We start from the raw sequence: 72,089 nt of genomic DNA on the forward strand, positions 1-72,089 counted from the left end.
CTTTTAATTTCGAACGTTCGAGTCCCATAGACTTCAATGGGGTTCTAACGTTCGTACGAATTTGGGGTCCGTTCGAAAGTTCTGGTGCGAACCAAACCGGGGGGTGTTCGGCTCATCCCTACTGGGGATGGCTTTGTATGTTGTGGTTAGCATTTTTAATTTTGTACTGTGGGGTAGGGGAAGCCAGTGAAGGGATTGGCAGCAGTCACGGATCGGTTAGTGAGGTGTATTAGTCTAGCAGCAGCATTCATAATAGACTGAAGGGGGGAGAGCCTGCGTAAGGGTAGGCCATTAAGGAGAGAGTTTCCGTAGTCAAGGCGGGAAAGTCAGAACGGGTCGAATTCTGGAGATGTTGCTGAGGTTAAGGTGGCAGGATTTAGCCAGTGATTGGATGTGGGGTCTGAAGGAGAGGTCAGAGTCAAGAATTACACCCAGCAGCAGAATTACACCCAGCACCTTGGCATGTGTAGAGGACAGGCATGTACTGGCCATAGGGACTATAGGGAGTTTCCCGGTGGGCCGATGGCTTAGTGGGCCGGTTTCAGTGACAGCCAGTGGCATCGCTGGGGGGGGGACTTTTGGGGCTATAGCCCCAAATCTGGGGCCCATAGCCCCGAGTCAGTCCAGGAGTCCCCAACCACAGGGTCCCGGCCCACTACCTGCCCTCTTTCTGGTGACCCTAAAGTAAGGAGGGGCTCTCTGGGGACCCTGATGTAAGCCGGAGGCTCTCTGGGGAACCTGATGTAAGAGAGAGGCTCTCTGGGGACCCGGATGTAAGGGGTTGGCTCTCTAGGGACCCTGATGTAAGGCGGATGATCTCTGGGGACTCTGATGTAAGAGGGGCTCTCTGGGGACCCTGATGTATGGGGAAGGCTATATGGGGACCCTGATGTAAGGGGAGGCTCTCTGGGGACCCTGATGTAAGGGGGAGGCTCTCTGGGGACCCAGATGTAAGGAGGGGCTCTCTGGGGACCCTGATGTAAGGGGGGCTCTCTAGGGGCTTTTTTGCGCAATTGCGTACAGTTTATTTACTATTTTTTGCGTGTTTGCAAAATTAAAGTGGGCCGGTCTTCATGAAGTCCAGGGCCAAATTTTTGTCCCAGTCCAGCCCTGGTAGAGGAACCAATGGTTGTGCAGTTGATCCTAATGGTAAAGTCATGGGGGGCGACCAGGAAGGAGGAAATATAACAAGCTCAGTTTTAGAAAGATTGAGTTTGAGAAAGTAGTGTGACATCCATACAATATGTCATTCAGTAAGTTTGAGATCCATGAGGAGATTGAGGGGGTGTGTTGAGGAGTGGAGAGATAGATCTGGGTGTCATTGGCGTAGAGGTGTTATTGGAAGCCATGGGAGGTTATCAACTGTCCCAGGGAAGAGGTATAGAGCGAGAATAGGAGGGGCCCAAGGGCGGAGCCTTGGGGTACTCCGACAGAGAGAGGAACAGGAGCGGAAGAAATGGAGTTGTAAGTGACACTGAAAGTGCGCCGAGATAGGTAGGAGGAGAACCAGGATAAAGCAGAATCACAGAGGTCAATCACAGAGACAATATAGATAAAAAATCAAGGGAAAAAACGACGTGGGATCCCCCCAGTCCATACCAGGCCCTTCGGGTCTGGTATGGATTTTAAGGGGAACGCCACACCATAATGTAAAAAAAAAAAAAATTGGTGTGGGGTCCCCCCAAAATCCACACCAGACCCTTATCCGAGCAAGCAGCCTAGCAGATCAGGATAGGGGGGCGTGAGCACCCCCCCTCCTGAACCATACCAGGCCACATGCCCTCAACATGGGGAGGGTGCTTTGGGGTGTCCCCCAAATCACCTTGTCCCCATGTTGATGGGGACTAGGTCCTCTTCCCGACAACCCTGGCCATTGGTTGTCGGGGTCTGCAGGTGGGGGGGCTTATCAGAATCTGGAAGCCCCCTTTAATAAGGGGGCCCCAAGATCCACCCCCTCCCCATTCACCAAAAAAAGTGTAAAAAAAGTAAAAACCACAACAGACAGTTTTTTGACAATTCCTTTATTAAAAAGGGAAAAAAAAGTGTCCCGATGAACCTGAATAAAACAAAAACAAAAAAACTCTGCCTCTATGGAAGGCCTACTGGCGACTGCTGTCTTTTGACTTTGACAGCTGTTATATAGGCAAGGGCAGGGCCATCCACTGATATAACCGAGTAGCTCCACCCCCTCTGACGTCACATGATGTCAGAAGGGGACCAGGTCACTCAGTTACATCACTGTGTACTGTGGGAGACCAGATATAGTGAACGCAGGATCCTGGTTTAGTAATACTTTTTTTTTGTAAATCTATTATTTTTCAATAGAATTATATATTACAACATACTTTTCACTTCATCTATAATCCACTCTTTACATAAACAAATATGTTACCGGCGCAAATAAACTACTTTTTCTTAACTAAGTTTGCTGCAATCAAAATATATGTTACCCTGTGGAAATATAAAAATGTATTTGATTCATGGATTGCGCTAACTATTGTGTATATATACACTCTTAAACATATATTATTATGAAGATCATATATACATTCTCACTGATTAGTCAAACTATACCAACTTTTTTTTTACTATAATCTCTGTATCACAATGTTATATTGTATACTCTGTGACTAATCACCACAAAGTGCAAGTGCTACACATAAATCAAACAAAATTTAAAAAACTACTAAAGAATACTATAAATAATGCTTGTGAAAATTGATGCTCTCAATCCATAAAAATCAACAACATAAAAAATCTGTGCCACAATACAATGAATGTCCTTAGTGAGTGATCACTGTTGCATATAGTTGTATTCCTTTTCCAATATTAAGTGCTTCTGTGTCCACCATTACCAGTGACTCCACCACCACCTAATGCAATGGCCACTTACCAAACAAACCAAACATGTATGCGCCTTTGGTTCATTCAGGATAACCACTCCATTAACCAGCAGCCTCTCCGAGAAGTATATTGGTGCCTCCTGCTCTACAGTTTCTTATACAAACACATGAATAGCCATCATAGTGTAGTATATAACTTTAGTTTATTAAAAAAGGTTTCTTAAGTTCCAAACTCACATGTTCCAGTGCCCTTGAGCTGGCACCAAGCTATCCAGCTGTGTATATGGAGGAGGGGATGCCACTCTGTGTGTTAATCTCTCCCTGTGTCCCCGTATATCGGCATGCGTTCCAACTTGCGTGCGTTCCAGGCCTCACTCTCGCTAGACCGGAAGTATCAGAAATATTTCCCAGCAGCCTCTACGCGCTTGCAATGTAAATTTCCGTCATCAGGAACTTGCTCTCCATGCCTTTATAGTTGTTACCATTGAGGGCGTCAAATCATACGGAGATTTCAAGCCTCGAAGCAGCAGGCTTTAGTAACACTTTAATCAGGGTTTCCCAATAGTCTTGTGTGGGGGCTTGATCTGATTTCCACCTTAACACAATAGCTTTTCTAGCATAGAAAAGTAAAAAGCCCAAGAAATATACTGTATCTTTAACAGCCCAAGAAATGTACTGTATCTTTAACACATTTTGGCCGTGCCATATGCCATCATAATGGAATCAGATACATACTTTGCAAAGTTTAAAAATGTAAGCTTTTGTAAGGATGAGTAATTAGGCAATACCTAAATATAGGCTTGGCCATATCAGGAGGGCTTGCCCTGCTAAACTCTATACAATTTGTCAGCCTTAGCTAGATTTAGCAATTGCTGACAAATACATACCACAGTTTTTCAGTGAAACAATTCCTAGTTGACCTCTATATTTAGGCATGAAGCTCTGAAGTGGCAGTGTCTGAGTGCAGTATAAATAAATATGCTAGTTGTCATTAATTGGTCCTGATTGCGTCCACTGATTTTGCCAAAAGTATGGCATTCCCTGTTTTGTAGGCAACTACAAAATTCAAAGAATAACTAGATCTTTGCTAAAAAACAAAAACAACTAAAACAAAACAGCCCTTCTTAGTGTTCTTACCAGTGGCAGCTGGTGCTGGGTCGGTCACCAGCCCCACACTTACCCCATCTAGGTCGTGGGCAGCGCTTCCTCCGGGCGGCAGCTTTACCCAGCATTTCCTCCTCCTTGGCTTTATGGCAGTTTCCCCTGCGTCTCCTCTAACTCTTCTCCTCCAATACAAGCGTTTCTCTTCTCGGCCAATCGGGTCTCAGGACCCTCTTCCTGATTGGCTGGGAGGAGAATTGGGAACACAATATTGAATAATAATTCTCTATTGTCACATAAGTGGGTGGGCAGTGTACCCTAAGCCCACCCTTTTTTAAGCCAGTTTGAGCCTCAGGCTCTAATCATGTGCTTCTAAAAAAGAAAAACAAATCATTGGAATCCATGTGCCCCTGCGCCCCGTATTGATGGGCCGGGTCAAGGGGCGGGGTCACCAGGTGATGTCACATGGTGACCCCACCCCTTATCCCTATATAAGTCGCCGCACAACGTGTCCCTGCCATTAAGGCTGGAGAAAGCATTGTGTCAACATTGGAAGAAGGAAGAAGAGAAGAAGAAGCAGAAGAATAAAAAGGCGGTAGAGGCGACAGCGACAGAAGACCGGACCAACGTTAGTAAAAGAGCTGGAAGAAGAAAGCGGAGACCCAGCAAGAAGAACTGAAGAGCATGACAAGACCCCCGAAGAGCGGGACAAGACCCCCGAAGATGGAAGAAGAACCCCGGATGGCGGCGGCAACGAAGGAAAAAGCCGGGCTCCTCCGCTAGTAAAAGAGCTAGCAAAAGAGCAGAAGATAGCAGAGGAGTCCGGCGAGAAGACCCCCAGAACTGTCTAATAAAGTATTTTAAAAACCTGTGTTGTGTTTTTTTTATGTACACTTTTTTCCCCAGGTGAATGAGTAGGGGTACATCGCACCCCATACTCATTCACATAGGATAGGGGGCCAGAATCTGCGGGCGGGGGGCCCCGGATTCTGATAAGCCCCCCGCCCACAGATCCTGACAACCAACGGCCAGGGTTGTCGGGAAGAGGCCCTTGTCCTCATCAACATGGGGACAAGGTGCTTTGGGTGGGGGGAGCCGCAGGGCCCCCCTTCCCCAAAGCACCCCCCCATGTTGAGGGCATGCGGCCTGGTACGGCTCAGAAGGGGGTGCGCTCGCTTGTCCCCACCCCCTGTCCTTACCAGCCGGGCTGCGTGCTCGGATAAGGGTCTGCTTTGGACATTGGGGGGACCCCCACGCCGTTTTTTCGGTGTAGGGCTTTCCTTATAAATCCATACCAGGTGACGGGGCTTGCGGGGTGTCAATCTCCCCGATGGAGGTGGTGACATTGACTTCCTTTTCTAATTCCGTCTACCCCGGAGCCACGTTCAAAATGAACGGACTTTTCTCCGCGTGTGGGCAAGTCCGTTCATTTCAAAAGTCCGGTGGACTAGCACAGAGACGGGCAGATTTTCCACCGGACTGCCGAGTCCATTGAACAATTTTGAGTCAAAACTTCTTTCTAAGTCCGCCGAACTTTTGGGAAGTAAAAAAGTCCACACACGGGCGGATTATCCGCCGATCGTGTGTACATGGCATAATAAACAATTTAATAAACAATAGATTAATGGGCCATTAAATAGTGGATGTGTATGGATCATTTTTAGGGGGAAAAAAAGGATATTGTTTAGTGTCACTTTAAGTAGAAGCAGTTCATTCCCCTAACAAGAGCATTATTATTGGCTGGAACAACCCACCAACATGTAGAAACTTACAACATCAGATGATACATCTCTGAGTACTGCCATGTAGTGATAATATTTACATATTATATTTGTAAATGTTACAAAATGTTCTTTTATGTGATAAACTTATCATTTAGTCATTATTGCTTAGTAGCATTATAAACAGCGCAACAGCGCCATCTAGTGACAAAGCATTTTGCAGCAGCTAAACATCATCCCAAAGATATGTTAATGCATTTCATGTATAAAGAGATTGTAGCTTCCCCTTTCACTGATGAAGGATTCTGCCACCAGCATTGAATGTACAATAGTATGAAATAATTCTTCAGGTTCATTAACCAGTCTAGGGGTTTGCTTTTTCTTATGCTTTATTGTAGAACTTGAATTGGTAGTGGGTAATGGTATGATACTTCAGTGGTCCTTAGCAAAGATTTGAGGACACTGATCTTTCTCTTGCAAAACTATGGGCCAAACCCTTGAAGAAGTAAATATTGGACTGATCTTTGAAGTAGCAACTTGAGGAGTTGTATGTTCCTCTTTCTGGACAGTCATAGAAAAGTCCTTTCACTGAGAATTAAATAGTCCCTTTAAACCCGCTGACTCTAGCACACAAGGGATGGCCTCAGCAGACTCTCTCTAGGATCTCCCTAACTAGTCTGTACTCACAATTGTCCTTGGAAAATTGGTTACCTCCTTCCAATATCCTTGTGACAATTTCACCCTGTTATACCAAACAGACTAGATCCTCAGAAGACAGTCCTTCAGTCAACTTTCAGCAAGGAAGGCCCTCCGTCAACCCAACGGAGGCCTCAATACCCCACTGGCATATGGCAGCAAGGTCTAGGGGGCTAACAGGACCCCCCCCCCCAGGCTGTGATTTCCTTTTCAGGAAATTTAACCAGCTGCTTTCTGCCCAAGTGTATTTATAAAAACTCCCAGTTATTAACTGGGCACCTCTCCCCTAGGAATGAATATTCATCTGCTGATTAGACTCTTCCTGCCCACTAACTTCCAGAACATTTCTGTACCATCCAGGGGGAAGCAATCAAACATGTAGTCACTGAAACATAGAACAGGCCAGAACAATCAACACAGCCACATTGATTACAGTAGGCAAAACATTTGATTTGCCCAACAATGAACTGCAGCTCCACTGGATACAGTGAGCCAGAACTAAATTGACCTAATCCTAGCACCTATTTACCTAATCCTAGCACCCATCTAGGAGGGTGCGACATTAACATTTTAAAGAAACCCCAAAATGCATCTAAACCCAAAAACAAAAATGTAATATATTGCAGTTAAACATCCAATGTGCATGAGGCCTAACAGACCAAGCTGTGCAGCAAAAATGTCAGTTAAAGGATACGTTTCTTTTTTTTAATAAATACAAATCTTTTGCTAGTTAAAAATGCCCATTTACTGTATTCAGTTAATATTATTATTTTTGGAGCCTGTAGAGCAAAGATCTGGTGCCATGCAGGTTTCCAGATGATCTGTCAGTGTATCTGTGTGTCCGTACATCCCATACATGCAAGCAGATACACTGACAGGGAGAATCAATGAACTACCACATCGCTCCACAGTGCCGTGGTAGTTCTTTGAGCTGCAAAGATTGCTGGGGTTTGTAGTTCATTCACACACAGAGCTGTGTGAATGAATGACGTGCAGGGGTGGACTGACAACTCATGGGGCCCCCAGGGAATAGGAGATTATGGGGCCCTCGGGCAATAGGAGAAGATTATGGGGCCCCAGGGCAATAGGAGATTATGGGGCCACACAGTATACACAGTACACAGTATACACACATACCGTATACACACACAGACACACAATATACACACACAGAATACACATACACGCACTGAAAAGGTACAGGGGAGGCGGGACAGCTATAATCTTGGGATTTTAAAAAAAACACAGATTTTTACATACTGTCCCTGGTTTTATTGAGGCTGGCAAACCTGAGGGGGCCCCTTAGTGGCATGGGGCCCTCGGGCAGTGCCCGAGCACCCGAATAGTCAGTCCGCCCCTGATGACGTGGACGTATGGGTGGAGGCCCACATTGCCGCACTGATTTCAAAAAGTGACAGCTAGTACAGGGAACTTCTCTCTGTACTGGTGTCCCAAGGGGTGGGGGGGGCTGCACTTCTTTTTCTATCAGCATGAATCACTTTTGACATGTTTTCCTGACACCAACAGCAAAAAGGTGACAGGGGAGGGAGCTACAGCTGATTGAAAGCCTTGGCTCTGTTCCTGTGTGCTGTGTGAAAGGGGGGGGGGTGTCCCTTTCCTCCAATCAGCTCTTAGACCTCTCCTCACTGATGTAACTTCAGCTCTCCGCCCCCTGCTTTTCAGAGCTAAGAGGTCCTGTGTAAATTCTGCTCTAAATTAGTGTTTCTCAACCTTTTCAACACAGAGGAACCCTTAAAATAACTTTCTGCTCTCAGGGAACCCCTGCTAAATATCACTATATCCACAACTTATGGTACATTAGTGCGATGGTCAGTGGGAAGAATGCTCCTTACTCTTGTGGTGTTTGGGAAGACCCTTAAAGATAGTGAAAAAGAGCAATGGTGTCAGTGGGAACTTATTTGAGAGGCAGAAATTACTCATTGCTTGAGAAACCCCTAGCAACCACTGGAGTAACCCTGGTGTAGAAACCCTACTGTAGATGAAAGATGCCTGTAAATAAACAGGTGCAACTTTTGTAGGGAGATGTGTTATGTAGGGAGATGTGTTTCGTGTCTGTATATCACCTGAGGCTGTTCACTTCTCCGGGTATATGTGAGTGTTTACAACCACTTTAAAGAGTAATTCCGCCCCCACCAAAAATGTTTAAGTCTACAAATACTGTAGCTGCTGACTTTTAATATTAGGACACTTACCCTTCCATCAATCCCGCAACGTCATCACCCCAGCCGATTTTCCGAACGGCTCTCGGGTGCTACTGCCATCATTCGTGGTAAGGGAAACTGGCAATGAAGTCTTTCAGCTTCACAGCCGGTTCCCTACTGCACATGCGCGAAGCACGCTGCACTTTCTAAATGGCCCAGTGGCGGGGGAAGGAGGAGGGAGGTCGAGGTCCCCGCAGCTCAGTCTCTCGGTAGTGGGTGATGGGTACCTGTCAAAAACAGGTAACTGCTACCCCATTCGCCCCGAAAGGTGCCAAATGTGGCACCAGAGGGGGAGGAGGCAAATAAGTGGATCTTTCACTTTTGGGTGGAACCCCGCTTTAAAGAGGAGTTCCACTTAAAAAAATAAAAATTTAAAGTTAGCAGCTACAAATACTACAGCTGCTGACTTTTAATAATCAGACCCTTACCTGTCCCAGGGTCCAGCGATGTGAGGGAACGAAGCCCCACTTGTCTCCCCCTTCTCTCTGTGGCACTGGCATAGTCACTGTGGGCACCCAGCTGTACCTTCACAGCCGGGCACGCCGTGACTGGCCGGGCAATCTTCTGGGACCTGTGATGTGTCCCAGATGATTTCAGAGAGGAAGGGGAGAGAGATGATCTCCCTTTCAATGCCGCGGTGTGCCGGGAGGAAGTGGGAGCTGGAACCCTTTAAAAAGAGGGTATCCTCTCCCCCCCAAAAATGACATGCCAAATGTGGCATGTCAGGGGTTCACCTTCCCTTCCCTTAAAGCGGAAGTTCCATTTTTGGGTGGAACTCTGCTTTAAGCATTTAAAACCTTTATCTGAAAAGGAGAAAGACTATTACTGCAACTGCTTATGAAGTGTTAGCTGGAGTTTAACTTTAATTTGTTAAAGTCCATCTAAATCTGGCAGTCTAAAGCCCCGTATACACGATCAGAAAATTGGAAGTAAAATTTCGTCCGACGAACGGTCTACCGATTTTTTGTAATCGTTAGTACAGTTCTTTTGGCAGCCGATTCCGAATTTTTGAACGACAAAAGCTGGATGTGCAGACTATACAATTTTTGTTGTATGTGAACACAAAGTCCGATTTTCATTTAATTAGTAGTTTTTATCCGAAAAAAAAATTGTAAGCAAGACTAAGCAAGCTGAATTTTGTCATGTGAATATTTTCGTATTTTGTGCAACCTCTTCACTTTCGATATGAGACTAGCATGCCACAAAAAATGGCTGAAAATTCATCCAATAATCTGATCGTGTGTATGAGGCTTAACTCTTCCCAGACTGACAGAACGCAGACACCCTAAAACAGGGGGTGTGTTACTGGCCAGATAACGAGGTGAAAGGGGAAAAACTAAGAAAAGAAAATTAAAGCAACCACCACATTTAAAGTGGTTCTAAAGGTAAAGTATTTTTTTACCTTTATGCATTCTCTGCATCAAGGAAAAAACTTTTCCCACTTTCTGTGCCCTTCCCCCCCCCCCAAATACTTACTTGAGTCCAGTATCGATCCAGTGCTGTGCTCATATTCAGTGCCGGGACAAGGTCAGTTAGAGCCCAAGGTGAACATGACAAACTGCGCCCTCCCAGGATGTATGAACATTAACCACTTGCCGACCGCCTCGTGCTGATACACATCGGCAGAAGGGCTCGTACAGGCAAACTGATGTACCTGTACGTGGCCCTTTAAGAGGAGGGCACGCACGAGTCGGGTCGCGGGTCCCGTGGACTCTATCGCCGCGGGGATATCCGCAATGGCCTCACAGAGAGGAAGAGCGGGAGATGCTAATGTAAACAAGCATTTCCCCGTTCTGCCTAGTGACAGTGTCACTGATCTCTGCTCCCTGTGATCGGGAGCAGAGATCAGTGACGTGCCACGCACCCCCCCACAGTTAGAAACATTCCTCAGGGCACACTTAACCCATACACTGCCCCCTAGTGGTTAACCCCTTCAATGCCAGTGTCATTTACACAGGAATCAGTGCATTTGTATAGCACTGATTACTGTATAAATGACAATGGTCCCAAAAATGTGTCAAAAATGTCCAATGTATCCGCCATAATGTCGCAGTCACGATAAAAATCGCTGATCGCTGCCATTACTAGTAAAAAAAAGTAATTAATTAATAAAATGAATGTAAATGCCGTAAAACTATCCCCTATTTTGTAAATGCTATAACTTTTGCGCAAACCAATCTATAAATGCTTATTGCGATATTTTTTTACCAAAAATATGTAGAAGAATACATATCAGCCTAAACTGAGGGAAAAAAAATGTTTTTTATATATTTTTGGGGGATATTTATTATAGCAAAATGTAAAAAATAATGCGTTTTTTTCAAAATTGTTGCTATTTTTTTGTTTATATATTTTTTATATTCATATTGTTTGGGAGCCACGTCGCACAACTGCGCAATTGTCAGTTAAAGCGACGCAGTGCCGAATTGCAAAAAGTGCTCTGGTCAGGAAGGGGGTAAATTCTTCCGGGGCTGAAGTAGTTAAGTGCCAGCACAAATCCCCCCCTTCCCCAAAAAAAAGGAACACGAATCTGCATGCTTACACCTAAGCAAAAATTCCATTCCTCCCAGGACAAATCCACCCCATGCTGAAATCGGTCCACGCATGCGCAGCACAGCGTATGTTTACATCACTCCTGTGTACTGTGATGATGTGACTCATGTGCATAGGTGGGAGTGATTTCATAAGGGCTCATCCAATGACCATACCTCCCAACTTTTTGAGATGGGAATGAGGAACATCTATCAGTAAAAGTATGCAGGAATATGACACACCCCTGCCACACCCCCTTAAAGGAGAATTGTACAAAAGAACAAGATTGGTTAAACCCACAAGTGTTTTTTTATTTTTTTATTTACCACTATCATTCCTTTATATTGGCTTTTGGAATTTACAAATGGAGCAATTTAGAAATCAGATGAAAGGTTTAACATTAAGAAACATGTTTTGATAGATAAAAAGTGCATTTTATATAAATATTTATAGATCAGACCAAAATAAGAGACAAATGAGGAGGAATGAGGGACAGAGGGACATTGCTCCAAATCAGGGCCAGTCCCTCCAAATCAGGGACAGTTGAGAGGTATGAATGACACAGCCCAAGATGGAGGAAAGCTCAGTTAATGTCAAGATGGAAGCCCCTGTGACAGCTGAGAACACTAACACAACAGTGTATACTAGCACATTATGGCCTAAAGCTCCCTGAACATGCCATTCTTTATTTTAGTCCTTACAATTCGAGCGCTACATACAACAAACAGTAATGAATTGCACCAATGAGAGCACCAATATGGCTGCCAAGCGTCATCACTGAGTAGTAATATGGCGCTCCAGGAAAAGTGGCATCTCATAGTCACATGACCAGGAAGTAAGCCTTTCTAGGACAATGCTCTCTGTTGCGTACACAGGGTTTGTGCGTGTACGTATTACGTCTTGCAGCGTGCTCCCGGCGCCTGCGCGGATTGGCTGGCCTGTGTTCGCCTTTACCGGGACTCATTGGCAGACATGGAGGAAAAGAGCCGGAGTCAGCAGACACCCGCGGCTGGTAAAGGCAAGGAGGCCGGAGGAGAAGCACGCGACGCGGTGAAGGATAAGAAGGAGGAGCAGGAATTGGTGAGACTCGGCGAGGAGTGAGGCCGGCCGTGCTGTGTAGAGAGAGGAGCTATGCGGGGGATAGAGCTGAGTCACTGGGGCCCATACACAACACAGGCGGGGGCACAGTCCTCGGGGCCTGGTACTAACAATGACATGGCACAGGACTGATTGAATGCACATAGAATAGGAGATCACATAGGATGGATTAATTGGTCACCCAGCACAAAGCGTAGTGTTACTGGGATGGGAGCTAATGCCTAATGGGGACCTTACAATCTGATCTGTAAGGTTACTATACAATCTGATCTGTAAGGTGACCATACACTCTAATTGTTTATACACTGTACAATCTGATTTCTAAGGTGACCATACACTCTAATAGTACAGCACTGTATACATCTACCATCAACTGTGGGCTGACCTGATTGGATACAAATTGAATGAACTGTTTAGGTGTGCCCTCGTATTCCATTGTTTTGGTAAACCTAAAGGAGATTGTACAATTAAAATGTATAGTGTATGGTCCCCTTAAAGGAGATTATCCACTTAAGGCCAAATCGTGTACCTGTTACGTCATTTAGCTTTAAGTGGTTTTACTGGGATGATACCTGCAGCTATAGGCATAATCTTAGTATTGTCTTTAAAGCGGGAGTCCACTGGGACTCCGCGTTTTTTTTTTTTTTTTTTTTTTTTTTTTTAAGCCAGCAGCTACAAATACTGCAGCTGCTGACTTTTAAAATAGTGACACTTACCTGTCCAGCACGCCCGCGATGTCGGCACCCGAAGCCGATCTCTAGGTCGTCTGTCGGGTCCTGCCGCCGCCATCTTGGGTATGGGAATCAGGAAATGGAGCCTTTCGGCTTCATTTCCCGGTTCCCTACTGCGCATGCGCGAATCGCGCTGCGCAATAAGGACGCTCCCCGCTGCCTCTGGGATCTGTGTGTTTCCCAGCAGGCAGCGGGGCACTTGCGGGAAGGGGCGGGCACTTGCGGAAAGGGGGGCGTAAGTTACGCCCCTTTCCGCAGAGAGCTATCCCGGAAGTGGGTGCAGTTACCTGGATTATCCAGGTAACTGCACCCCCCTCCCCCCTGAAAGGTGCCGATTGTGGCACCGGAGGGGGGGAGGGTTCCGATGAGTGGAAGGTCCACTTTAGGGTGGACCTCCGCTTTAAGGCTGCTTTCACACTGGGGCGGTATTCAGGCGTTATAGAGCTCTAAAAATAGCGCCTGTGTAGCGCCTGAAAAAAACCGGCCCCTTTCACTCCAGTGTGAAAGCCGGAGGGCTTTCACACTGGGGCGGTGCGCTGGCAGGACAGTGAAAAAAGTCCTGCTAGCCGCATCTTTGGAGCGGTGTATTCACTGCTCCTAAACCGCTCCTACCCATTGAAATCAATGGGACAGCGTGGCAATACCGCCGGCAAAGCGCCGCTGCAGCGGCGCTTTGCGGACGGGTTTAACCCTTTTTCGGCCGCTAGCGGGGGTTAAAACCACCCCGCTAGCGCCCGCAGACCGCCGCTAAAATGACGGTAAAGCGACGCTAAAAATAGCGGCGCTTTACCGCCAACGCCCGCACCGCCCCAGTGTGAAAGCAGCCTTAAGCTGATGGCCAGCGTTTTTTTTTTTTTTTTTTTTTTTTTGTAAAAGCAATCCGAATGGCTAATTAGCTGTTGGATTGCTTTTACAGGCAGCTTATGCCTCTCCTGGAGATCCCGGAAGAGCCAGGGGGGAAAAAAAGCTGTCGATTGTGCCAGCTTACTGTCAGTGTGGATTTGATTTAAATCACTAGTAAACAGTCTTGATATAAATTGACTCGATTTTTAAATAATTTTTAAAGATCACCTGTCATCTCTGTCCCGTAGCAGCTCCTCCTCCTCTCACCCGCTGTTGGCTCACTGACAGTCCCATTCGCTTTAATGGGGTGGCTGGTGATGCGCCAGTGACATAACAAGGGGAGGGACAAGGCAGCAGCAGGTGAGTGGATGCCTGCTAACGGGTGCTGCCATGATGGGTCTGAAATGACAGGTGATCTTTAAATATAAGGACTCATTCTTGCTGGTAGTTAGAATCTTTAATATTTACAAACAAAATAAAGGCTTCTTATTTAGAATAATAATCTGTCAGGTTAGTAAAGCAGTGATATCAGAACTGTTTCAATCATACAGTTTGTAGTGTGCATAGATTTGCAAAATGATGAGATAAAGGAATATTCCTGAACATTGTTTTATCTCATTACTATGAAATTTGCAGAGCTTGGGATTCATTGAGTTTACCAAAAATGTAAATATTGCAGAATATACAGCCTCACGCTTTATATCTAAGCTTTATTTCATGCTGAATAAACTCAATTAATGTATTTTAGTAGAAAACAATCCGTGTCGCTCTCATTGTAAATCAAAGCTTCTAAATACCTCCATTAATGCCGGACCCAGTCATGTGACCGATCTACTCTTTCATTAATGGTCACGTGAACGATTTCCTCCTCCAATCAAAAGCTACACTCGAGATGGAGGAGGAGAGCGGCCTCAGTGAGTGGCATTAATTGAGGGATTTAGAGGCTTAGATTTACATTAAGAGTTGCACAGGAGGAGCAGTATATGACAAAGGGCTGACAGTAATATTTTTTTGAACTTTAAAGCAGAGCTCCACCCTAAAGTGGAACTTCCACTCATTGGAACCCCCCCCCCCTCCGGTGCCACAATTGGCACCTTTCAGGGGGGAGGGGGGTGCAGATACCTGTATAGTACAGGTATTTGCATCCACTTCCGGCATGGATATCCGCAGAATCTGCGGGTATTTACGCCACTTCCTGTGGGTCCCAGTTGTCTGCTGGGAAACACACGGATCCCAGAGACAGCGGGTCCATCCTTATTGCGCAGCACAACTCGCGCATGCGCAGTAGGGAACCAGGAAGTGAAGCCACAAGGCTTCACTTCCTGACTCCCATAACGAAGATGGCAGCGGCAGCACCCGAGAGCCAATCGAGAGATCAGCTTCGGGTGCTGACGTCGCGGGCGCGCTGGGCGGGTAAGTGTCCTTATTTTAAAAGTCAGCAGCTGCAGTATTTGTAGCTGCTGACTTTTAAAAACAAAAAACGGCGGAACTCCCGCTTTAAAGTATACTGACAGCGCTGTCCCATGACCAGGAGAGTCGGTGGCCTGACACCCTCCCAATGGGTGGCATCCAAAAAAAAAAAATCAGACACGTTTTCCCATTTACTTTTATTTTTTTTAAAGAGGTTCCTTACCCCGTGAACGCACACGTCAGTGCTGCGCGGATACATAAACAGTAATTGTCCAACACATGAGGTATTGCAACGAAGAGAAATAATTCTAGCCTCCAACCTCTGTAACGGCTTTTAAAGCGTCACCACTCCATGAGCGCGTGCAATTGTAAAGCATCATGTTGGGTATCTGTACTTGGTGTAACCTCATCTTTTATATTTTACCAAAAGTTGGTTGTTATATTGTTTGTGTGCATTAAAACTTATTAACTGCTTGCCGCCCGCCCACTGTCAAATGACGGCGGGGTGGTGCAGCTCTTGTTCTGGGACCCCGTCGTGTTTCTAGGAGAAGACGTGACCCCGATCTGTGTAAAGAGCAGCCTTTAGTGCCCACCAGTGGCGGCACTCAGTGCCCATTAGCTATGCCGGTCAGTGCCGCCTATCAGTTCTGCCCATCTGTACCGCCTATTAGTGGCTGCCAGTGCCACCTATTATTGCTCTTCAGTGCCACATATCAGTTCAACCCATCAGTGCCCATAATTGTGCCATATTATTAGTGCCACCTAATCAGCGCACATCAGTGAAAAATTTGCTGACAGAAAAAAGTAAAAAAAAAAACGTTTTATTCCCCCAAATTTTTGGTCTTTATTTTTTGTAAATAAAAAAACAGCAGTGATTAATTACCACCAAAAGAAGCTCTATTTGTGTGAAGAAAATGATAAAAAAATTGTTTGGGTACAGTGTAGCATGACTGCGCAATTTGTCATTCAAAGTGCGAAAGCGCTGAAAAATGTCCTGGGCAGTAAGGGGTGTGTTAGTGCCTGGTAGGCAAGTGGTTAAAGTGCATTTTTGCCAAAAAATAGCATTTTAAAAACCTCTGTAAATACCATGTGGCGTAAAAAAATTACAACACGCGCCATTTTATTCTGTAGGACCTCTGCTAAAAATTAGTGCCCGGACAAGGGGGAGGGGCTGCGTGTGACGGCGCGCGGCCGGGAACACACAGCTATTGAAATGAAAGCTGTGATGTTCCCGGCGCTGTGATCAAACAGGCAGCGGAGGCGGCTCTCTTTCCTGCACAGGCTGGCTGCAAAATGGCACACAGGCTGCAATGGGGCACACAGGCACACTGGCTGCAGTGGGGGACACTGGCCTGCAATGGGGGATGCCTCCTGTACCACGTCCTCTGTCTCTGACCATCTCCTGTACCATGTCCCCAGTCTGACCATCTTCTGTACCGTGTCCCCAGTCTGACCACCTCCTGTACCGTGTCCCCAGTCTGACCACCTCCTGTACCGTGTCCCCAGTCTGACCACCTCCTGTACCGTGTCCCCAGTCTGACCACCTCCTGTACCGTGTCCCCAGTCTGACCACCTCCTGTACCGTGTCCCCAGTCTGACCACCTCCTGTACCGTGTCCCCAGTCTGACCACCTCCTGTACCGTGTCGCCAGTCTGACCACCTCCTGTACCGTGTCGCCAGTCTGACCACCTCCTGTACCGTGTCGCCAGTCTGACCACCTCCTGTACCGTGTCGCCAGTCTGACCACCTCCTGTACCGTGTCGCCAGTCTGACCACCTCCTGTACCGTGTCGCCAGTCTGACCACCTCCTGTACCGTGTCGCCAGTCTGACCACCTCCTGTACCGTGTCGCCAGTCTGACCACCTCCTGTACCGTGTCGCCAGTCTGACCACCTCCTGTACCGTGTCGCCAGTCTGACCACCTCCTGTACCGTGTCGCCAGTCTGACCACCTCCTGTACCGTGTCGCCAGTCTGACCACCTCCTGTACCGTGTCGCCAGTCTGACCACCTCCTGTACCGTGTCGCCAGTCTGACCACCTCCTGTACCGTGTCGCCAGTCTGACCACCTCCTGTACCGTGTCGCCAGTCTGACCACCTCCTGTACCGTGTCGCCAGTCTGACCACCTCCTGTACCGTGTCGCCAGTCTGACCACCTCCTGTACCGTGTCGCCAGTCTGACCACCTCCTGTACCGTGTCGCCAGTCTGACCACCTCCTGTACCGTGTCGCCAGTCTGACCACCTCCTGTACCGTGTCGCCAGTCTCTGACCACCTCCTGTACCGTGTCGCCAGTCTCTGACCACCTCCTGTACCGTGTCGCCAGTCTCTGACCACCTCCTGTACCGTGTCGCCAGTCTCTGACCACCTCCTGTACCGTGTCGCCAGTCTCTGACCACCTCCTGTACCGTGTCGCCAGTCTCTGACCACCTCCTGTACCGTGTCGCCAGTCTCTGACCACCTCCTGTACCGTGTCGCCAGTCTCTGACCACCTCCTGTACCGTGTCGCCAGTCTCTGACCACCTCCTGTACCGTGTCGCCAGTCTCTGACCACCTCCTGTACCGTGTCGCCAGTCTCTGACCACCTCCTGTACCGTGTCGCCAGTCTCTGACCACCTCCTGTACCGTGTCGCCAGTCTCTGACCACCTCCTGTACCGTGTCGCCAGTCTCTGACCACCTCCTGTACCGTGTCGCCAGTCTCTGACCACCTCCTGTACCGTGTCGCCAGTCTCTGACCACCTCCTGTACCGTGTCGCCAGTCTCTGACCACCTCCTGTACCGTGTCGCCAGTCTCTGACCACCTCCTGTACCGTGTCGCCAGTCTCTGACCACCTCCTGTACCGTGTCGCCAGTCTCTGACCACCTCCTGTACCGTGTCGCCAGTCTCTGACCACCTCCTGTACCGTGTCGCCAGTCTCTGACCACCTCCTGTACCGTGTCGCCAGTCTCTGACCACCTCCTGTACCGTGTCGCCAGTCTCTGACCACCTCCTGTACCGTGTCGCCAGTCTCTGACCACCTCCTGTACCGTGTCGCCAGTCTCTGACCACCTCCTGTACCGTGTCGCCAGTCTCTGACCACCTCCTGTACCGTGTCGCCAGTCTCTGACCACCTCCTGTACCGTGTCGCCAGTCTCTGACCACCTCCTGTACCGTGTCGCCAGTCTCTGACCACCTCCTGTACCGTGTCGCCAGTCTCTGACCACCTCCTGTACCGTGTCGCCAGTCTCTGACCACCTCCTGTACCGTGTCGCCAGTCTCTGACCACCTCCTGTACCGTGTCGCCAGTCTCTGACCACCTCCTGTACCGTGTCGCCAGTCTCTGACCACCTCCTGTACCGTGTCGCCAGTCTCTGACCACCTCCTGTACCGTGTCGCCAGTCTCTGACCACCTCCTGTACCGTGTCGCCAGTCTCTGACCACCTCCTGTACCGTGTCGCCAGTCTCTGACCACCTCCTGTACCGTGTCGCCAGTCTCTGACCACCTCCTGTACCGTGTCGCCAGTCTCTGACCACCTCCTGTACCGTGTCGCCAGTCTCTGACCACCTCCTGTACCGTGTCGCCAGTCTCTGACCACCTCCTGTACCGTGTCGCCAGTCTCTGACCACCTCCTGTATAAAAATTTTTTTTTTTAAAACAGTCATTTTCGGTATCGGTGCTGTTTCGGTATCGGTTTTGGTTTTCGGCCTAGTGTATTTTTCATTTTCGGTATCGGTTTCGGCACCAAAAAACCCATTCGGTGCATCCCTACTAAAAATATATCATTTTGCAGGTTAAGTCATTTTCTATATTTAAAAAACGAAACAAAAAACAGATTTTTGCTTGTAAACAAAGTGTCAGAAAAGGGCCTGGGCTTCAAGTGGTTGTGCAATCAAATTGCATAGACTATGGGAAGCCTTGTAATGTAACTTAAGGCAAAACAACACAATTGTGAGATGCAGGATCTCTCCAGCTGGGCCAGTTTAGATACATACATGGTACAGTCTGATTTGTAGAATCTCCTTTAGCCCCTTTTCACACTGAGGTGTTTTTCAGGCGCTTTTGGGCTAAAAATGGCGCCTGAAAAACAGCTCCCCTGCAGTCTCAGTGTGAGCCCTAGGGCATTGACACTGAAGCGATGTGCTGGCAGGACTTTAAAAAAAAAAAAAAAAACTCCTGCAAGCAGCATCTTTGGAGCGGTGTATACACGGCTCCTAAACCGCTTCTGCCCATTGAAATGAATGGGCTGTGCCGTTGTCTTGTCTAATAACGTCCTCCATCGGATAGTGTCCGCTGTGTACTGCGCATGCGCAGTACACAGCAACACAGATTCAGAAAATTGCCGAGGATGAACGGCGCCTGCGCCGTGAGTCCAGGTTCTATCCCCACTATCCAAGTGGACATAGAGTAGGAATAAAAAAGAGCCGAGCGCATCGAGGCCGAGCCCGAAGCGTGGCGAGCGAAGCTCGCCCGCGAGGGGCCCTTTAATACTCACAACCCTATGTCCGCTTGGATGGTGGGGCTACCACCTCCACTCACGGCGCAGGCGCCGTTCAGCTTCGGAAATTTTCCGAAGCTTCGTCTGCTCCGTACTGCGCATGCGCAGTACGGGGCGGACACTATTTCATGGCCGGACACTATACGGCAGAACACCGGCAAAGCAGCACTTTGAGGGTCTTTTTAACCCTTTTTTGTCCGCTGGCGGGGGCTAAAAGCGCCCGATAGTGGCCGAAAACCTCTGAAAAAATTACGGTAAAGCGCCGCTAAAAATACCGCCGATGCCACAGTGTGAAAGCAGCCTTATGGTAATGATACACCATACAGTCTGTATAGTCTTCTTAAAGTGATTATTATTAAAGTCTCTTTGAAATATAACAAACATGTAGTACTCACCTGCTCTTTGCAGTGGTTTTGTACAGAGCAACCTGGATCCTCCACTTCTCAGGTCCCTCGCCATCACTCCTAGCACCTCTCTGCTGCCCCAACAGCAAGCAGCTTGAAATGGGGGCACTCAAGCCGGCTCGATCCACAGCTGCGGCTCTGAATGTCCATTCACACAAAGAGCTGTAGCCTGCCCCACCCTGCCCTCTCCCCTGATTGACGGCAGAAGTGACAGCAGAAGTCTCAGCCAATGAGGAGGCAGAGTCTCCATAGAACTGGGGCACTAGTGCATATCGCTGGATCGAGATGAGCCTGGGAAGGTTTTTTTTTTTTTTTACTTTTATGCAAAGAATGCATTAATGTAAACGCCTTGAGCCTTTAGAACCACTTATAGGCTCACCATACAATGTTTGTACAATCAAGCTTGGCTCTAACAAAACTGTGATATAAGGACCTAGCTGATCTTTGCAATCGGGCAGACCCTTGGACTACATACTTGTTGATAGATTTAAAAGAGATTGCACAATCCGATTGTAACGTGAGTTGTGAGCCTCTACCAAAAACAATGGTAGTGCAATGGCCTGCCTGATTGCATATAAATTGAATGGCTTGTTTAGGCGTGTCCTTATATTACATGCTTTTTGGCAACCTAAAAGCATTTGTATAGCAAGCTTTAGATCTACCAACAACTCTGTAATGCAAGGCCCTGCTTGATTACATACTAATGGAATTATTTGTGTAGGTTTGCCCTCGTATTGTATTATATAGTTTTGGTAAAGCTAAAGGAGATTGTACAATTTTTAGATTGTATAGTGTATGGCCAGCTTAAGGTAGCCATCCTCATTAAGTTATTAGGGATTCCTTGATCTACTACTGATTGACCTTTGCAACCTCTTGCCAACTGCGTAACATATAACTGGTGGCAGAAAAGATGTGCTTTGTTTAGCTGCCAGATCCCCTCATGTGTCCACAGTGGGATGAGGTGGTGTGTTGTTCTTTCATGCATGGAACCCAATTGTGTGACTGCTGTAGGAACCAATAACAGTGGATATATGATACAGAGGCTGTAACACCGCAGAGGTATTAAAGCCCAGTTACAGGGCCATTGTGGCAGGAAATGATTATTGGTGCTAGAATAGTTCCAGGACCAACTCCACTAAAAGCCAATTCACACAGTGTAGGGGCTGATGTTTACTGCAGTGTAAAATTTTAGTCACTGCTAGAATGCACATAAAAAGTGTTTTTCTGTGTGTCCTATTTGCTATGAAATGCAGCCCAGAGCTGCGCTAAAATACAGACATGCTGCATTTTGATTTTTATGGAATCGCTTGGCGCTGTTCAGCAGTGCCAGCTGTACAATGGCATGATTGAAGTGTCAATTTTGTACACTGTAAATAAAGTTCAGTGTAAAAAAAATAAATAAAAGGGGCCATGTGATCCACTTAATCGCACACTACAGCGCCCCTCTACCACAAGTCTGGACAGCTTCCGTAGGCTGCTGCTGTTTACTCCCTGGCAGTGGTCCGTTCAGTGTGATTGGGCCCTTACCAGAGCCAGCTGTAGGAGGCCAGTGATCATTTTTGTTTCTCTAAGGGTGACGTTCTGACCACCACTATAAAGGGGGCTATCTTAAAACTAAACCCCATTGTAAGGGCCATTTGCCCACACAGACCTCTGATGAACTAATTGTAGCAGGGATTCCCCAAAACCTGAAGCATTTCAAGGGTTTCTCTGGTGTAAGCTTTGTGACCTTAGTATGCCCATGCCCACATTATTACAGAGTTTAGGCAGATGAGTACATCCAGAGAGCATAGACAGATATGAGAAAAATGTTACTGTTAAGTATGGCCAGTGCTATGTGATTGGCATAAATACAATGCAGGATCAGATCAGGCAGGAAAACGGCTGACAATGCAAAAGGGGTTGTTGTTTGGAGGCCTTGTTTAGCTATTCCAAAGAATGCTTTCCCAGCAAGTACATGCATGATCAAAGCAATACATTACATATCCTTTTATATTTACAAAACTGGTATCCAGAAGAATTTAAAAACCGAAATGATCTACTGTAAAAATATATTTACAAACCGGACAACAGAGTATATTTTGTAAGGGCTCATTCTGCAGATTAGTGGCATCCTCTATGCAGAGCCACTGACAGATGTGTGTGCACATGCAGGCAACCCATAGAAGTGGGCGCACACCCAGCGCCAGCACAGACAGAATCGCATGTCAGAATTTGACATGTGAGCAGAAGAGGGTGCACGGATCCAAACGCAGAGCCTCTGTGTTAAGATCCATGCTCCTGCTCACGTGTCAAGCTTTGACATGTGATTGTGTCCGTGCCAGTGCTGCGTGTGCCTCCACTTCTATGGGCTGCCTGCACACAGCTCCAAGATGAATGTACACCCTTTTGCTAGTGGCTCTGCATAGAGGTTGGTACTAATCTGCCATCTGTATGAGCACTACACTGAGACAAAACTTTACCTGTAGATCTATAATACGTTTTGTAGGTAGAGGGTTCATATTAACCACTTCAATACAGGGCACTTTGAGCTTTCAGTGCTGTCGCAATTTGAAAGACAATTGCAGTCATGCTACACTGTACCCAAACTAAATTTTTATCATTTTGTTCCCACAAATAGAGCTTTCTTTTGGTGGTATTTGATCACCTCTGTGGTTCTTATTTGCTAGACAAATAAAAAAAAAAGACCGAAAGTTTTGAAAATACGTTTTTTTGCTTTTTTTTTCTGTTATAAAATTTTGTAAACAAGTAAGTTTTCTCTTTCACTGATGGGCAATGATAATCCGGCACCAATGAACGGGCACCATCAATGGGCACTGATATGCGGCACTGTTAGGCAGCACTGATGGGCATTGATAGGCGACACTGGTGGGCACTCATGGGTGGCACAGATGGGCACTGATAGGCGACACTGGGCACTGATAGGTTGAAATGATGGGCACTGGGAGGCTCTGCTGGGCACTGATGGGCAGCAGTGATGGGCATCCCTGGTGGCACTGGTAGACGTTATCAGCGGGCACTGATGGGCAGCTGCCTGGGTACAGATGTGCATTTCCCTGAGGGTCTAGGGGGGGGGGGAGGCATACCTGGTGGTCCAGTGTGGATGGCCATCCTGGCGGTCCTGGGCAGGATCGGGGAGGGGGGCTGCGCTGATAAGCAATCAGCACAGGACCCCCCCCCCCCCCCCTGTCAGGAGAGCCACCGATCGGCTCTCCTCTACTCGCGTCAGACGTGAGTGAGGAAAAGCCAGTCACCGGCTCTTCCTATTTACATTGTGATCAGCCGTGATTGGACATGGCTGATCACGTGGTAAAGAGTCTTCGTCAGAGACTCTTTACCTAGATCAGTGTTGCAGGGTGTCAGACTGACACACCTGAACAATGATCGCCGGGATGCGCGCCCCGGCTTAATATCCTGAGGATGTCATATGAAGCCCAGTCAGGATATTGAAAACACTTTGCCACCGTCATTTTGCTATATGACAGGCGGCAAGTGGTTAAATACCACCAGCAAACAGGGACATTCATCATTGTATCTAATAGTAGTTTGGTGTTAAGTGCTAGGAACAGCATAACAAATAGTTTTACTCTTTACTTAGTTTACTTTAAAACTTGTTTTTTGGGTATAATGAAGCATAGTGAGAGATTTTAACTAGACTTATTAAAAGTATTTTGTTCACATCAAGTAGAATTTGGAAAACAATTAATACAAGTAGTTTGGATTAGTACAGGAGCAGGCAATCTCTGCATTCCAGCTGTGGAGAAACTACAAATCCCACATACAGTTAAATGTACAATTTTGGCATCTGCCGAGATAAATGTCCTCCCGCATGTGCACAGAAGTGACGTCATTTCTGTTGGGCCATTAAAAACAGGCAAAGAATGAAGACGATCCAAAAATTGAAACCCGAAAGAAGAGTGGCAGGTGAGTTTAGTGCAGCTCCTGCTGCTATCTCTGAGCTTGTGAGAAGGGAGAGAGCGTAGAAAGCTGCAACTCTCATGCATAGAACTAGATCAAGTGGATTGAAATCGGGCTCAGATAAGTATTGGGGGGAGTGGCTTGGGGGTGCTGGGAGGCAGTGCTGCACTCAAAGTTATTTATTTTTTTTATACCTTGGTCCACTTTAAACTTTTTTGCTCTAAACTGATGTTTCCACATAGGCGCATACAATTGCTCCCAATTATTTTATTTATTTTTTAATATCCATATATTTTGTTTTATAATGCTTATTTAAAACACTCACGTGTGTTATTAACCTGTGCTTGATTGCAGATTTTAGAGAGGAATATATCTTGTATTCCTGTTTTGTGACAATTTCCATAGTGCTTGTGGGCATGTGAAGCCCACAAGCACTATCTTCCGGACTCTGGTGCAGCTGAGCGACCAGCATGCACCGCCTGTTCTCGTGAATGCGCTGTACATTTCTGATGTTGCCATCATAACGGGCGGCGGTGGCGGAAGTGCCTGCCCCCGTTGTGATGGCAACGGAGCCCTCAGCGCTGCCCAGTGACACCTGGGAAATGTCATCATTTCAGAGGAGCACTAGCAAGCACGGGCGCTGAGGGAAATGAGGCCAGGCACCTTGGAGTGGAAGAGGCAGATTATGGGGGACCACCTAGCAACAGACCTGAAAAGTTGAGTAAAAAAATATATTTTTTTCCCAAAGGTTGTTATTTAGATTTAATGCTGCTGATTAACGTAAAAAGACATTTATGACTGGAACTCTGCTTTGAGAGCATTAATAGAAACCTTCCGGTTAATGCCTAGTAGGTTGTGTTCTTATGTGTTACATTGACTCTTGATGAGCCTTTTGTTTATTTTTTTTTACAGTCTGAAGAAGACAAGCAACTACAAGATGAACTTGAAATGCTCGTGGAACGTTTGGGGGTCAGTACCTTTTTTATGTAGTGTTGTGTTTTTTATTTTTTTTTATTTTTTTATATTCTTTATCAAAGTTTTAATGGTTGACAAGGAAATACACCTACAAAGTGCGCTATCCACACCCTATCTATATCTAAGCATGTGTATAGACACTGGATTTGAAATGAAACAAGATGTGCTTTAACTGCAGACTTTCAGCTTTAATTTGAGGGTATTTACATCCAAATCAGGTTAACGGTGTAGGAATTACAACAGTTTGTGTGTGCCTCCCACTTTTTAAGGGACCAAAAGTAATGGGACAGATTAACAATCATCCATTAAGCTTTCACTTTTTAATACTTGGTTGCAAATCCTTTGCAGTCAATTACAGCCTGAAGTCTGGAACACATAGACATCACCATACGCTGGGTTTCATCCCTGGTGATGCTCTGCCAGGCCTCTACTGTAACTGTCTTCAGTTCCTGTTTGTTCTTGGGGCATTTTCCCTTCATTTTTGTCTTCAGCAAGTGAAATGCATGCTCAATCGGATTCAGGTCAGGTGATTGACTTGGCCATTGCATAACATTTCACTTCTTTCCCTTTAAACTCTTTGGTTGCTTTCGCAGTATGCTTCGGGTCATTGTCCATCTACACTGAAGTGCCGCCCAATGAGTTCTGAAGCATTTTGCTGAATATGAGCAGATAATATTGCCCGAAACACTTCAGAATTCATCCTGCTGCTTTTGTCAGCAGTCACATCATCAATAAATACAAGAGAACCAGTTCCATTGGCAGCCATACATGCCCACACCATGACTCTACCACCACCACGCTTCACTGATGAGATGTCCCAATATTTATGGACCTGAAACTATATATTACACACTGTATTTATTGGCATATAACACTCACTTTTTGACCATGAAAATCGGGTCCAAATAGCATGTTATATGCCAATACTTCAATTTGTTTTCCTGAAACTTCCCTCTTAAAATGAATGTGCATGTTATACACCGGAAAAAAATAAAAATAAAATTATATAAGGCCAACAATGCAATGTCTAATCTAGATGAGACTGAGGCCTGGCCATGTATGTGATCTCTCCAGGCGGCCCAGGTAGATTAAAATCACTATCTAGTGCCTTTTACAAGTAGCAAGCCAATCCTCTGCCTCCATGATCTCCTTCACCTTCCCAACCCAGTTTGCTGCTATTTGAATATTGCATGGAAAAAAAAATACTCTGTCCTGGAGGTTCCCACTGATTATGCTTCAGAGGTGCCTCCCTGGAGTATCCATGTTCTGTAAAGCACTTGACTATGTCATCCAATTTTATTTCTGCAGCATCATCAATGTAGTGCCGGTAATATAGAAGGTGAGGGGACAATGACGGTAGTAAAGATCAAAGTAGAGCATACAAATATTTGCCAAAGGTGCCACATTTGAGCCCATAGATGTTCCAGTGCATTGCAAATAGAAGGTGTCTTCAAATTTGAAGCAATTCATTGTCTAAAAAGAACCTTCAGGCTCGGTTCAGACCAGTCTGGTGCGAATTCCAGCTCCGTTTTCTCTGTGAAGAGAAAAAGCAGCTGTTCAGCGGCGCTTCTCCATTCGATCTGCGGATCAGCTGAGCAGGGAGAGAATGCCTGTTCACAATGGAATGAATCTGCGAATCAGATTCATTCCCATAGAAGAATATGTGCCTTCAATTTTCACCGCAATGCCTAGAAAAGCACACATTTTTTGGGCAATGCGGAGTGCGAATGTAACGCACATATGTGAACCAGATGAATTAAAACTAATAGATTTTAAAATGTTATGAGGTTTGGATGTGGTTTAAGCCTGCATCCAATTTGCATAGGTGTGAACCGGGCCTGATAGTTTAAAAAGAGAACTTGTGAGTGGTCTCTCCAATCCATAGTGGCTTGATGTACCGCCTCAATGCCATCTTCATTGGGGATAACTTTTTCCACGCTTTTGACATCCAAGGTGGAAGTGTACAATCTGAAGGGATTGGCCTCAATTGTTTCAAAAAGTCAACCATTGAGGAATCCCTCAGGTATGATGCCATGTTTTGCACAGGTCGTTGTAGGAAGAAAAAAAAAAATCAAAGACTTCCAGGGGTTGTAGAACTGACCCCCTAACATAAATGATAGGACACCCAGATGGATGAGGTGTATGATGGGAGGGGTTTTAAGGTGTATATATGTTGTGTTGCTTCACTTGTTTGTTGTCCTAAGGAAGATGGGCTTGTGCGTCATTGAAAGGTTGAAATAAAATCTTCACTCTGTTCACCTCTCAATATATATATTGTCGCACGCACGCACCCACAATTGTATTTAATACATCAGAATGTATAGAGAGGGAAAACTTTATGTAACATTAGAGTTGAGTGTTTTTGTTGTGGCCATTTCTGAACATTGCCTTGAGTTTTGTATAATGATATTTTGTTTGTGCAATGTAGTTTTAACCAAGGTTGTTTAGTAATGCTTATGGTGCCGCTCAAAGCAAGAGGAGCCTCTTTCCTGGGTCCTTAGGAAAGGGGGGGGGGGGGGGTGCCAGCATATCTTTGTACCAGTACAGAGAGTAAAGCTTTGTGTGTGTAAAGTGATCACTGCTCTCCCATCCAGCCCGTGCAACCTAAGAGTAATGCCTAGTACACACAGTGAGAAAATTGAGTGAAAAACACTGCATTCGGAGCGATTGTCTGATGAATTTATTCGCTAGTGCACGGCTTTCAATCGTTGATCACTACAGTTCATGCAAAAATATCTGAAGGGAAAAGCACGGAAATCTTTTCATAAGATAACAGAACAAATGATTTTTGTGTAGTTAGTAAAGTATTTGTATGGGGAAAAAAATCATGTGACCAAGAATACGCATGCTTGGAAATGAAACAATAAATTATGTCGCTTCTGAAGTTGTATCCTGTCTTACGAGAATTTTTAGAACTTTAGTAACCTATTCGTTTTCTTTGTGAGACTAGCATGCTAAAAAAATAAAAGACTGGTATTCATCCAATATTCTCAGTGTATGAGGCTTAAGGACAGTTTCAGACTACCAGTCTCTGCCAAACCACACCCCTCATGTTTCTCTTTACCCACCGGGGGTAGCCTATGACTAAGCCCCAGTGGGATGGGGGAAATGCTTCTTCCTACTAAGTTGTACCTCATTATCTTCAGCCATCTGTCCTGGACAGCCTTTTACCACACACAGAATACAAAGTAGGGGCCCAGGGACATGAATTCACACACTGCACAGCTCAGAGAAGAAATCTGATTGGAAGGAAGAGACCCTCCCCCACACTACACGGCGAACAGGCACAGATGTGGCTCTCAATCATTGGCTGGAGCTCTCCTGTTTCGCTACCTTTCTTCTCTCGGTGCTGATAAAAGCTGTCAGAAATTATTGCAGATAAGAGGGACAGGGCGGCAGAGAGAAATCGCACTCAGATTTGGATGAAGAGACATTCACAGAATAGGATTCCCTTTGTTCAGATTTCTTGTCTGAGGCTTACAACTGCCTTAATTTGTTATTGTGAAGTGCAACTGGGATTACTTGATGGTGGTATTCTGTATAAGAGCTCATTTACCGGGAAACAAAAAAAGTTGCCTCTAGATAGGTAGAGCAGATCGTTTTGTAGGCATCTAAATGCAGCACTATATTTAATACATAAGCCATACACACAGCTGCATCTACAATTGAAAATTTGCTCTTTGTTTTGGTAAGCACAAAATGTAGGACGCAGCTGCAGATTTTACGTGAATATAAACAGACATAAACGTGAGTACTATAGTTGCGTATTTAGCACATTTTTCTTCTAGCTCTGCCGACTAGAACCTTTCTTTCATGCAGAAATACACACGTTCCTGTGTAAAAGAGCCCTAAAGGGGTTAAATTATGGGGATAAACAATACACTTTTTCTACTGCTTTTTTTTTTTGTAAGGATTTATTTATGTGTGTTGTGCTATTCTAGGAGACGGACAGCTCCCTTTATAAGCCAGCTTTGGAGGAGTTGCGAAGGCAGATCCGATCCTCCACTACCTCCATGACCTCTGTTCCTAAACCTCTGAAATTCTTGCGACCACAGTATGGCAAACTTAAGGAAATATATGAGAGTATGGCCCCTGGAGAAAATAAGGTGAGTCAGGAAAATCCAATGTGGCTGATTAAAGTATTAGGTGAGAGAGAGGTATGTTTTGAGTAGAATGCTTTCCTGACTGTCGTAAGCATTTGCTTTTGTCCCTTAAGGAACCCCTACATGGCCAAGTTGTCACACACAATGTTTGAATCTGTCGCATTACTTGTAAAGTTTTGTCCAAGTATGGGTAACCCCCAATTGTGGCTTCTGGTTAATAAATTTTTCTGGGTCCTCTACGTGTTGAAAAAAGAAACACGCTTGATTATGTACCCACATTCTTGTAATATGATGTATTGCCCATTGGCAGTCTACACCATTTATACTGTGGTTTCAAAAGCAATATGCAAGTCCCTTACACTTTGTCTCCAGTTCAGATAACATAAATCATTATCTTGGATGTATTCAGAGTGCAAAATGATATAACATTACACAATTCTTGAAACCTCAATTTTTATTTAATGGTTCGCTTTCTTAGGACTTGTTCACACACAGTGACTGGCAGTTTTCTTCACTGGATAAACGCCACTCACTGGGGTCCTTTAAAAAAATTCTGTGTGCACTGCAATGCATCCCAGAGGTAAGGTGCAAAGAGCTGCGGTAAAAGGCAGACAGTGTTTGACCACAACACACAGGTAGGTACCATATGTTACTACACAGCAGCTCAATGCTCCACGCTGCCTTGAATTATGTGTCACTTTGATCACTTCAAATAAAGATATAAGAAAAAAAAAAAGTAAACCGTGTGTTGTGCTGAAATATGCATCACACTACCCCCTCACTGCAGCTGAAAACTGACAGCTGCCTGCGTGCTAAAACCTAAGCTTTTAGTGTGCAGATGGTGTGAACAGGACCTGAAAAGTGGTAAAGAACACTTGCCTTAAGTTGCGTTACTATAACTAGCAAATATTTTTTTGTAGTCCATGTTTCTATGTAGTGAATTTAAGGGTACTGTCATGGTCTATGCAGTGATGGAGTACTGTATCAAGAATGTGACTTTTAGAATTGCATTTTCTACTTTTACAGCGGTTTGCTGCAGATATCATTTCTGTTCTCGCTATGACTATGAGTGGAGAAAGAGAGTGCCTGAAGTACAGACTGTTTGGCTCACAAGAAGAGCTGGCCTCGTGGGGGCATGAATATGTCAGGTAAAATAGTGAACCTTGCATTTAAATACTGTAACATATTACGTGTGTGTTTCTTTTCAGAAAAGCAGGTGCAAATAAAGCACAGTCTTTGTTTTGCCTGTGAACAATAAAATCTTTGAATTCATCGGTGGCTAGTGGGATCAGTTTGTTAATTTTTGTTTTGTGCTTTTGTTACATTATCAGGATATTTGTGAAAATCAGTGATGTGTCTGTAGGTTTCTTATTCACTCTTACTGACCTGTGTATTCTGTAATAGGCACTTATCTGGTGAGGTCGCTAAAGAATGGCAAGAAGTGGAGGAATCTGATAAATCTCAGCGAGATACGCTGCTGACTTTGGTGAAGGAGATTGTCCCATATAATATGGCACACAATGCTGAGCATGAAGCTTGCGACCTTCTTATGGAGATAGAGCAAATGGACATGCTGGAAAAATACATTGATGACAATGCTTATGCTAAAGTTTGCCTCTACTTGACCAGGTGAGACTATGCAAATGTTTCTGGCTCACTGCAAGCATATGATACTGTTTCCTGCAGAGCAGTTCATCTTTTTTATTAGGCATTGATATTTCTAGTGAATGTTTATTTTGCTTACCGTAGATTGTGCGTTGCATTCCTGACAAATTATATCTTTTGCTTCAGTGCTTTATGGGGATTGTGGCTAATATGATGCCTTTATCTTTCATGCAGTTGTGTGAGTTATGTCCCAGAGCCAGAGAGCTCTTCTCTCTTGCGCTGTGCACTTTCTATCTTCCGCAAGTTTAACCGTTATCCAGAGGCACTACGCCTTGCTCTGATGCTGAATGACATGGAACTAGTGGAGGACATCTTTACTTCTTGCAAGGATGTGTAAGTCTATTCAACTGCGTATTCTATGTACTATTTTTAAAATTATGACCATTGTAAAAAAAACAAAAACGTTATTTTAATTTTTATTTTATTTTTTTGTGTTTTTATGTATTTGCTTTACTAATCTAAAAGTTGTATCTAAAACAGATTTTCTGTGTACAGACAAAACTGTGTAACAGTACCTTTTTTGGTAACCTAATGTTATCTAAACAGCAAATTACTTCTTTGCACATAGGACTGCCATTCTTTGTTGCTTCTGCAGATTGTCGAGTAAGTGGAGCTTGTTTCACCACAAGGTGACCTAGGCAGCAGTGTAGCAACCTTGGGGCTGTGCGGATAGGCCAGTCACATGGTTTGCTTTTGCAGTAAACAAAGTGCAACTGAAGTTGTGCACAGGCCTATCACTTCACAAAAGAAAAAGCACTTGTAGGAGGTCTGTTTGGTTTTAGGATTGTCTTATAGTTTAGGCAGTGCCATTGCACGTGAGGTTGCCCCTTTGGACCTATTGCAGTTCTTTTCATTGTTCTGCGGTAGGACAGGAGTGATAACCATGGTTGGACCACCTGTACCAGATGCAATACTTTTCATCAATATGGGGTGGACTGAAAGGCAGGCCATTGAGTATAGACTACTTAGTGATCAAATAATCTGCCATGGGGCAGGCAGGTCAGGGAGTGTATATGGGTTTCTTAATGATCTGACACTAAGGGGGGAGGTTTACTAAAACTGGAAAGTCCAAAATCTGGTTCAAATGTGTATAGTAGCCTATCGGCTTCCAGGTTTTGTTTCCAAGCTGGTTTTTAGGTGTTACAGGGGGCCAAATGACACAGGACAAGTACTGTCATATAACATAACATGCTTTAAAGGAGCAGGATCCTCCCCGGTATCCTGTTCTTCAGTGGGCAGTCCGCTTTCAGATAAGTGGTCTCTGCGGCGGGTCGGCGCAAGATCACTTTTATTGGCAGTGGGAGAGGGGGAGACCCCCACCATGCCGCTCTCTGCCTCCACCGCTACAGACAGCTCCAATCTGGTTCTTCTCCCTGTTAGGCATGGAGACAAGTGAGGGAAAGATGGGCCCCCACCCATCCTCATATCATTGCAGGGTGGAAGCGTCGGCAAAATGTCACTTCCGCCCTTGGCTCCTAAAGCACCTTTTTTTTTTTTTTTTTCAAATGACATTTAATAAATTTTTTTATTATTGCATGTTAGTGTAAATATGAGATCTGAGGCAGATGAGCGGAGGTTCCACTTTTGGGTTTTTTTGTTTTTAAAAGAGAAGTATGATGGTAATTTTTGTGCTCAACCTACTCGCCTCGGTGGATGGCGAGTCGGATCGATGCTTCAACTATCCACTGGCATCTCTGCACTGAGAACAGAGCCACCAAACGCTGCTGATGGCTTGGTTCTCACTCCTCCCTGAGCAGAGTGTTGCTGACTGTCAGCATCGCTCCTGGTCTGCTTCTCCACGCTCATCGGAGCAATGAGCTGTGGAGTGGCGGGTAGCGGCAGTCTCAGCGGCTCGCTGAAACTGCCATCAATCAAGACAGCTGGCGGATCCAGACCTGGGAAGTTGGGATGACGCTCAGCCTTGACTAATGGCACAGATGTCAGCGTAAAGCGGACATTAGACCGATCTCCGCTGAAAACTGGTCACAGGAGTGCAAAACGAATTGCGCTCCTGTGTCCCATAGGAAAAACTCAGGCTGGACGTTCTTCTTCTTCTGCTGCTTCTTCTGTGGCTTCTTTCGCAGAGAGATTTCCTGTCACTTTCTGCTATGACTTTGGAAAGGAAGTGATGGAAAATCTCCCCAATGGGAATAAACACCCGGTGGGGATTGTAAACATTCCCTACTCTATCCAAAATGGGGGGGCGACTTTTGCCTTTTTAGTTATGCTTTAACTGACCATATTAAATGGATGTCGAAACATTTATTTGCACCCTTTTTATTGGGTAGGACCTGGCACGTTAAGGTACCTAACACTTAACGTAATTCAGGAACTATCTGTAGGTATTTTATGTTTTGTGACTTGGGTATTTCTATGTACTTCATTTCACACAATACAGTAAATGGGGAAAACCATCTTTTGTGGTTAAGGCTGTACAACTCGTACATTTAGCCTTCAAAACAGTACAGCTGTGATTTTTATGGATCTTCTTTTTCATTTATTTGAAAGATAGCTTTGTGGTGTGTGTGTGTGTGTGTGTGTGTGTGTGTGTGTGTGTGTGTGTGTGTGTGTGTGTGTGTGTGTGTGTGTGTGTGTGTGTGTGTGTGTGTGTGTGTGTGTGTGTGTTGTTTTTTTTTTTTTTTTTTTTTTTTTTTTAATATCCTTGTGAACAGAATTGAAATATTTTCATAGGCTGTATTTTTATTTTTTTTGTTTTTATATAGGGTTATACAGAAACAGATGGCGTTTATGCTAGGCCGCCATGGAGTCTATCTTAGTCTGAATGAGGATGTGGAAGAGTATGAGGATTTAACAGAAATCATGTCAAATGTTCAGCTAAACAGTAACTTCTTGGCTCTGGCTCGTGAGGTAAAAATCCCGATAAGTGTTGTATTACATGTTTAGTTTTTTAATTATCATTTTAATCCTTCTTTTAACGATTTTCCACCTTAGCTGGATATTATGGAGCCCAAGGTGCCAGATGACATTTACAAGACCCACCTGGAAAATAACAGTGAGTTAATGAGCAGCCAGCCTAATTTTTGAAACAAGTAATATGGTATGTTTATAATATTTGGAATGATTTTTAATAGGATTTGGAGGCAGTGGATCACAAGTAGATTCAGCTCGGATGAATCTAGCCTCATCATTTGTGAATGGATTTGTTAATGCTGCCTTTGGTCAAGACAAGCTGCTCACTGATGATGGAAACAAATGGCTGTATAAAAACAAGGATCATGGTAAGAACTTACTATGCTGTTTTTTTGTTCTCTGTGCCTCCATTGGTTCCCTTTCCTGCCCATGTTGCTCCAGTATGACTTTCTGCCTTATGTCATTAGGAATGCTCAGTGCTGCTGCTTCTTTGGGAATGATTCTCCTGTGGGACGTTGATGGTGGCTTGACCCAGATAGACAAGTATTTATATTCTTCAGAAGACTACATCAAGGTGAGTTTTACAGTTTCTTTCTTTTAACATATAGATGGCAGTGTTGTTCATTTTAGTGTCATCATCTTTGTAGTCACTAAGACAGTTCAACATTTGTTTAGTGTAATTGCTTCCTTTGCAGTCTGGAGCTCTCTTAGCCTGTGGGATTGTGAATTCTGGGGTGAGAAATGAATGCGACCCGGCTTTGGCTCTGTTGTCAGACTATGTTCTACATAACAGCAACACAATGCGACTTGGTGCCATCTTTGGGTGAGTGCTGGACATTTTGGTCACTAATCTTAGGATACTGTATTGTTGGCAGCATTGTTTTCACTTTTGGAGCAGTTAACCACAGTGGGTTTTTATTTGCAGGGAGCAAGAGTCCACAAAGCTGTTACGTATGCAGCATCAAACAAAGGCAGTGTTTTCACAAAAAATACAAAGCGTTAAAAGAAATCCTAACCTTTTATCACTTACTACACAGTTCAGGCTCCTCTCAGAGGAATAGACCTTGTGCCTAACACCACAAAGCAAAAGCTTTATAATCACAGGGCTGCCTCCTGTGACGATTTTCTCTAAAATGGCTATATCGGTAACTTAATCCTATGTAAACGAAGCTATGTGTGTAAGCGACTCATGCCGTATGGGATTGAAGTCCTGTGCCTGTTGCTGTGAGTGCTGGCAGGAAAGGGAGCTAGTCTATGCTCCAGGCAATGGTAGAGAGTGATGGGTGTCCCGGGAGCCACACCAAGTCAAAGGAGCTTGGAGACTAGGGCGCTCTGGATAACAAGAACTTTAACAAACACTATATGACTGGCTCATGAGATGTTATTAATGCACCACAGAAGCACTTCACAAGGGGAAAGCACCCTCTGCTTTGTTTACACATCAAGTCAAAACCTTCAGATCTTGCTCATCCTTTGTAAGCTACCGAAATTGAAGGTCTGGACTGGTCTTGAAAGTTTGTGCCCTCACGCTTTTCTTCTCTTGGAGTCCAACATTTTAAATTTTACAGAAAGCCCAGCAGTGCAAAAAGACATCATTTTAAATGCAAACTAGCTGTGTTCTTAACACCTATATATGGGAGAAATCTAGGAGCTATGTGAACACCTTTTCCTTGCAATCCAGTATTCTCAAAATATAGAAAGCTCATACATCTTCTTTCTCATGACTATTTATTTTAATAGTTTGGTATAATAAAAGATAAAATTAAGAATTATAAATAAAATAAATGAATGCAAAATTGAATACACTTCTGCTGTGAAACGTAATTATGTGGAATGAATATGCCAAGTAGTCTTTGGTTTACGCTGTATAATCTCTTTCTGGGCCTGTAGGCTCGGTCTTGCTTACGCCGGATCCAATCGAGAGGACGTTCTTACACTGCTGCTTCCAGTAATGGGGGATTCAAAGTCCAGTATGGAGGTGAGCCATGAGCATTGCTAAGGTGGAATCATGCACAGTCTGATTTATTTCTGCTTGCATTTTTTTATTTTTTAATCGGGTAAAGTTTTATTCAGCCACCACATTAAGAATATAAAGATTTGCATAAAATGCAATCGACTTTAGTAGGCACAATACAGTAGAACATGAGAATTCTATATGATAGAGGTATGCAGTACAACAGCAAAAGATTGTGGCGCACACAGTAAGATGTCTTGCCTTTTAGTCATGTGTAAATAATAATGGCACGTAGCTACTAGGAAAAGGAAACAAAAACCAATGACATAATGTCAAAACTTCCATTAGAAGACCACCAAGAGGGTGGGTGATCTCATAGTACAAATGCTACTATCCAAAAACACGTCGAGTCTAACTCTGTTCAAGGCCATGTCACGCAATCCCAAAATGATCCTCCCAATCTGTATCCTAGTTTTAGATCCCTAGTAGGAAGACAAATCCATCACACCTGCAATAACCGGTCCAGAACGGATTGGGGAGGGGCCAACCCTGGTGTTTCCAGCCAGGCTCTGGTTACATTATTAGTGTGAAATTCTTGATATGCTTCTTTGATCTGTCTGACTTATAGATTTAAAGGAGAAGTTTGGGGTTACTATAAAAAAATAAAATAAAAGTAAGAGTATCAGTACTCTGCAAAAGTTTTAGGCAGGTGTGAAAAAAAACATCTAGAAAGAATGCTTTCAAAAATATATTTAAATTTGTGCGTGGGGTTTTTATTTTTTATTTTATTTTTTTCGATAAAAGCAAAGTGAGCTAACAGAAGAGAAATTGAAATCAAATCAATATTTGGTGTTCCCAACCTTTTTGCCTTTAAAACAACATCAGTTCTAGGTACACTTGCATACAGTGTTTGAAGTAACTCCACAGGTAGGTTGTTCCAAACATATTGGAAAATTAACCACAGATCTTCTGTGACTGTAGGCTCTTCTGTCTCTTTATGTAATCCCAAACAGACTTAATGATGAGCTCAGGGCTTTTTGGGGGCCAAACCATCGCTTCCAGGACTCCTTGTTCTTTACACTGAAGATCATTCTTAATGACATTGGCTGTATGCTTGCGGTTGTCCCGCTGCAGAATACATTTGGGGCCAATCACTTGCCTCCCTGATGGTATGGCATGATGGATAAGTATCTGCCTGTATTTCTCAGCATTGAGGGCACCATTGATTGGGCAACGTTGAGAACTGTAGATGCGGTGGTCAGCCAAGGATACTTAATGCAGCAGATAAAAGGTATCCAGGTACACCCATCTACTGTCCGAAGAAGTCTGACGAGAAGTGGTCTTCAAGGAAGACTTGCTGCCGAAAAGTCAAACCTCTGATGCGGAAACAAGGCTAAGCAAACAGGTCATGACAAATTTGCTTTGAATCTAGGAGCTAGCTAAAAATTAGGAGCCAGTTTTATTTTTTTTTTTTTTATTTTTTTTTTTTTACAAAGCTTACAGGTGGAACATTTAACATTCCCGAAGGTGAACTTGCTCTTTAACCCTTTCACTGCCAGAGCCATTTTTGCATGTTATTTGCACAAATATTTTAGGCCTGAAGATTACATAAAACCCCCAAAACATAAATCTGAAAGCAGACACCCTAGAGAATAAAATAGTGGTAGTTAAAATTTTTATGACCCTGCATATCTCCCTGTGCTCCACAATGTATTTCAATGCACATGGCACCGCATTACATTATTTCCCGGCCTTGATGGCTGGGGAAACTGTCAACTGGGACCCGGAAGTGACATCATACATGTCACTTCTGGGTCAACAGCAAGGTCTACTCGGTGGCACCTGCTATGCCATCCCAGGGCCTGCAGATGGGTGAGCGGAGCCCAGGATACATAGCAGGGGGGCACAGAAGCATTTGGCAGCAGTCCAGGTGCCAGGACACAATTTTTGGAGATTTGCTAAGTTCTGCATGAAAACATAAGAACTGGGGTGCAGAAAAATGGCATCAGGTGCTCTGGACTGATGAGTCAAAATGTGAAGTATTTGGCTGTAGCAAGAAGTAGTTTGTTCACCGAAGGGCTGGAAAGTGGTAGGATAATGAGTGTCTGCAGGCAACAGTGAAGCATGGTGGAGGTTCCATGCAAGTATGGGGCTGCATGTTTGTAGTTTGATATCTGGTCAGGATTAATGGTGTCATCAATTCTGAAAAAAACACTTATGCATTGTTGCATGCCATCAGGGAGGCGTGTGATTTGGCCCCAAATTTATTTTGCGACAGTAGAACAACCCTAAACATACAGCCAATGTCATGAAGAAATATCTTAAGTGTAAAGAACAAGGAATCCTGGAAGTGATGGTTTGGGCCCCCACAGAGCCCCGATCTTAACATGGAGTCTTTTTGGGATTACACGAAGAGACAGAAGGGTTTGAGGCAGCCTACATCCACAGAAGATCTGTGGTTAGTTCTCCCAAGATATTTGGAACAACGTAGCTGCTGAGTTCCTTTAAAAGCTGTGCGCAAGTGTACCTAGAAGAGTTGAAGTTTTATTTACAGCATGAAAATGCTACACCTGCCTAAAATTTTTGTACGGTACTGTGTATGAATACAGATGCATATTGGATTTACAAATTTATTGTAATTCCACCACAACATTCTTTTTTATTCCATAAAAAAATAAATTTCCTTCATGGCCACATACTTTATATTCCTATCTATTCATGTCCAAAAGAGAGGTGCATGTATACTTATGGTTTATCATACACAGGTGGTTGGTGTGACAGCTCTTGCTTGTGGCATGATTGCTGTGGGATCCTGTAATGGGGATGTGACATCCACCATACTTCAAACAATTATGGAGAAATCGGAGCAGGAGTTAAAGGACACGTTTGCTCGCTGGCTTCCTCTTGGCTTGGGACTGAACCATCTGGGTGAGAGTTGTCAGATTGTAGATGCAGATTTTAGCTAAACAAATGACTCCATTTGGAGCCAGGCAAACCTATTAATATTATTTTTCTTATACAGGGAAAGGTGAAGCCATTGAGGCTATTCTTGCTGCACTGGAGGTTGTTTCTGAGCCATTCCGGAGCTTTGCCAACACCTTAGTTGATATCTGCGCATATGCTGGCAAGTTACTTAATTTCTCATAAACATGTCACAATATGATCTACATTTTTGACTGTTGCTCCTTCTTTTTATGAATGCTGAACAACGTGACTGTTTGTTTTTTATTTATTTATTTATTTTATTTATTTTTTTGTATTTACCTGATTACCCTGACTGTTACAAGCTTCAGGTTTCCCGATCACTACTGGCTTTATTTGGCCTCTTGAAAGCATTTACCTGATCTTATTATAACTGGTCATGGGATTAGTGGTGGTATTTTTTGCTTGCTATTACTTAAAGTGGTTGTTAAGCCACTCTAGCATCTTTTATACTAAAGGATAGGATTCATATATTCTTTCTTTCTTTTTTTGTAACAAACTCTTTAAAGCAGTATTAAAGTGGTTGTAAACCCTAAAAAAAAAAAAATATCCTTTTAAGACAAAGGCATAATGAGCTAATATCCATAGCATAGTAGCTCATTATGAATTACTCACCTGAGATCAATGCCCCTGCAGCCATCCTTGTACCCTACTTTGGTGGCCGAAATCGCTCCTGGAGTTACTTCTGGGTATCGCTGGCTCCAGCGCTGTGATTGGCCAGAGTCACAATGATGCCACTCCCGCACATGCTCGCAGTAGCCGCCGGTAACGGCACAGTTTAACTGAAGCAACGGCACATACGTGCCATTGCTTCAGTTTGCTTTAGTGTGCATGTGCCAATGACGTCGGCAAATACAGGGGATATCCCCTAAACTATGCAGGTTTAGGAGATATCCAGTGTAGTTACAGGTAAGCCTAATTATAGGCTTACCTGTAGCAAAAAGTGGTTGTAAAGGGTTTACAACCACTTTAAACCGAAGAGCAAACATTTGTTAATTCACAGCCTTCCAATTTCCAATTCATTGATTGGCTGCAGTAGATGTTTTTTTTTTTTTGTTTTTTTTTTTTGTTTGCTTGCTTGCTATCTTTTCTTTATTTATTTTTACCTGGTTATCTAGCCAGTAAGCTTGCCATTTTTCAACAGAACAAGCTGTCATGCAGATAGCATCTAGCGAGTTGAAACAAACCATTTAACCCTGACATGGGTGCTTACATTGATCAGCTTTTATGTAAAAACCTTTACACTAAAAGGAAACAACTTTTGCTGTAACTGCTTAAAAAGTGTGAGCTTGAGTTAGCCTTCAATGTATGTATTTACAACTCCAATTCCCAAAATGTGTATGTGAAACCCACATAAAAACAGGACACAATGATTTGCAAATCTCGTAACGTATTTTATTCACAATAGAAAACGTAATTTTTTTTAACTGAGTGAGAAAATGTACAGTTCCAAGAAAAAAGGTAATTATGAATTTGAGGGCAGCACGTCTCAATAAAGTTGGGACAGGGCCATGTTTACCATGGTGTAACACCCCCTCTTATTTTAATAACGCTCTGTAAACATCTGGGAACTGAGGAGACCAGTTGCTGGAGTTTTGGGAGCATAATGTTGTCCCATTCTTGCCTGATATAGTATTCTAACTGCTTAACAGTCCTGGGTCGTCTTTGTTGTATTTTTTTTGTTTCAAGATGCACAAAATATTGTCAATTGGTGAACGTTCTAGGCTGCAGGCAGGCTTCTACAAAGCCAAGCTGTTGTCATAGATGCAGTATGTGGTTTAGCATTGTCCTGTTTGAAATATGAAAGGCCTTCCCTAAAAATAATTTTTTTTACCTGGATCGGAGCATATGCTGCTCTAAAATCCTGGATAGATCTTTCAGCATTGATGGTGCCTTTCCAGATGTGCAAGCTGCCCATTCCATACATACTAATACACCCCCATACTATCAGAGATGCAGGCTTTTGAACGGAGAGCTCATAACAAGCCAGAAGGTTCCTCTCCAACAGAGCATTTTAAATGAGCTTTGGTCAAGAAATTATAGCATCATTTCTGGATCATGTTTAGATATGGCTTTGTATGATTGCATGGTAAACTGTGTTCAGAGAGTGATTTTTGGATGTATTTGGCCCCTTTCACACTGGGGTGTCTGTGGTAAAATGGCACTATTTTTAGCTCCGCTTTACCGTAGTTCTAGAGGTGCTATTTGGCCGCTAGCAGGCGGTTTTAACCCCCGCTAGCAGCTGAAAAAGGGTTAAAACTGCCTGCAAAGCACCGCTGCAGCGGCACTTTACCAGCGGTACAGCTGCGCTGCCCCATTGATTTCAATGGGCAGGAGTGGCTTGGGAGCACTGTATACACCGCTCCAAAGATGCTGCTTGCAGGAGTTTTTTTTTTCCCCGTCCTGCAAGTGCACCGCTCCAGTGTGAAAGCCCCGAGGAGCAGCGGCTGTGTCAGGTCGGTTTGCAGACACTGTTTTTTAATGCAATAACACCACAAAACGACCCAGTGTGAAAGGGGTCTTTGTGAGCCCATGCAGTGATGTCTGTCACAGAATCATGCCTGTTTTTAATGTAGTGCCACCTGAGGACTCGAAGATAATGGGCATCTGATATTGTATTTTGGCCTTGTGCACAGAGGTTCTCCAAATTCTCTGAATCTTTTGATATTATGTACTATAAATGATGAGATATATATTCTAAGTCTTTGCAATTTTACATTGAGGAACATTATTCTCAAATTGTTCAACAATTTTGAGATGCAACCTTGCTCATCTTTACTTGTGACACACTGACTCTCTAAGATGCTCATTTTATACCTAGTCATGTTACAGACTTGTTGCCAATTAACCTGACTCATTGCTGTTCTTCCAGCTCGCTCTTGTTAGTACCACTTTGCCAGCTTTTTGTTGCCCTATACCAGTGTTTTTGAGACGTGATGCTCCCATCAAAATTACTTTTTATTTTTCTTAAACATTGTCAGTTTAAACATTTGGATATTTTTTCTATTGTGAATAAAATGTGTTTATGAGCTTTGCAAATCATTGGATTCTGTTATATAGATTTTACACAGCATCCAATCTTTTTTGGATTGGGGTTGTAAATCTGCTAGTACATCTAACACCATCCTCCCCCCATGATTAACAATGCTGCTATCCAAAGGCATCTCTGTTGCTCCTTCATCCAGAGTGTAGGCACTCTAATACAGGAGGTGTGTTATTGGCCAGGTCACAGGGGAAAACGCGGGGGGGGCGGGACCTAAGGCTTGGTGCACACTACTGCAATGCAGTGCGATTATGTGGTGCGACTTTACAGATTCTATAGAACAATTTGCACTGTAAATGCACCGAAGTAGTGAAGGAAACTTCCCCACAATTGCAGCTTTTTATATTGATTGGAGCAAACTGAAAAAGATGAGATTACCCTCGTCGTGCAATTCTGTATGACTCAGAAGTAATGTGAATCGGGCCTAAATACAAAATGAATGTAGCCACCATGTCTGATTTTGATAAGTAAAATGTATTACATGTTTTTTGGTTTTGAGTTTAATACTGCTTTCATCTCGGTAACTAGCACAGCTGTTTGTACTTAGTTTTAGTCTCTGTGAGATTTAGCCCGTATTAATACCACATCTGAGCATGGTAGTATGTTTTTTGCTTTTTTGCAGGTTCTGGGAATGTCTTGAAAGTGCAACAGCTTTTGCACATCTGCAGTGAACATTTTGATAATAAGGAGAAAGAAGAAGAGAAGAAGGACAAGAAGGAAAAGAAAGAGACTGCTGCAGACATGGGATCTCACCAGGTAACATCTTTCCAATAGCTTAGATTAACTTCCATCTCTTCTCAATTATGTTGAATATTCTGCCATTAACAGAGCATTATATAAAATCTCAGGATGTTGAGATTTAATATTTATTTGCAGCTTTCTTACCTGTAAAAATATGTATTTGCAGCTGAATGCTGAACCTAATTTATTTATTTTTTTCTTTAGGGTGCGGCGGTTTTGGGTATTGCTCTCATTGCCATGGGCGAAGAAATCGGGTCCGAGATGGCATTGCGCACATTTGGACATCTGGTAATGCTCTGAAAAATATGTTGTTCCTCAGCCGTTCAGGGTGTATTTTAGTTTACATTGTCAGGAAGGTTGCAAACAGCAGGGAAGAGACTTAGTATGTTTCTTCTGCAGTAAAATCCTTCCTGCTTGTTAATTTTGTGGGGGAAAGGGGGGTGGGAAGTTTGTTTCTGACCGTATTTGGAATAAAACTGTCCTACCCTTTGCACCCAAGGAAACTGCCATCTTAGCCTCTGTTTGATCTGCAGGTGCAGTGGTGCTGCACATGTGATCAGCTATGACACCAGCCATTTGATGGCTTAGCAGTTCACATGAGAGCACAGGCTAATGGGACAGCATTCACAGCATGCCTTGAATGTAGCGGTTTTGGGAAACCGTCAAACTGTTGGGTTTCAATCCGGTCTTAAAGCGGAACTATCCATGACTTGATGTTCTTCTAAAAAGCAAGACACGTTGCACAATAATAATTATGCTACAGAAATAAGTGTGCTGTAAATTGCCTCCAGCTTTGCTCATGTTTCTTCTGGCTGGAGGCTGCCATTTTGCTGAAGCCCAGAGCCCCTGAACAGCAGTGAATCGTAAAATGATATTAAACCCATACATTTTAACAGTTTTAAAAAAGTGTTACATTTTTGGAATGCTTCGATTTGTAACAGTTTTTTTTTTTTAAGGATGTCAGTAAATCAACCTCTACAAACTTGGTAGTGGCTAAAAATGGAAAGCAATTGAGCATGTGCATAGCAGGGTGCTACAATGTGTGAGTGAATTTTAAACAGTATAGACACTTATTTTTAGAGCCAGCCTGAAGTGATCTAGCAGGACTTAATTTTGTGACTAATGTTTCACTTTAAGTTTCTTGCGCTATAATCAGGCAAAACATTTCTGATTTTAATATTACATTAACTGTTAGGTTCTAATTTCTAGAACATTTATTATTTGTGTTGGGTTGTAAACAAAGCTTCAAAATCAACCACCAAAAATGAAAGGAGGCAGAACATATTAGTGGCCTTTAGTCGCAACAATATTGGCTGTTTGCAACTGTCTTTATCTAAAATCAAACAGTTGCATTTAAAAAAAATCTCAGTTCTGTGTTCATGGACTTTAAATGGCTATATCTGGATGATGCCTGCAGCTATGGGATATATACAGGCAGTGGGAGGGGATGATCGGGAAGCCGGACGGAAATCCGATCTGGTGGCAATGGTGTTACTATAGAGCTGGCCGAAGACTGAATGGTCCCTGGCCCTCTATGACCTTGGGAGGTCGAAGCGACGCCATGACATTACTACCGGCTCTAACAAATGTAAACACTACCATTCCCCCCCCCCCCCTAGAAAGAAGAGATCGGTGTTGTGAGGGTTTTTTTTTTTTTTTTTTTTTTTTTTTGTGTGTATCTCATGCTTTTCATTGTAGAGGAGATATCTGCGGTCTTATAGACCACAGATATCTCCATAAAGAGGACCTGTCACACATTTATTTCTATCACAAGAAATGTAAACATCCCTTGTGATAGAAATAAACTGATTAAAGGGACTGTGTTTAAAAAAAAAAAAAAAAAGTTTTAGCACACAGAAGCGAACGCGTCCATATGTCGCGAACGCATCCATAGGTCGCGTCCGCATATGTAAACAGTGTTTGCACCACACATGTGAGGTATTGCCGTGAATGTTATAGCGAGAGCAATAATTCTAGCACTAGACCTCCTCTAACTCCTTACTGGTAACCTGCAAAAAATTTTTTAAAGCATCGCCTATGGAGGCTTAGTCACTGGCAAATGTAAAAAAAAAAAAAACTGTAAGCCAAGTCAAGGTAACTCATTGTCTACCCAACATGCCCATTTTTTTTTTTTTTTCCTTTTATTTTTTGATTCTTCCACTATCGACTTTAGTCCAGATTCCTTGCTACATCAATGCTTGCGTTGGTCACTGCATAGCAGCTAGTTTTAGTGCAGAAAGGGTTAACGCTGAGAAGAGTGTTGTCATCTGCTGCACACTTCTTTCAGGCAGTTCAGCATGGAGGAAGCACTGTACTGCTGCTGTCCCACTGCTGCTTGTGCTTTTCAAGCACCCCATGGAACTTAGTCTGTGCCTACTGCCTGGTCACCTCCGTCCGCCCAACCCTCATTAGTTCCTGAAATTGTGAGTACTGGAGTTGCATCGCTGCTACGCAGATGTAGCATGTATGTATTTCTGGGCCTCTTAGCAGATGTTGCTGTTACCAACATCTCCGTTGGACTGCTTTTTGGATGTCCTGATTATATTTCAATTCCTGTGATGAACCCTCTAAGGATGGGAAAGATAATAGGCTTTTGGTACTTTGGGACTTTTGTGCGTCGGACTTATGTGTACACGATCGGAATTTCCGACAACAAATTTTGTTGGAAAATTTGAGAACCTGCTCTCAAACATTTGTTGCCGGAAATTCGGCCAACAAATGTTCTATGGAGCATACACATGGTCTGGCTTTCTGACAACAAGCTCACATCGAACATTTCCCTTCGGGGAATTCCTGTGTCTCTCAGTGGACTCCAAGAATAGGATTGCATAGTAAGTACAAAAATCTGTATTCTGTTTTTACATTGGCTCTTTTTTTCAAAAATTTTCTCTAATAGCTAAGATATGGTGAGCCCACACTCAGACGGGCTGTTCCTTTGGCTCTAGCTCTCATCTCTGTGTCCAACCCAAGGCTGAATATCCTGGATACTCTGAGCAAATTCTCTCATGATGCAGACCCTGAAGTTTCCTACAACTCTATCTTTGCTATGGGCATGGTGGGCAGTGGTAAGTTTGATCACCTCCTGGAGTTTTGACTTGGTGTGTGTACTGTGAACTGAGTATGAAAGCCATGTTTCATTCTTCTGTTTGTAGGAACCAACAATGCCCGTCTTGCTGCAATGTTACGGCAATTGGCCCAATATCATGCTAAGGACCCAAACAATCTCTTCATGGTGCGATTAGCACAGGTAGGGAAAAAATTATTTATTACAAAATGGGTACTTAATGGATGAAGTAAGAGTGGCTGTGGGTATTTGACTGTTGTAATCTTGTGCATGTGAAATGTTTTATATTGGATATTTTGGTACTTTTCCATTATCCAGGAGCTTCCGCCTCAGCGAGGAGAAATGCCACTCACCAGGAGAAATTAAAAAACGTACTACTTGTATATATCTGAACTTAGTGCTGAGTACACTAAAGAACATGTCTTCATATTTGCAATTTTGCCTCCCCACGAACTCTGCAAATCGGGACTTGTTCTTGTTTATCCATTTCAAGCTGCCCCATGATCTCTCAATAGTTTGCGTATATACGCCTGTCTCTGGGTTGATAAACTTAATCCCCCCCACCACCCACCCTCCACTTCCTGCAAATTTCCATTAAAAACCCACCATTGAAGCACATGACCAATATTTTCCAAATATATTGGGGTGGGAAATGGAAAGCGAGAGGGTCTATTTAACACCAAGGGCAGGACATTTTCACAGTTTGTACTTGGCCCTTCTCACCTTCCCCCTCATTGCTATGGGCTCTGAGCAAGACACCCACATTTTCTCTATGGATTTAGGAGGTCCTAGTATGGCCTTATAGTCCCTTCAGATGAAGGGTGTGGTCTATCCCCCTACCTCAGGAGGGCCCCCTCGGCTCCATGGCTATGTACGTGGCGTTGGACCATGGTGCATTAAGAAATCCCTAAAACCATGTTCGGTGCTCAAGGTTTAGTGGGTACTAAATTGGATGGATTTTTGTTCCTTTCTTTTATTTATTTTTTATTCTGGTACCCCTTTCAATAGTGTGGGGTTGCAGTATGACTAAAATATGACTAAAACGACATTTTAGTTATGACTAAAACTAAATTGAAATTTGATGTCAAAATTAACACTGGGCAGGGCAGTAGCTACAGGGGTTGCAGTTGCGACCTGGCCTCATGCATCAGGGGGCCTGACCAGGAGGGGGCGGCTGCATACAGAGTTACTGATCCTCTGTCTTCATTCTGCAGCTGCTAAATGCCCACTTCTCGCTGGTATTTAGCGGCTGTAGGAGTAATATGGAGAGGATGATTCCTCTGTATTTACCCGCCTACTTCGCCCCTCCTTTCAAATTTCCCTCTCTCTCCTGCCCAGGCAGGGACCAGGGGCCCTAGGTATATCGGGGACACCTGCACTTTCTGCCACTCTGTAAACATGTGCAACTCTTCTGAATGTCACGAACATGAGAGAGCAATCAGGAAAAGTAGCTACATACCTGTAACTACAAACGTTCCACAGCCAGCTGTACCATATCAGCTAAGCTTGAGTGGCCAAATGCATCCCAAAATTACAGTGCACACTGAGAGTTGTCCATTCCCTACACTGCTTGCATTGAACATGCCGAGCTGAGTGGAAAGAGAACCAAAAAGTAGCATGTATGTGTCATCTACCCCCCTCCCCTACAGAAGCATGAAAGCGGAGCACCTGGAGCTGCATGCAGGAATACTGATGGTCAACGTATGCCTGACTATGCCCTTTCCAGGTCACAGAGCTTTTTATTCCTAACAAGTTTCTCGATGGAATGGTCCCCTGGGATAAGATCATCAAAAGGTCACAGTGCCTGAGCAGAGGAGAATGTATATATGTGCATAGCAGTCAGTTATTTTTTCACTTTCATGTTTGCGTGTTACATAAAACTAGAGTGCTCCTCTTATGTACTTTGCTGGGGTGCCTTCATGGTTTCTTGCATCAGTGCACTAAAGGTTCTAGTTATGCCTCTGCTTGTGCATTGCACTGTGCTGATTCTAACATCCTTTTGGATATCATTTGCAGAGATTGGTTACCTTGTTAGGCAAACACTTCCTTATGGAAATTCCCTTCCCTGAATTCTATGGGTTGGCAGTATAAGCGTAGGCTTTCCTGTGTAAGACTGGTTTGTTGAAGACCTGGTTCTGTCCGAGTTTCCCTCTGCAGGTTTGCCTCTGTTTTTTTTGTTTTTCTGTTGAGCACATAGTGTTGAGAGTCTGTCTGTTCCTTAACCAGGTAGTTATGATCTTCTGCTTGTTTTGGTGGGAGTTTGGTTTCACAGTCTTTCTAGTTCATGCTGTACTGGTGATTTCCTCTGTCCTAGCCTGAGCATCATGTTAAACCTGAAACCTTACTTGCCAGGGGCTTACCCATTCAAATTCAGAGAGTTGTATTTTGGCTGTCTTAACTATCTGTATTTCTTTTTCCCTCATTAAAGGAGGAACAGAAGAGAAAATAACACCTTTTTGTCCAAGCTCTGATCAACCAATCCCAAATCCATACCCTGATTACTTCAAAACTCCTTGTTTAATATCGCACCCCCTCGTACTGCTAGCAGCTTATATACCCATATTCTCCACATAAGAGTGAGCCCATTTGGAATAGATACTAAATAGATACTTCGAGCTATTCATGTCTGAGGTCCTCAGGGATGCATGTCATGCAAGGGTATAAAAATCTGTCATCTAAAAATCTAAAATCTATCTGTTTGCATAGGAAATTAGATTAAGGCTTACCTGTAGGTCCAAGAAATATCTCCTAAACCTACACGGTTTAGGAGATATTTGCAAATGACAGGCACCGCTGTCTACGGCGCAGCAGCGAGCACCAAGCATGCTGCTGCTAACAATGCTGCTGCAATCATGCCATTAGTGGTGGCTCCCGCGCACATGTGCAGGAGTGACATCATTACGGCTCCGGACAGTCACAGCACCGAAGCCGCGATACCCGGAAGTCACTCCGGGTATCATGGCGGCGTTAAAGGAGGACAAGGGTCACTTTGGGGGCTTCCATCTCAGGTAAGTTATTCATAATGAGCTAGTATGCTATGCATACTAGCTCATTGTGCTTTTGCCTAGCAGGGTCTATTTTTATTAAGGCTTTAATTCTTCTTTGATTATTCTTTCAAAATGCTGTAGTGTTTACCTGAATCTGTATTAGTGATCTTTCTACTCCTTTTGTATCCCCAATTTTAAAACCAATAAAGACTATTTGGAAATTGAATAAAAAAAAATAAAAATTAAAAAAAAAGTTTAATTCTTTAAGAAATTATGCTTTGGAAATACTCAGCACATTCTGCTGTTAGTCTGCATGGCACGATCACATGTAGGCACGTTTGTTACATAAGTCACATAAGTTTACAAACAAGCGAGAGCAAAAAGAGTAAAAAAAAGTTGCACAGATTACAATGCATATTAGAAACACGCATCACATCCTGATGTGCAGAATAGACGCACCCTTTTTTATAATCTCTAAACAACCAAGTTATACTTAAGAGAGCCTTCATGTAACAATTGTACCTATGGCGACCAGTCATGAAATGGGTGAAAAAGAATTGTTCAATACAATGTGCAAATATTCCCCCTCCCCCTTCTATACCCTAAGACAAGTGTAACACTATATAAGGAAAAAAATGTGAGGCGATGATCCCAACTGTACTCAAGATCCGGTGTTGCCTCACCATCAAAAGGATGGAAAAAAGGGGGGGGGGGGGAGAAGAAAATGGGAGAAGTACTAGGAGTAGATAAGGGAGGAAGAACCCTCCCCATTCCATCAGCTCCCACTCCCCTTTTTTAGGCTGGCAAGAAAAGATAATAGGATCAAAAATCAGGTCTCAACTGGTGAATGCATCAAGGCACCTATACATCTGAGGTCTGACCTACTACATCTGTATACTGTGAAGAGCAGGTGTAGCCTGACCATGGAATCCACTTTTTTTACTTGGATTTAATTGAGAGATTGTGTGTGTGTGTGTGTGTGTGTGTGTGTTTTTTCTGTTGCCATTTGGTACTGCTTTTCCACAGAACTTTCAGTAGGTGGCAGTACAACCCAGCTGTAACTGAATTCTGTCCCACCATGGACTCCAAAAATTGATTTATATTGTGCGTACGAAAATCTTATTTTATATATATATATATATATATATATATATATATATATATATATATATATATATATAATATATATATAGTCACTGCTCTGTTTGTAAGAACTCTGACTAGTGAGGGAATTGTATTGTATGTCTGCACTGGGAAGGAGTGGTTTCATAGTTCCCTAGATGACATCTACATTACTGTGCTGTAGTGTTGCTCCCATTCTCTCCAGTTCCTTATTTTGACTTTGGGGCAGCCCAAAAAAACAAAGTTGGAAGGACAAATGTATGCAAAGAAAGGCAGTAAACTTTTGAACATCTAAAAATAAAAAATTGGCTTTACTGGAGGTCATGGCCAGTTTTTATGAATTGATGTTTGCCACAATGCCGCGTTTAAATTATTGGAGGCATAATTATAGGCACCGTTTTGGGCCCTTAGTCAGTGGATGCACAATAATGTCTCTGGAGAAGGAATACACTTTATGCTAGGGTAGAGCATTTGTATGTTTATGTATAGATGTACATTTTTTTTTCCTCTAATTAACTTTGCTTCAGCCACCCTTGTAACTGAGGATATCCATGTTTTGCAGGGTCTGACACACCTCGGCAAAGGCACACTTACACTATGTCCATATCATAGTGACCGCCAGCTCATGAGTCAGGTAGCAGTGGCTGGATTATTAACTGTACTTGTGTCTTTTCTGGATGTAAGGAACAGTAAGTCTTGTATTTTTTTTTTCCATTTTGATCCTCTTACTATTTTATCTTTTGCTTTCTTTTGGCAGACACTGTATCTCACTGTATGTGTATTTTTTTTATTATTTTTAGTTATTTTGGGAAAGTCTCATTACGTACTCTACGGTTTAGTAGCTGCAATGCAGCCACGAATGCTGGTCACATTTGATGAAGAGTTGCGGCCTTTACCAGTATCTGTGCGAGTGGGTCAAGTAAGTAACGGAGACCTCATGATTTACCTAATGAGTAATTAGAAAACTGGGATCCTTGTTTTCTTTCATATCAGTGGATGATCACACATGAAAATAGTGTGGTGTCACCCAAAAACAGGTTTTAGTGGTCATTCCTTCTTTGAAGCTTATAAAAGAAAGGTAACATGATTTGGCTACTATGAACTTTCACACAAACTTGCCAGACAGCAAAGAAAATGTCACATTACATTTTTAATGTAATGAATTTATGTCCTTTTTTTTTTTTTTTCTTCTTCTTCTTCTGTAGGCTGTAGATGTTGTGGGTCAGGCTGGGAAGCCCAAGACCATCACTGGTTTCCAGACGCATACTACCCCTGTCTTACTGGCACATGGTGAGCGGGCAGAACTAGCAACAGAGGAATATCTTCCCGTGACCCCCATCCTTGAGGGATTTGTCATTCTCAGAAAGAATCCTAATTACGACGTCTAGTGCTGTTATCTAAATAACATATGGGAGGGAATATTGTGGGCTGGTTGGACTAGTTGTGTTTTTTTTTTTTTGTTTTTTTTTTTTGTTACTAAATATTATTAAATAATTTCACAACTGTATCCAAGTTGTCACCTATGCCTTCTTTTGGTATACATTTTTATTAACGGGTTTTCAACCCTGTATAAACTTTTAAAAATACATTTTATTGCTTTTGTTTCCTAGCATTATTCTATCATGGAAAAGTTACAATTTAGCCATTTTTTTTACAGGCATAACATGTTGCTGTGCAATGAAATACTTATTCACTGTAAGCCAGTTGTAAAAGAACACGTGAGGATAGAAATATAGGAACTGACTTAGTTTCTTTAAATTTTCATGCTGATGCTGACTTGCTCTGTGGAACAAGCTTACAACCAGTAATGTCTAAACTCCCTATCTGCATACTTTCAGCACAATCATCTGTTAGGTAGTTGAAGTATGGCCAAAGCTTTTTTGGCCCTACTTCTTCTATAGATCACAGGGGTGCAGTTCCTTCTGCATGCCTGTGACCTGTGTTCAGACAATCGTGGGCTAAAGCTGGGCAAAGATCCTGACTGTAAAACTTCATGGCTGGGAGACTGAGCCAGATGCCTCCCCAGCCCAGTGCTTCAGTGAGTGCTGAAGTGGCAGAACAGAAAGCACTGACAGTCACAGCTCTCCGCTCTAACTAGAGGGGAAGCACTGAACAATGAGCAGTGTTTGATAGCTCAGTTCTTCGTGCAGAGGTGGCGGGGACAGATGCAGCATCGGATTGATGCTGCTTGCACCTAGGTGAGTAAAAAGGTGTATGTAAATATATATATGTAAATATATATATATATATATATATATATATATATATATATATATATATATATATATATATATATATATATTGTGTGTGTGTGTGTGTGTGTGTAATTTTACACACACACACACACACACACACACACACACACACACACACACACACACACACACACACACACACACACACACACACTTCTCTTTTAAACCAGGATCAGAATATCCCTGGCACTTTGACCTTTTAAAAATCACAGTTCATGTCAAAACTGAACTCCAGTCAGAGCTGTAAAATACTAGTAACTGCAGAGATAGATTATTTTTATATATAGCGTTTGTGTAAACCATTCATTTTTATTTTTTTTTTAAATAGTGGCTCTATTTGCACCAGAGTGGTCTGTCCTAGTGTGCCACCTTTTTAAAGAGATAACCAGTAAAAGTTAGCATGTGTCAAAGTGTGCATCATTGTTGCCTGTAACTAGTTCACTCGCCTTAATACATTTGACATGAAAACAATACTATTTACTCCCTTTCGCACAATTGAAAGGTTTGAAAATGGAACACTTGAAGCTTATGCTCGAAAGGTGTCTATTCCCTGGACAGATGAGCCCCTACCCATATCTCGTACTGGTTTGCTGATGTCTTCACACTGAAGTCACCATTAAATCAACTGCAACCTTTGAGGACCTCTCGCAGAGCCCCTGTTTAAGAATAATCTGGGTTTAGAAGCGTTACAGCCTCTATCTGCATGTAACGTTTGACATGTTTATTGGTTCTGTTGGTTTTAAGGCCGGGTTCACACTGCTGCGGGGGGAGATCCGGATGTGATTCGCACCGCAAATCACATCCGATCTCCGTAGCGATGCGAGTTCAGCCATACAGATAGTATGGCTGAATTCGCATCGCTCCCGCAGCAAACTCGCACGGGACCCTTTTTTTGGTCCGCAACAGAATCGGATCGCATGGGGGTTCACACCATGCGATCCGATTCCTGTGTGAGTCGGCAGATCGCACTGCGATATGCGGACGGATCTGGGGGTGTCATTAACATATCATTGACACTCCCAGCCGTCCGCATAGGGCAGTGTGAACTGCCGGCGGGAGTAATGCGATGCGGGAAAACGCTGCGGATTCGCGGCGTTCCCGCATCGCAGCGGTGTGAACCCGGCCTAAGTGATTGAATACAACTGAATTTTACTTCATCTTGGAATTGTGGATCAGTTTTACAGAGTGCAGCGTTGCAAGCTAAATATAGGTGGGTTGGTTTTACTCAAGCATTTCAAAATGTCCCTCCTGATCAGTAGAGTCTGAGGAATCTAGTGATGTTAACAAAAATGTGGAATGGCTGGGGAGAAGAATTGTGGGATTGACAGGTTAAATAATGCACTGAACACCAATGTTTGTGACAGGAGTTCCTGAATGCTCTCACACGACTACCCCACATCAAATTAAAAACAGAATGGGCTGCCTACTATCTCATCCCCAGGACATTGCAACCATCCCAAGATCCCTCATAACTCCCCTCCCCCAAACTGACCGCATAAACTACTATCTGGAATGTAGTGGAATCTCCAAGCTTCAGGCCTTGGACCTCCTTTCCCTCAATGCACCTATCATGGAAGAGGAACTCATTTCCACCATCAAAACCCTACTTATGTGTAAATCCCCTGGTCCAGACGGTCTACCCTAAGTATTATAAATCCTTTCTTCCCCTACTCCTACCACATATGTGGAAACTCTTTAACACCTTCCCTCAGCAAACTCCCATTCCCTCAGACATGCAAAGGTCATTGCTCACTTTGATACTGAAACCTGACAAGGACCCCTCTTTATACGCTAGCTATACACCTATAGCACTCTTAAGCTCTGACCTGAGAATTTTTACCAAATGCCTCTCAATACGCCTGAACGTGATATTACCCTCTTTAATACACAAAGATCAGATGGGCTTTGTCCCTCTGTTAGGCAGGGGACAATACGAGAAGGGTTATTGACTCAAATGTGGCAAACGGGGATGGCCTGGAGTCCTTAGTCCTCGGTCTGGATGCGGAAAAGGCCTTTGACCGCCTTAGCTGGCCTTTCCTGTTTGCCACATGGAATTCCAGGGACCTGTGGTCTATTCTACGCCTCCCTTACCAACTCTACATCTCGAGTGAAAACTTTTGCTGTCTCCTTCTTTCCCGATATCAAATGGGACCCACCAGGGGTGCCCACTCTCACCTCTATTGTTTGCACTGTGTTGAATACCTGGCGGCATACATCCGCAGAAACACAGACATTTGGGGTATTCCAGTCAGTGGGAAGGAGTTTAAATGATCACTGTTCGTGGATGATGTCATACTCGCCCTGACCAAACCTAGGATCTCCCTGCCCAACTTGCATGCTGAACTTGACACCCATAGGTCCTCCTCAGGATATAAAATAAATGTGACCAAATCAGAGGCACTCCCAATTAACATCCTGGCAGCCAAAGTGCACCACCTGCAGCAGTGCTTCACCTATAATTGGAAGACCTCAGCCCTGAAATATCTAGAGGTTCATATCATGCTGACTTTTGCCAACTTAAGCGAACTTCCTGCCCCCCTTTCGCTCCATAAGAGAACGACTGCAAAAATGGAAGACCCACCATATATCCCTTTTGCAGAGAGTGGCCTCTGTGAAGATTCTCTCTAAGCTCCTGTATCTATTCCAGACACTGTCTAGCTCTGTCCTTTTTTTATATACAACTAATAAAGCTTCAAGCAGATTTGATATGCTTTGTTAGGAACTACAGAACGCACAGGATACCCCACTCGGTCTTGATGGCGACCCGCTCTGATGGGGGTGCTAGCATTTGACCTGGTAAAATATTATCAAGTGTCTCAATTTTGCCCCTTTACCGCCTGGTTCCCCCAACGATCCTATAATAAATGGACAGAGATTGAAAAGATATGGCTCACGCATATACACCCGAATAGTTTACTCTGGAATGCGAACGTGGAGGTGGACCCTGGTAGGCTTTTGGGGTCTGTCTCAACTCTGCTCGCTCTGGCACAAAATGTCCTGTGCGTATGAGCTCAGCTCAGAGAAATCGCTGTTGACCTCTTTCCTCTGCAACCCCAAGATGCCTGCTGGTCCCACTCACCAGATGTCTTAACCTTGGGCAACGCAGTACTTATTCCACTTTGGCCACTTGGTAGACCCTGGATCGTGTAAATTACTAACGTTCACTGAACTCCAGGAAAAATATGACTTGCCTCGCCACGTGTTTTATGCATATCTGCAAATTTGCCACTATGCCCAATCCTTTGCCCTAAATCTCCAATTTTCAGCACGATCCCCCTTAGAGAGCTTAATATTAGAGGGATCCACGTGCTGGGGTCTGATGTCCGACATATCCCGGCTACTTAATTCATACTCTATACCAAATCGGGGTAAACGTGCCTACATTCTTCGCTGGGAATTGGGGAAGAAATCCCTGGGATGACGTGGCAGATCATCTAGTCCCAGGCAGCTAAAAAATCCTTCTGTATGCTCTACAAAGAGAATGCTTATAAAAAAATTTAATTTGGTACCTGACACCAGACGAACTCCACCTATCTACCCCTCTAGCTCAGATCTGTGCTGGTGCTGCCAGGGGGAGAAAGCTACCCTCTACCACATTTACTGGAGTTGCCTCAGGATAGTGCCCTTCTGGATGTGGACACAGCGTTTGTTGTCCTGCCTCTTTAGGGTACAGGTCCCCATGACGTCAACGTTTTTCCTACTTGGCGTATCACCATTACAGATTGCCAAACCATCCAAGAAGCTACTTAGACATGTCCTGACAACTGCATGATGCCTGGTTGCCCTCAACTGGAAGTGGCGCTCCCCACCTTCCCAAGACGTTCTACGCCAGAATAAAAGATATGGAGATAATGGAAAAAATTACAGCTAGGTTACAGGATAGGTTGAAAATGCACGATAAGGTCTGGGAGGAGTCACCCTGAGCCAATGGTTGAGCTACTACCTCACTTTCCCATCTTTCTTATCTTACTACTTCGAATCTTTATCCCTTCTCTCTTTTTCTATCTTTTCTTTTGTTTTCTCTTACTCCTTGGATTCTCACAATTTCAATTATCTCACAGTTCATAGTATGATTTAGCTAGGATCCTGCACCAATTACTGCTACAATTTCTACACTGGCTATATTCCAGTTCTAGTAATGCCTGGAAAGTACTGTGTTCTGTCTGTGTTCTTTTACCTGCTGAGTTAACTAATAAAACTAATATTTGGGGAGAAAAAAAAGAGGAAGAAGCTTTATTAGGTGCTGTGAGCTCCCCTATTCTAAAAGCACCAAATTAGGCAATAACGAAAGCTGCTCTGAACAGAAGTCTCGAACAAAGAAAAGTAAACTGATTCCAGTGCAGTCACCAGTTTCACCAATAATTAAGAAGAAATAGAGCGTCTACTGTCAATAGCTGGGGAAAACCTTCTGAAACCTTTCATCACTTGACTGGAAAAAAGGAAGAAAGAGCAGGAAGTCCAGAAATTTTAACTACTTTCTGACTGCCGGCAGTCAAATGACGGCCAGGCGGCGCACCTATTGTGGCGGGAGGGCGTCATATGACGGCCTCCCGTTTAAACAGGGAATGCGCTCGATCTTGCATCCCTGTTCAGTGGCGGCGTGTCACGGAGACACCGTTCGCCACCGAAGGGGGTGAACAGCCATTGGTTATGGCTGTTTACCATGTGATCGGCCGTGATGAAGTCACGGGCGGTCACAGATGGTCACACCCCCACTGTGCACGGCGCATGCGTGTCGGTGGCGGCATGTTCCACGGGAACACTGCTCGTCACCGACGCTGGTAAACAGCCATTGGCTGGCTGCTTACCCACGTGATCGGCTGACAGCCGATCACTAAAATCAAACAAGATGTTACTGGGTTCTCCTCACATACCGATCGCGGGTGAGGAGGAGATTGCGGTAACATCTCGTTACCGCCTACAGTGTACACCAATCACACTGATTGCCCCCCCCCCCCCCCAATAAAGAGGACCTGTCACCACCCCTCATAGTACCTGTCAGTCACAGTCCATCAGAAGACCCGAGTACCTGTCACGGTCCATCAGGGTACCCGAGTACCTGTCACGGTCCATCAGGGTACCCGAGTACCTGTCACGGTCCATCAGGGTACCCGAGTACCTGTCACGGTCCATCAGGGTACCCGAGTACCTGTCACGGTCCATCGGGGTACCCCATTACCTGTCACGGTCCATCGGGGTACCCGATTACCTGTCACGGTCCATCAGGGTACCCGAGTACCTGTCACAGCCCATCAAAGTACCCGAGTACCTGTCACGGTTCATCCGAGTAGCTGTCACAGCCCATCTGAGTACCCGGGTACCTGTCACAGCCCATCTGAGTACCCGGGTACCTGTCACAGCCCATCTGAGTACCTGTCACAGTTCATCTTAGTATCCGAGTACCTGTCACCGCCCTTCAGAGTGCCCAAATACCAGTCACCAGGCCATCAGAGTACCTGTCACCAGGCCATCAGAGTAACCAAGTACTTATTTGCAGCCCATGTCTCATAGAATATACGTTGAGGTGTTTGCTTTCCAAAATTGGGTCATTTTGTGGGTAATTTCACTGTCCTGGTGGTCCAGGACCTTCAAAAGTGTGATGGGTAGGAATGAAATGAGATGTCATTTATGCTCCTAGAACGCCTGAACGTACTACTTCAATGTTCGGCCTCTCTATGTGACCAGGCTGTGTAAAAGTCCTACACATGTGGTATAGCCATACTCGGGAGGAGTAGCAGAATGTGTTTTGGGGTGTAATTTTTTCTATATACATGCTATGTGTTAGAAATATCTTATAAATTGACAACTTTGTGTAAAAAAAAAAAAAAAAAATGCGTTTTCATTTTTTTCCACATATTCCAAAAACTTCTGGAAAAAAATGAACCGTTCAAAAGACTCATTATGCCTCACTATGCAAACACACGTTGGGGTGTTTGCTTTCCAAAATGGGGTCTTTTTATGGGAAATTCCATTGTCCTGGTACTCCAGGGCCTTGAGATGCGTCATTTTTGCTCGTAGAACGTCTGAAGGTACTACATCAATGTTAGTGCTCTGTATGTGGCCAGGCTGTGTAAAAGTCTCACATATGTGGTATCGCCGTACTCGGGAAGAGTAGCAGAATGTATTTTGGGGTGTAATTTGTTGTATGCATATACTGTGTGTGAGAAATAACCTGATAATGACAATTTTGTAAAAAAATAAAAAAAAATCTTAATTTTGCAAAGAATTGTGGGAAAAAAAGACAACTTAAAAAAACTCACCATGCTTCTTCTGAAAGCCTGATCAGATGTGATCAATTTTCAGCGATTGGCACCATAGTTTGTAGACTCTATAACTTTCACAAAGACCAAATAATATACACTAATGTAGGTTATTTTTATCAAAGATATGTAGCAGTATAAATTTTGGCCAAAATGTATGAAGAAAAATTACTAATTAGCAAAAATTTATGACAGAAACAAAAAGGCATTTTTTTCACAAAATTTACGTATTTTATGTATAGCACAAAAAATAAACCCACTAGTGATTAAATACCACTAAAAGAAAGCTCTATTTGTGTGGAAAAAAGGACGCAAGTTTCATATGGGTACAGTGTTGCATGACTGAGCAATTGTCATTCAAACTGTGAGAGCGCTGAAAGCTGAAAATTGGTCTGGTCAGGAAGGGGGTGTAAGTGCACTATATTGAGGTGGTTAAGAAAGAACGAGGCCCCAACTAAAATCTTGTTAACCAAAGCAGTACTAAGTTTAGCTTGAATTAGAGAGGAAACAAAGCATAAAGCCGTAATAAGCGTTAACTGAATCCAAAGAAAGATTAGACTCTGAACAAAAATTACACCATTTAAACCAGGTTTGTGAGTATTCTTCCCAAGTTTTGGGAGCGATGGAATTCCTTAGATTTGTCTCGATTAGTCGCAATTCAGGCCCAAGAGAAATTCTGGCCATGGGAATCCTTGGTTTGCCTCTGGAGCGAGTTCCCGAAACTTCTGGGAATGAGATAATGAATCTGCGATCTCATTGGTAAAACCAGAGACATGCTTTGCTTTAAGCCAAATGTTAGTCATACATTGCAAAGCCAAAAAAACTGAGTAATTTTATTACTAATTCAGATTTTGATTAAACAGTTTACAGCAAAAAAATACTCCTTTATTATCCGTATGAAAGATAATCCATTTAGTCTCAATTTTTGTGCCAAATAGTAATAGCCGCCACCACAGGGAATAAATCCAAATTATGGTTACTATCTGGTGACCTCCAAGACTCAGGCTATTCATCAGCACACCACTGACCATCCAGGAAGGCGCCGGATGCATCAGTAAATAAGCAAATATCAAAATCCTCCTTAACCCCCCCTGACGGTATTCCCGAGTCTGGCTCGGGGTGGAATTTTTATACCAAAAGCGGTATCCCCGAGCCAGACTCGGGACTGCATCGCTGGATCCAGGAGGATGTTTACTTACCTTCTCCCTCGGATCCAGCATTGTCTCCCCGCTGTACGAGCGAGCCGTGTCTCGCTCGATCTATCACGGAGCCGATCTCCGTTCCCTGCGAGCGTTGCGACGCACGGGGACGGAGATCGGCGCCAAATTCAAAAAGTGAAACGCACACATTACATACAGTATAATGTAATCTTACAGATTACATTGCTGTATGTAAATATTTCACATCCCCTTTGTCCCTAGTGGTCTGCCCAGTGTCCTGCATGCAGTTTTATATAATAAAAACTGTTCTTTCTGCCTGGAAACTGGAGATTGTCCATAGCAACCAAACTGTCACTTTACATCAAAAATGGTTTTAGACCAGCTAGAAAACAGCGATAATAAATTGGAATCACTCGCAGAATTGAGCGATAGTGATTTGTGGGAAGATCCATCATCAAATACTGAAAAGTAATGACAGTGACAATTCTGCAACTGAGCAAATTTCAGTGTTTTTGATTTGCTTACATTATTGAATAATTTTTATTATTGTTATATTATTATTTGGTACAATTATTTATAGTTATTTATTATATTATAATTTATGATTTCATTTTTCAAACTTTATCATACCCAGGATGTCTGCTAGACTCTGGTTTGGACAGATTTAAGAGAGTTATTCCTAAGAATTACAGGACTACAATATAAAACGCCAAATTTTCATGCAAAATAATGGTACCGCTTTTAGCACCTAAAATCCGAAATAATCGTACCGCCAGGGAGGTTAATGGGACAGCTAATAGAAACATGGGAAAGAGGATTTTTAAGCCCCCTAGAGAAAATCTCAGAGAAAAGATTTTGGCTACTGGGATTACTTTTTTTTTTTTTTTTTTTTTGCCGCCACATCAGTGATCTTATGCAGGAGACTTAATTCACCTTGCAGCTCATTTATGTCTCTTCACGGTTCCACATCATCGTGGCATATTTAATTGGATAGCTTTTTCTTATTTATTTTTATCCCTTCAAGGATTTGTTATAGACGCGTAAAAATTACATAACGTTAACAAATGGCAGAAAATAATATAAACGAAAACTACTACATCACTTAATGTTATCAAAAATAGTGTTTTGTTTTGCTCCCCCTTCTCCCCAACTTCCGTAGCCAAGAACCCCATAGCCTCACAAACTTTTTATTATTACCCTGTAAAATAAAGAAGACCCTCTCATTACAGATTGTGGTTTTTATGCTTGCTAGCCAAGTTTCGACTAACGGGCCCGAATGCGACTGCCATTGTTGCGCGATTAGTTTCCTTGCTTGAAAGAGACATCTAATAACTGGTATAGTAGCATCTTTAGAGATTGTGCGTCCCTCAGGTATAGCCAAAAGACAAGTCCTGGCCGTTGCTAGTAGTTTTAAGTTAAAAATTCTGTTGATCTGGTCTATAACCTGCGTCCAATACCTAAATTATTTTGGACACCGCCAAAGCATATGAATAAAGTCTCCGGCTAAGCCACATCTGGGACACTGATCATTATTTTTCCAACCCAGTTTAAACATCTTCTTAGGGGTATAATATACCCAATAGAAAAAAAAGCTGGGAAGCCTTCTGGGGGGGGGGGGGGGGGGAATTGGAATTGTCCAATCCCATTCTTCGGGGTTGGACAATGGACCCACGTCATTCTCTCATCTTTTTCTATTTTTAAGCAGGCCTTCACGATCTAACATTTTATCCCCAAGTCTGGAATACAGGTAAGAAATCAGACCCTTGAGCGTGTCCAGGGACATAATTTGTGAGAGCACAGGGATCTGGACCCACTGCACCTTTTGAGATCCAAATTGTGACTGGATTGCGTGTCTAACCTGGAGATATTTATAAAATGAACGGTTTGACAGTGAGAACTCTAGCTTTAAATTGGCAAATGGTTTAATGTCTGGACCCTGAAATATTTTAATTGGTTTATCCCTTGATTCGCCCATTCCCTACATCTTTCAACTTTAGCTAGCTCAACTAAATTTCTATTATCCCATAGGGGGGCCAACACAGATACCCCCTGATATCCTAGTAAGGCCTTAACTGATTTCCAAAGTTTAACGATCTGATTTATCGTTAGACAGCGTATATCAAATGAATTTGCCTCGAGGGCCTCGATAAGTATGTTATGTGGGCATCCTAACATCATCAAGCGGTGGCAAGGCATACACTCATTTGATCCTCCTCCTCCTCCTGCTAAATGCTGCAGCTGCGCCGCTAAGTAATAGAGTCTGGGATGTGGAACCGCCATCCCCCCTTCCTCCAGCGGCAGCTGCAATATCCGTAGGCTAATCCTAGACGGCCCTTTTCTCCATATAAGAACTCTAAACAGAGATTCTATTCTCTTGAACCACCTCAAACCTATCCAAATCGGCGAGTTATGGAGAAAGTATAGAATTTGAGGGAGCCATACCATCTTGACCAAATTGCAGCGACCCGCCATCGAAAGGGGGAGGCGGCTCCAAATATCTGCCTTATGTTTTAACTTCAGCAGGAGAGGGGCCAGGTTATCTTCCAAGTATAGATTAACATCCCTTGCCATCCAAACCCCCAAATACTTGAATTTCTCCACCACCTTCAAGTTGGAGATGTCCTGTGATATATAGGTAGCCCCAGTTTCTATCAGAAGTAGTGCAGATTTATCCCAATTTATAGTCAGACCAGACATTTGGCCAAATTCTCTAACCATACCCATTGCCGCTTTTAACGAGGCTTGGATATCCCCCAAAAAGAGCAGGATATCATCGGCAAACAATGCAATCTTTTCCTCCATCTGGCCTCTCCTGAATCCCTGTATATCAGAATTAGCCCTAATAGCAATGGCCAATGGTTCCATTGCTAGGACAAACAGTAGAGGGGGCAACCCTGTCTCGTACCTCGTTCCAGGAGGAGCACATCAGAGTACTTGTTATTGATTTTAATTTTCGCTGTTGGGTTAGTTTAAAGCAATTTTATCCATTTGATAAAATTTGATCCAAACCCAAATCTGGCAAGAGCCGCGAACAAGCCTCCATTATCAAACGGTATCTGAATATTCAGGTGGGCTCTGCGTATGTTAATACTCGTAGACCTATTCGGGATAAATCCCGACTGGTCAGAGTGGATAAGCTTGTGAATGCACCTTTTTTAAGCGTGTTGCCAATATTTTGGCTAAAATCTTTACGTCAGTACATAAAAGCGAAATCGGACGATACGAATCAGGATCCATAGGGTCTTTTCCCTCCTTTGGGACAACCACTATAGTGGCTTCCAACATCGAAGAAGGCAGCATCCCAACCACCGGAGCCTGACTCAGCGTCTCCAGCAGCTCTGGCAGCAGGACCTCGCCATATCTTTTATAGACCTCGATGGGTAACCCATCAGGTCCTGGTGATTTTAAGTTGGGCATCTCAGCCACAGCTTTTCGGAGTTCATCAATAGTAATTGGAGCCTCCATAGACATAGAGTCTTCTACTGATAGCGTTGGTATATTTATATTGCGCAAGAAAACAGCAGTCGTTCCCCCCTCTCCCCCCGTCTGGGATTTATATAGAGAACTATAGTAATGGTGGAATATACTATTGATAATTGTAGGTTCAGAAGTAATCTCTCCCTGTAGGGTCCTGACTGCTAATACCATTGAGGGAGCGGTATTTGCTTTAACCAGTAAAGACAATAAGCGGCCGCTTTTTCTCCTTCCCCAAAGTTCACTTGTCTCTGAAATCTACATCTATTATTTAATCTTTCTCCTAATAATCATCTTGTACTCTTGCTGCTTGTCTAACCATACCTTCTGTGTAAATGGAGTTGGATTAATAATGTACTGCTGTTCTGCCGCTAACACAGTCTTCCTGGCCTCCTCCTCCCCATTCTTCATCTCCGCTTTAATTCTGCCAATTTGCTGGATAAAGAGTCCTCTTAAAAAAGCTTTTACTGAGTCCCATACCGCTCCTGCCGATGCCGTGCCAGCATTTATATAAATAAACTCTTTTAATTCAGATATTAATCGCTCTGGATCACCTAATATCTCTAATCATGAGGGGTCAATTTTCCATTGCCCAAAATGCTTCTTTTTCCCAACGATAAGCGTCAAAGTTAAAGGGGAATGATCTGATACGCCCCACGGGCCGTATTCTACAGCATTTACCAGAGCTAAAGCGTGGTTATTCACCAGAGCCATATCAAGTCTGGATAGCATAGAAAAAGATGTTAAGAAGCAGGAGTATTGCCGCTCTAGCGGATGCCGAGTGCGCCACGAGTCGCATAAGCCCACTTCATATAAAAAGCGAGATAATCTCATCTTGTCCCATGCTACTGTTGTATTTACTGTTGGAAATCTATCTAAAGACTTATCCAAGACTTCATTAAAGTCCCCTACTGCTATAATGGAGATATCAGGTTTATCGATTATGAATGATATTAATTCATGTCGAATCTCCAGCTTGAATGGGGGTGGAACATATATGTTTGCTATCACGTATGGATTATTTTCAATTCGGCAATATAGAAAAATATAACGACCCTTTGCATCTATGCAACTGTTATAACAGGAAAACAAGACCTCCTTATCGATCAAAATGCTCACCCCTCTTGCATATGCTGAGAATACCGAATGAAATTGGGTTTGGAACTTCCGACCTCGGAGGAGCGAAACCATCCCCCCAGTCAAATGTGTCTCTTGCAGACATAGCAACCCGGGCCCTTTGCCCTCTAGTGCTGATAATACCACGGCTCTCTTGGTCGGATCTCCCAAACCTCGCACATTCCACGATATTACTCTGATTCTTTTCACCTGCATCTCATCTTGGGAACCTATAAATCAGGCAGATTGAAGAAAAAAAATATAGAAAAGAAACAAAGACCAGCCCTTTTCCTTAGAATTGCAAACGTGCCATTCCCACTTGCGTGGTTTAAAGTGATTTTGATTCTTGCCCCCCCCCCCCCCCCCCCCCCCCCAAGTGTGATATCTCCCTCTATCTCCACCTAAAAAGTAGATCCTCATTCTTGTGTATAAGTGTATTGGTTCATCATTTTCCCCCCTTCCCGCCCTATCCCTCTCACCTTCTAAAGCTAGAACCTCCCCCCCAACCCTCCCTCCTTGCTCAACAGGGCTTTCCCCTAGGGGTACTCCCGTGACCTTCTTGCAACCCACCCAACGCTTACTTCCACCACTCCTAATTAACACTGCAATCAAAAAGCAAACCCAAAACAGGGAGCACAACTGCCCCCTCCACACACACCTGCTTGCATTCCTTTTACCCAATCCCTCGCCGTCCAACCCCCCCTAATCCTTTTATACGTGAAATAAACGTGCACATTTTTAATATATCATACCCCCTCTTTTCCCCCCTCACCCCCCACATAGCAAATTATAAACAAATTATAAACCATCTAATTTTTTAATTGACAAGCCAACCCAATTTATATAGGTTTATAACTATTTTTTGTTTTCTTCCAGCCATTGGGCTGCCTCCTTCGGTGTATTGAAGAAAAAAGTCCTGCCAAGTGCTATAACCCTTAGGCGAGCTGGATAGAGGAGAGCATAGTCTATCTTGTACTTTCATACCATGCTTGACTGGAATAAATTCAGCTCTTCGCTTCTGGAGATCAGGTGAGAAGTCAGGATATAAAGAAACCCTAGCTCCCTCAAACCTAATGTCATCCCTCACCCTGGCTTCTCGTAGTAGGGAAACTTTATCTTGGTAATTAAGAATTTTAATCATTATAGGCCTGGGGTGGTCCCCCGTTTGGCAAACCTTTGCAGGGGCACGATGTGCACGTTCTATTGCAAATAAGGGGCTAAGTACGGTAGTCCCGAAAAGCTTCCGAAACCACCCCTCAAGAAATCCAATCAGATTAGTGCCCTCGCAATGCTCAGGGAGTCCTATCACTCTAATATTATTTCTACCGTTCCTGTTCTCCATCTCATCTAATTTAACCACTTGAGAGTTGATTATATTTTTGAGCGATTCAACGTCGCGCTTTATGGGACTCAGCTCGTCCTCAATCACGCCTACGCGTTCCTCAAGATCAGAAGTCCTTAATAAAGTCCTGTTCAATTCCTGTCTCATGGATAATAATTCCTCCTTGATAGATCTTATCTGACTGTCAAAGCTAGATATCGAGTCTTTACATTCTTTAATCGCATTTAGTATGTCTCTTAATGTAGGCTCCCCCTCTAGCGTAGCAGGTGTAGGTATGGAGATGCTGGCTGGTGTTGCAGTTGTATCCATATTTATTATGGCCGTTGCAGTTTTACCTCCCCCTAATCCCTTACTACCGCCAGGCTTAACAACCGATGGAGTGGGGGGGTTGCCCGAGGGGTGGCCTTGACTCTTTCTATCTACAGAAGAATTTTTGAAGTCTTTATTCTGTATAGTAGCTTGCTGGGTACCCGATTTAGAAGGTGAAACCTGGCATGGGTGAGCATAACGCTCCAATTTTGCAGCCACCGCTAGAGCCATATGATTGGTTTTATCTTTAGCAGAGCGGGTAATTTGAGACCCCTCCGAGGGTGGTTGCTCTTCAGGAGATCTTTTTCTAGACATGATTAGATAGCCGCTTGAAACTCTCCCTTTAAATAATCATTAAACCTCCCTTTCGCTCCAAGCCAGAATATCCAGATCCTCCAGGATCCTCTCCTCTCACCCTATTCCCAGCACAAGCACCCGGCTTTCAGTATACCCTGTCTACTCCCAGTGGTCCACCCCCGTCTGTAGCAAAAAGAAGCCGGGGGGGAAGGGAGGGGGGGGGAGAAAAAAAACACACAAGAGAGCAGCGAGAGGAGACCACCTAGAGCAGGCAGCCTGAAAAAAAAAAAAAAAAAAAATGAGCAGCAGGCCGGGCTGTAAGTCTGGCAATAATATGGACTGAGGGGTAGTCAGCGCGATTTGATCACAAAAAGCCGGGAATATTTGGGCAGTAGGGGGGAGAGAGATATATGAGGGCCAGTTAGAATAAGGCTTGGGAAGCAAGGCAGAGAAGCTGCGATACAGGGAGGAACTTGGCCCAATGGGCACGTTTAGGCGAGTGAACGGAAATAACTACTAAGATGTGAACGAGTGACCCCCCACCACTTAAACTCCAAGCCGAAATAGCTCAACAACGGGAAGCCAATAAATGTATAAGTACATATGAGCCTTATATATGCATAAGAGCAACAGTGCAGTCCATATGAAAGGCTAAAGTCTATACACTCCAACACTATAAATGGCAAATGACAGCACTATAACTCCCCTTCCAGAGATCCAAAAGGAACAGGCAGCTAAGACACAGTAATACAATGGTACACTTCTCACAGACTCCAGAGAGATGAGTTATCCAGGACACAGATTAGCCAGGTCTTCCACTCGAGGCAGTGTTGAGGGACAGCAGCAGTCTCTCTCACATAGGCTAGAGCAACTCACCACCACGAACCGAATCACCTTCCGCAATCACGCCAGGTTCTCACCCCATCCTGTCAGCGGCACGGAACTTCCTCCAATACGGAGCTCAGGGGCTCACACGCCAGATGCCAGCGTTCTCATCCCGTCGGTTTGCCGGTCCACAGCAACAGGGGAAAGGAGGAGCAGAGAAAGGACGAATAAGAGTACAGCAGTGCACTCCACCAGCTTGTCGCTTGTTAGGCAGCCCAGCGGCAGTTGCTAAAAAACTCAGGGCGAGGAGTGAGCCATTCCGCCAAGCATAATCATAGCGGAGCAGGGGGAGGGGAACAGCAGCAGGCTCTCACTCACAGCCTTCTCCCATCTTCCCAACTAGTGATGGACGAACTTCCGACGGGACGTTTCGCGAACGCGAAACGCGAACGGACACAAACGTTCGCGAAAACGACCGTTCGCCGCGGGCTCCATTGACTTCAATGGGAGGCGAATTTCGCAAACCTTTAGGTCGAATTTGCGGCCACGGGGTAATTATTAGGGGGTAGCACGTAGTCCCACCACCTGGACAATAGCATAATACATGTATGAGGTGAATTTGGGATCGATAACTACAAGCATTTTTTTTTTATTTGGGAAATTGTTCTGACAATTCAGGACTATGGAGCTAATGAAGGCAATGGAGGAGAGGGAAGGTCAGGGACCAGGGTAGGCAAACAAGAGGGTGCAGGAGATACAGAGCACTGACAGCAGCACCGTAATACAGAGCACTGACATCAGCACCGTGACATACAGCGCTGACAGCAGCTCCGTGACATACAGCGCTGACAGCAGCTCCGTGACATACAGCGCTGACAGCAGCTCCGTGACATACAGCGCTGACAGCAGCTCCGTGACATACAGCGCTGACAGCAGCTCCGTGACATACAGCGCTGACAGCAGCACCGTGACATACAGCGCTGACAGCAGCTCCGTGACATACAGCGCTGACAGCAGCTCCGTGACATACAGCGCTGACAGCAGCTCCGTGACATACAGCACTGACAGCAGCTCCGTGACATACAGCGCTGACAGCAGCTCCGTGACATACAGCGCTGACAGCAGCACCGTGACATACAGCGCTGACAGCAGCTCCGTGACATACAGCGCTGACAGCAGCTCCGTGACATACAGCGCTGACAGCAGCTCCGTGACATACAGCGCTGACAGCAGCTCCGTGACATACAGCGCTGACAGCAGCTCCGTGACATACAGCGCTGACAGCAGCTCCGTGACATACAGCGCTGACAGCAGCTCCGTGACATACAGCGCTGACAGCAGCTCCGTGACATACAGCGCTGACAGCAGCTCCGTGACATACAGCGCTGACAGCAGCTCCGTGACATACAGCGCTGACAGCAGCACCGTAAGCAGCCCCAGGAGGAAGTCAGCACAGCACAGGGATGGTGTGATCCCCTCATAATAAGAACCCCCAGGAGGAAGTCAGCACAGCACAGGGATGGTGGGAGCCCCTCATAATAAGAACACCCAGGAGGAAGTCAGCACAGCACAGGGATGGTGGGAACCCCTCATAATAAGCAGCCCCAGTAGAAATATGACACCGCTCAACCTCTTCAAAGAGGAGGGTAGGGGCATATAGTACGGTGTGCTTTTTTGGGTCAGGGAAGTGAGCCAAATGAATTAAGAAGGTCTGTGTGCTTGATTCCAAAAATTGTTTATAGACATATACATGGTCTACTGATCACATGTGTTGAATTCCTCCGAGATCCATGCCTCATTCATTTTTAGAAATGTGAGGTAGTTAACACTGTGGTGAGCTAGGCGAGTACGCTTATCGGTCACAATCCCCCCTGCTGCGCTGAACGTCCTTTCGGACAGGACACTGGATGAGGGGCAAGCCAACAGTTCGATTGCAAATTGGGCAAGCTCTGGCCAGAGGTCAAGCCTGCCCACCCAGTAGTCTAGGGGTTCATCACTCCTCAGAGCGTCCACATCGGCCGTTAACCCAATGTAGTCGGACACCTGACGGTCTAGGCGTTCCCTGATGCTGGATCCGGATGACACCTGTCGATGGGTCGGCTGAAAGAATGACCTCATATCCGAAGTCACCAACACATCTTCAAACCGGCCTCTTCTTGCAGGCGCTGTTGGATTGGTACCCGCAAATCCTTCTCTGGGAGTGGGAATTGCTCCTCTGCCAGCGCACGCAAAAGCAGAATGCAGCATTTCTCGAAGCAAGGCCTGGAAGTGCTGCATTCTGACAGCCCTCTGCGACGGCGGTAACATTTCCGCCATTTTGTGTTTGTACCGGGGGTCTAAGTACGTTGCCACCCAGTACTGGTCCTTGACCCTCATGCTTTTTATACGGGGGTCCCTATTAAAACACTGGAGCATGAAGGCCCCCATTTGCACTAAAGTGGAAGCGGTGTGGTGGCCTGGCTCCTGCTCATCATCCAGGATAATGTCGTCCTCTTCATTCTCCTCTCCCCATCCTCGCACAACAGGGATCCCAGAAAGGTTTAAAGCATGCTCTTCTTGCTCCTGCTCATCCGCCCCGGCACCATCCTCCTCTGACTCCTCATCAGACTCCTGTTGTTGACTTGTCTCAGATAGAGTAGCCCCCCCTGGGAATTCATCCAGCATTGCGACTTCCTCATCTTCCCGCTCCTGCTCCTCCACAGCCTGATCAATGACACGACGCAATGCACGCTCCAGAAAGAAGGCATAAGGTACCATGTCACTGATGGCGCCATGGCTGCGACTGACCAGTTTGGTGATCTCCTCAAATGGCCGCAGAAGTCTGCATGTGTCGCGCATGAGCAGCCACTGGCGCGGTGAAAAAAAACCCAGCTCCCCAGAACCGTTTCTTTCGCAGAGTTCATACAGGTAGACGTTAACTGCACGTTTCTGCTGGAGCAGCCTATCAAGCATATAGAAGGTTGAGTTCCATCGCGTCGGGCAATCGCAAATAAGACGTCTGACCGGCAGATGGTGTCGCCGCTGAATGTCAGCAAGGCGAGCCATGGCCGTGTAAGATCTTCTGAAATGGGCCGAGATTTTCCTTGCCTGCCGCAAGATGTCCTGGACCCCAGGGTATTTGACAAGGAATCGCTGCACGACCAAGTTTAAGACGTGTGCCATGCACGGCACGTGCGTGATTTTGCCCTGTTTCAATGCGCTAAGCAGATTGGCACCGTTGTCACACACCACTTTACCAACTGTCAAATTGAGCGGTGTTAGCCACTCATCTGCCTGTGAACGCAAAGCTGAAAGGAGTGCCGGGCCAGTGTGGCTCTTTGCTTCCAGGCACAACAGACGCAGCACGGCATGGCAACGTCTCACCTGGCATGTGGAATAGGTTCTGGGGAGCTTGGGCGGTGCAGTGGAAGAGACGCTAGCAGCGGAAAAGGAGGAGGCAGCTGAGGAGGAGAGGGAGGAGGATGGAGTAGGAGGAGGAGAAGAAGAGTCAGGCCTGCATGCAATCCGTGGCGGTAAAACCAAATCTACACGGGTGCCACGGGTTACATGCTTGACGGCCGTCAGAAGGTTCACCCAGTGGGCAGTAAAACTGATATACCTTCCCTGCCCGTGTTTGCTAGACCACGTGTCTGTGGTCAGATGTATCTTGGCACCGACACTGTGTGCCAGAGATACATTCACTTGCCGCTGAACATGGCCATATAGCTCTGGGATGCCCTTCTCTGAGAAATACTTCCTTCCTGGGACCTTCCATTGTGGTGTTCCAATGGCCACAAATTTGCGAAAGGCCTCCGAGTCCACCAGTTTATATGGCAGTAGTTGGCGGGCTATGAGTTCTGACAAGCCAGCCGCCAACCGTTGGGCAAGAGGGTTATCCGGCGTCATCATTTTTTTACGCTCAAACATTAGGCCCACGGAAGCCTGCCTTTTTGCAGAAAAATGTGAGCTTGGCGTGATGGAAGGTGGAGTGGAGGACAATTGTGAGGAGAGAGGAGAAGGAGAAGTAGAAGACGAGGCTGGACGGTGAGAGCCTGCAGTGTGGCTTTGTGTGTTCCGTTGCTCCCACTGGGCTCGGTGATGGCTGCTCATGTGCCTTCTTAAGGCGGTCGTCCCTAGGTGAGTATTGGGCTTACCGCGACTAACGCGTTGACTGCAAAGATTGCAGATGGCAACGCTATTGTCAGCAGCGGACACGTTAAAAAAAGCCCACACTGCGGAGCCATGTGCCGGTGTCCTGGGAGCGCCAGATGTGACCGTACATGGTCGATGACTCGCTCCTGATACATTTGCAGTCTGCTTTGTCCCTGCTGTGCAATGTAAGTCATTGCTGCTTCTCCTCCCTATCTGCTGGTCCATATCTCCCTCTGAACTCCCCTCCTCTTCCTCTCTTGTGGGCACCCACGTGACATCACTAGACACGTCATCATCAACGTCACCTTCCCCACCGCTATAAGTAGAGTAGGCAGCAACACCGGGGACCAACCTCCTCCTTGGGCTGATCTGGGTACTGGCGTCAGACTGCTGAGTAGCGCTTGTTGCTACCTCCTCTTCCTGATCCAATACCAAGAGTGGCTGCGCATCAGAAATGTCCTCTTGATATGGATCGGAAAATAATTCCAGTGACTCAAGCGGAAGGTATGTGGTGGTGGTGGTGGTGGTCGTGTTGTTGGTGGTAGTGTCTTTGGGGGTGCACATAGCAGAGAGTGAAGAAGAGGGTGCAGATCGAGAGGATGAGGAGGGTGCAGAAGAGTAAGGCTGAGCGAGCCACTCAACCAAGTCTGGTGCATCCTTTAAAGTAATTGAACGCACCTTCTGCAACTTCCCACTTTGGCTCAAGCCTGTTGCTCCTGCCCTACCCCTACCACCCCTGCGGAAGGGCCTGCCTCTTCCTCTGCATGTCATTTTTTAAATGACCCTGTGACAAAACTCTTAGTCCCTATACCGCTGAAGGACTGCTGCAGTATAGGTGAGCGGTCAGCAGTGGTGCACGTCAACCCTATCTATTGTGGACCTATAGCGGTCCTTACAGAACAGCAGACTGTACCGCACTCAAGCCTATGTACCGTAGCACCCTATACCAAGTTACCAGTCCTTATAAGAACTTTTGTGGACCAAGCAGGTTGTGTATTAGTGTTTAGCAGACTGTACGTCAGTCCCTATACCGCTGAAGGACTGCTGCAGTATAGGGCAGCGGTCAGCAGTGGTGCACGTCAACCCTATCTATTGTGGACCGATAGCGGTCCTTACAGAACAGCAGACTGTACCGCACTCAAGCCTATGTACCGTAGCACCCTATACCAAGTTACCAGTCCTTATAAGAACTTTTGTGGACCAAGCAGGTTGTGTGTTAGTGTTTAGCAGACTGTGCGTCAGTCCCTATACCGCTGAAGGACTGCTGCAGTATAGGGCAGCGGTCAGCAGTAGTGCACGGCAACCCTATGTATTGTGGACCGATAGCGGTCCTTACAGAACAGCAGACTGTAACGCACTCAGGCCTATGTACCGTAGCACCCTATACCAAGTTACCAGTCCTTATAAGAACTTTTGTGGAC

The 72,089-nt window shown here is 44.6% G+C and overlaps 1 protein-coding gene across 1 annotated transcript; it reads left to right on the plus strand.

Moving 5' to 3' along the window:
* Positions 1 to 12,028: 12,028 nt before the first annotated feature.
* PSMD2 (proteasome 26S subunit ubiquitin receptor, non-ATPase 2) lies at positions 12,029 to 51,092 on the plus strand. Its single transcript, XM_077487733.1, has 21 exons — positions 12,029 to 12,195; positions 24,905 to 24,961; positions 28,909 to 29,073; positions 30,097 to 30,218; positions 30,475 to 30,699; positions 30,910 to 31,068; positions 33,459 to 33,603; positions 33,688 to 33,748; positions 33,828 to 33,974; positions 34,074 to 34,180; positions 34,302 to 34,429; positions 35,497 to 35,584; positions 38,326 to 38,488; positions 38,583 to 38,684; positions 42,208 to 42,341; positions 42,531 to 42,614; positions 45,223 to 45,391; positions 45,479 to 45,573; positions 50,062 to 50,188; positions 50,300 to 50,418; positions 50,705 to 51,092. Exons 1-21 carry the CDS (start codon positions 12,088 to 12,090, stop codon positions 50,885 to 50,887), a joined length of 2,688 nt encoding a protein of 895 aa, XP_077343859.1. The 5' UTR covers positions 12,029 to 12,087; the 3' UTR covers positions 50,888 to 51,092.
* Positions 51,093 to 72,089: the final 20,997 nt, after the last annotated feature.

Source organism: Lithobates pipiens, unplaced genomic scaffold (assembly GCF_037356315.1).
Source record: "Lithobates pipiens isolate NorthernLeopardFrog02 unplaced genomic scaffold, aLitPip1_a1.2 Scaffold_18, whole genome shotgun sequence".
Lineage (NCBI taxonomy): Eukaryota > Metazoa > Chordata > Amphibia > Anura > Ranidae > Lithobates > Lithobates pipiens.

Coding starts and splice junctions, on each gene's coding strand:
- PSMD2 (XM_077487733.1), top strand. CDS start 12,088: ATGGAGGAAAAGAGCCGGAGTCAGCAGACACCCGCGGCTGGTAAAGGC. Junction 33,749..33,827: donor GACCCACCTGGAAAATAACA/GTGAGTTAATGA, acceptor GATTTTTAATAG/GATTTGGAGGCAGTGGATCA. Junction 50,419..50,704: donor TATCTGTGCGAGTGGGTCAA/GTAAGTAACGGA, acceptor CTTCTTCTGTAG/GCTGTAGATGTTGTGGGTCA.